The following is a 70586-nucleotide window of genomic DNA, read 5'->3' as shown; positions in this document are numbered from 1 at the left end:
TTATAAGTTTCAGAAAAACAAGATAAGTTTATTCCATGGAATGACAAAGAAACATAATGTGTACTTTTCACTTGGGAGGAAATCAGGTTGTCTAGTTGCTAGTTGAGCGATTGGTGTAATTAAGCAACTTTCGTAGCTCAATTAGGGGCTTTATATGAACTAGGACCCCCTTCGCAGGACCTCTGTTATTGCATTATCAATAGGAACTGAAGAGGTTATTTAGGGTAATTAATTTCAATAATAATAATAAGGAAGGGAAAATTTAATCACATTTTTTTGTTATTATTAAGTAACAAAAAGTTAAAGAATTTCTGAAGTAAAATGTATCGTAGAATTCATTTCTGTTGTAGTATCACATATTTTGAGGGCCATTTCCTTAACAATACTCTTAGCAACTAATTTCGCCTAATTTCTATCCTTTCAAAGGTCTTTACGGTCCTTGGAGGACATTGAGATTTTGGTCCAGATTTTACCTCCAGATTTTACAGATCCAAGATCTGGGTGACTAAATGAAGCTCAATTTGTGATTTCTTTTAGCTCCCTGAGCCGCGCGACTAACGGTATCAAATTCATCAAAAGGTGAAATGCCTTGGAAACGAGGTTGTATAATTATTAATTTACACGAATTTCAATTTAGGAGAGGGAGTGTTAACTGAAAATTACTACGATGGAGAGTAGCGTTGCCCGCAAAATTACTACAATTCTAAAAATAGATTACCATAAATTTGTTACCAATTATTTGAATAATAGCTTTCCACTTAGTTATGAAATTGCATTGTCGCATCGCGTTACCCACAAAATGATAAAAAAAGGTTTTACAATATAAGAAGGTTTTTGGATTCGTGCAAATAATGCGTTGACAGCAAAAACACATTAAAATTCAGTTGTCAGACACAGCCCAAGGATATCTCTTTCAACAGACTTTCTGTAGTTTTTCACTGAGCTGTTAAGCCTAATGTTTAAAAAATATTCTCACGAAAACTGAGTGTGAAAATAAGTGCATGCCTCGTTTATCAGGTAGATAAAGACATCCTATATATAGTGTCACGATATTCAACAAGAAGTTTCAATACAAACACCAACTTTATCTTACCGCTGCTAATGAGTTGTTTTTTTATCAGTGATTGTTTTTTTCTCTCCAAAGTATCATACAATCTTGTACTTACCAACAAACAAGAGGTGTTGCTGACTAAAATAATTTTTTTAAAGTCCAAAACAAAAAGAAATGAATAACAACAAAAGTTTGTGTTTGTTTTTCAAATAAAATTAATAGTTTCAAAAACCTGTTTTAAAAATCCTGCAACACCGAACACAAGAAAATAGAAATCTCACTAACTTTATGTTGTGAGTTTTATGTTTGTGTTCTCTTGTGTACATAATTGAAGCAATCCCGTCCCCAGGACTCATTTATGTTTAAGTTAATTTGGATGCAAAAAAACTTAGAATCTAGGGATATGGCAAGCACAGCTTCTGGAAATTTTCTGGTTCAAGACATTTCCTTAATAAACACAGTATGTTTTAGTCTATTTTGGAAAATAATCCGTGCGCATTTGGCTTTAAGCGCTTTCCTGCGGTACGTTAAAGGCCTATTCACACCAATTCAGTACATAAGCACTCACTAAAATAACCAGGGATAAAAAATAAGATGTCGCAATAAGACGGCTAAGCTAAAAAATATACGTTCCTTATAAAAAATCGTTCCGTCATGTTTTTAAACAACGCCCTTTCCAGCCGCCTTAAGCTCATTCGGAAAAACGTCTAGGTGACTGAATATTTTAAAAACACCCAGAGTTTTAAGTCAGCAAAAAATAAATAAGTGAAACAAACAAGAATAAAATAACCGAATAAAATAATAGTGAAACGATCAGATGATGCAAATAATTAAATTCGAATAATTAATGTTGTTAATTGCGTGAGAAACTTCACGTATCATAAAAACAACACATCATATTTGTTCCTGGTGGATGATCTAACTGTGAGTAACAAAGAAATCTCTCTCGAGTGGAGAGATACACAGAAAGTAATATTTAGCGTCAAAACAAACATTTAGTTTAACTCGACGTCGGGCGCCTACTCGACTTTAAATATCGCGATAAGACTGTTCATAAATCTGTAGCAGAAACTTTAAGACATCATCAGTGCCGCCAATTTAGGTGAATATATACACTGATGGTACTGCAGTACGAATATGTGTTAAACAATGGCCTTGATTATGGGTGAAAGCAATACTTTAAGGGCAGTAACTTTCGTAGGAAGAAACTTTTGCGTATCAAAAAAAACAAAAAAAATTATGGTGTAAACTTTCCCTTTTCGCGGTTTTTGGAACAAATTTCGCAGAAAAAACTTTCGCGAATCGGGGAAAAAGGTTATTTTTTCGTGAAAAATAATATCCATACATGTGTCATTGGTTTTTTTGATGACAATGAATTACAGGGAGGGTCTTAAGTTTGCTTGAAAAAAAAGATTTTGTGGTGTGAAAAACTTCACGTCTTTTACGTTGGATATGATTTCGTTTTAAAAAAACATGCGTTTTGCTGTTTTGAAATTTCCAAAGGCAAAAACTTTCGAAAAAGAGGGTCAAAAAAGTTTTTGCATTAAAAGTAAAACAAACTTTAAATTAAAATTAAAGTGTCAAAGAAATATACAGCTGCTAGGTAGCTGCTTATATGGATAAGAACCTTTTGGCGGGAAAAATCTTTGATAAAAACGTCGACGTACACAAAGATGCAATTTCTCCACTGTATATTTTTTGTCTGTGCATTATCAAGATGTGATAAAACTTTAAAGAACGAAAAAAAAAACGCCCAACGCTGACTCATCAAAAATACATCATTACATCTGCTGCCATGTTGTGATTTCGTTTTGTTTCTCATATTTCTACTAATTACTCAAATTATATGATGCATTTAGACACGCCTGAGAACAAAATAATAAAACGATAACTGGCCTGTCATTACTACATTTATTTTGCTTACTTTGGCGAAAAAAATAACAAAAACTAAAAACAAAAACAAACATTTTATTTTCTGTTTGTTTTTCTTATCTTTTATGTTAATTATCATATTATGTTACGTGTTGATATATTTTTTCTTTTACCACTCTACTGATAAAATTTAATAAACTTTTGATTAATTTTGACTAGCTGCCGTAACCAAAATTTCCTTGTATGATAAGTTTCTATATATTTTAAGGTTAGAAAGATCGACGGCACCTTTCGTGTGGTTTGATTTTATCTTTTGTGGAAAAGGATTCATGTGATAGATTATTGAAGTATTGTAATTATGGAAAATGACATATTATGGTCCTGAAGTTCCTGTTTTACATGTAGAAGAAGGAAAAATATAAAGTGCCTCCAGTTTTCCTACAAAAAAGATTCTTTATGATTGGTTTCTATAAATTTTTTGGCGCTATGTTAATTACACATATATAGTGGATATACTTCTGTCTAACCTCGTCTCCGGGTCTCTTCTTAGACGAAGTAAGTTAAGTCAATGGAAACGTGTTGATAAAAAAACATTTTCGTCTAGAATATATATTTAAGATAAATAAATAAATATATATTTACATCTATATGAACTATTTATATCTAATTAGAATAAAAACACTAACAAAAAATAATTTATTATGATCAACATATTTATATAACTTATTTAAATTATTTAGTCATAGGGTCCGATTGAAGTGATATCACATTTACGGGAGGGACATTCGGAACTATAAATTCTTCTGAGAATATGTTTTTGACGACGTAATGATCAAGCATCGTTTATCCCATAATGGCGTCCAATGTAGTTCAACTACAATTTTTTTAAATTAGCTTCCACTTTCTTCATTCTTTTTCTTAACTTTGCTATCATCGTTTTCCCTGTCTTTTTATCGCACTTTGTCCGACATCTATACTGTCCGTCTTTGCATGTTTTGAACAATAATATATCCGAATTTACGCACTGTTGAAATTTTGTTCGACATTTGAAGATACAAATCATCTTCGACTCGTTTTTATCACGAGCGATCGGAGCTGTGTGTACATAGCATATATTTATCACGACTGCGATTACCAACAAACACTTCATGTTGTCACAAAACTGAAAAAAATAAAAAGAACATTAGATCAGCTCATTAAATGCACAGCAATTCACTTTACATTTAGTAATCGTTAAAAAAGCTGGAAAAGCCATTATTAATACCTACCATTTAGCCTCAGTGTTGATTAATCAAACTTGGAAATCGTTGCGAGTCTTACTTCTCCTTTTAACTTCGAACGTATAATGACTTAAGCATGTTCTGGCCGGCTTATTTATACCTTATTATAAACAATAACTATTGTTCATTATTTGTTATAATTACTTTTGCTAACAAAAAACATTGACATAATGAATTCTCAAAATTAATACAATTATTGTTTTTCTTGGCAGCGAATCAAACGCAGGTAATAAAGTGGATATATATAAATAGAAGAGGGAATATTGAAAGCTCAATTTTTTTTTATAGCTACGTAACTTTCTTATCTCGAAAACTTAATATGATTTAGTGTATCTCGTATGTTATCAAGGGCGCTATTAAAAATTGCGTAAGGCATTGACAGCTTGCATAAAAATGTCTCTACTATTTTTTATTTGGTAAGACAACACGATTTATTTACCAGGAAAGCTAAATATTCATTGCTTAGAATTTTTAAAAAATATAAACAAATGATGGGAAAGACAAGATGTATAAAATATTAGATTAACATTTTTTTTTCAAAAAACTCGGAATTCTTATCATTTTTAAAATATTTTAATCAGGATAATTCAGGAAGTTGTCAATGAATGAATGAAGCGTACTTCTTGCATACGTTTGCTAATTATCTGTACTTTCGAAGAAATAGCTGTTCTCATCTACCTCTCTGTGTCTCACACCGTAACAGGATGTTATATCAAACAATATTGTTTGATTATAATTATTTATCCTTATCTATAATGGTCACACCACATCCAAAATGTTACACATTAGCGTTAAATATACTGATTATATGAACAGTGAGTTATTATTATGTAAATATAAATTTTAACCAAGCGTCTTTACGCTAGACTGGAAAAGTATTTGTAATTCTGTCTAGCCGGCGACACTCTCAAGTCGGTATTGCATTTCCTTAATATTGAAATATGAAAATACAAATACGCAAAGTTGTTCATAACTTTATTTACTTTAAGGCACCTAGCTTTTCTTGTCTTTTGTTTATTGCAGTCAATGCAGGTGACAATCACTAGTTCTTTCATGAAATTAGACAAACATAAAATATACCGTTTCAGCTCATGCTAATAGAAGCAGCTAAAAAAATTAAAAGTCATTCAGTTTTTTTTTTAAGAATTGTTCTTATAGACGGCGTTTATGCTCTTTGCTGGAGACATTTCTGTTCAAAAGGGTAGCCAAGAGCTAATCTTTGTGAAGATGGATTACACACAGTTCGATTCATTAAATTAATGACAATTTAATACCTTAGTGACGAAGCGTGCCGCGGGTTAAAAAGCCTATCCGTCAATAAATGAACAAACAACAAAAAATTCCGTCTAATCCCATCTTAAGATTTCGGTTTACGTTTTAAAACACAAACAATAAACTGTGCATATTAATTACTCCATTATTAACGAGTTTTTTTATAAAATAACTATCAGTTGAAAGTTGGTGATTTTCTGAGAGTATTATAAGAATTATCGCCTTCTTTACGAGTTTAAATATTAGGTTGCAATGAAAAAATTTGAATCAAAACATAAAAATAGGAAACAACAGGTATGGCCGTCACCCTCGTCCCCAGGGTTTTTTGTCTTTTTTGATATGGAAGTCGTCTTCTCTCATATCAAAAAGACAAAAAACCCTGGGGACGAGGGCGGCATGATCATAAAAAATTTGATCAATTATGAGCATGCAGGATCTCTACACTTTGTTTTTTTAACCCTAAGCAACCAGATGTTAAATTGTTAAGTAACTTTTAGTGATGAAATTATCAAAATTGATGAGAAAAACAGAGCTGGAAAGTACACTATTTTCTTTTTGTGTATGTTTTAAAAATTATGTCCATGTTTTAAAAATTATGTCCCAAGCAATTCAAACACGGACTTGACAATCCAAATAAATGTGATGAAATACAAAGCTAAAAATTTAACAGTGTAAAACATTTTTCGCTGTGTTTAAAAACTATTTATAACACTATATAATCCAAGCATTTTGTTTTTGTTGGACTGTCAGCAACCTCGTCCCTAGGACTATTTGCTTCTCAACGACGCTGCACTTTCTGATCGTTTTCGTCGCCACGTTAAAGGTACTGGGGTTGGCTCGGTGAGTACTTTAAAAGTCAAACATTAACCAAAAACATCTTAACAGCTCTGAAAAACAAACATAAAGTTTTAAGTACCCAAATTGTTTGGATATATTTTCTAGAATCTTAACCAACCTAATTCCCAACTTAGTTACCGCACGATTTATTTTTTCTTGATAAAAAAGAATAATCCACTTCTCAATAACAATCGCAAAGTAACCGCACTTAGCTGGACGAATCAGTTTATTGGAAAATAAGGAACAAATTTAAGAGGCTCTTCAACGCAGATTATAAACAAAATACAGGCTGAAATAAAATTTGTAAATAGAATCATCGAAACGGTAGTTTCCAACCTCGTCCCTAGGGTTCCTTGCCTTTAGCAGCCTTGGCATCGGGCAACAAACTCTGGAGACGAGGATGTTAAGTTATATACGTATAGCTAAGTAGAATAGTTTGTGAGTAATCACGGCTTTTAACTGCGTAACTATTGAAACTGTGCTAAAATAAAGGTCTTCATCTAAAATTTAACGCAGGTACGTTTACCTGGGTATAAATTAACCTTGATCCCAGGACCTGTTGTTTCTTTTTGTACATATGTTCTCATGATCTAGTGATATATGGTTCTTATTTTCACAGAGACATAAATTAAACAGGATACAAGAACGCACAAACATCGTTTATATTGTAAGAAGTTAGTCAAGCCTTATCTAACGATGGTGAAGGTCTGGAAGCGAGTTTTCCTGATAAGAGAGTTATTCCATATCCGGTGGATGTATTCCTACTCTTGACATCAGCATAGTGATGCTTTTGACAAGTCGTAACATTCGTAACAATGGCTGACATCATAAAATCATGTTACCTCACTGCTAGTCAGTCATTATTGAAATTTAACAGACAATAATATTAATCTGCAAAAGACGACCTTTCTGGATATGTCATCAAGATTATAATTTTTCTTATACATATGCAATGAATGAACTTGTCGAGACCAAAACAAGACAGGCTGTTGGGGTTACGTTCTTAAATCAATAAAACAAAAAGTACGACACAATAAGATCGATTAAGTTAACGTATGGTGCGAAACTTTTATGGTGCCAAATTTAATTACCTCTTAAGAAAAAAGAAAAAAGACACTTGACCACGGATTACTTTAACCTATTTTAGCTACCAATGCTGACGTTGATTGGTTGAGCTGCTTAGGAACGCGTTACCGCTTAGCAACATATGCTTTTGCATATATTTAGCTTGGACGGGTTTGTTGGCAATCACATCTTTCTGCCTACGCAAATCATGTGTTAGTCTTGAAAATAACAACTCTCTTTTGTCCTTCATTGGTTTTGACGTAAGTATGTTACGGGCGAGATGAGATAAGGACTTATAGAATAAAGTTTCATTTCCTCCAAATTGAGGAAATGTAAAAAATAACTAGCACTCGTGATATTCGCTTTGCCCATCATCTTCTGTGAGGAAAAATTTCGTGGCGTTAAATTTTTTTGGGGTATTGTAATTATAAGGGTAGGATATATCCATTTTCGAAAATCGGACTTCGTAAATATAGAAATTTGGGGATTTTTAAATTTGCAAAACTATTTTAGGCAGACAAATTTTAGTGAAAAACCTCCAAATATTTCATTACTTATGTCGAAGCGGACGTAGCTACTCTGAACTACCATATAAACGGGTTGTGCGGTAAGGGTAAGCATAAACGGGTAACTGGGGGTGGGGGAGGCAATATAAGAGGGGGGATTTCGAGAAGAAGCCTTTATCAACCTCGTCCCTAGGCCCATTTTTCTCTTTTTGACAATCTCGGACGGCGAGAAGAAATGAAATCATTTCTTCGCGCCGTCTCGGATATCAAAAAAGCGAAAAATTGCCCTGGGAACGAGGTTGAGCCTTTATGTATGTTTTATTCAGTCAAATGACATGTTAGAGCTATGCAACATGTTTCTTCGGTTTTTCTTTATCAGAATTTCTGATCTGATATGCTGTTCAGCTCCCTTCCAAAATAAAAAAACAAACTGTAAGGAAATTTAATATTTCAAAATTTTTTCTAAAATGTTTGCAAAAGCCTAACCACTGGAAACTATGCCCACTCCTCTATATAAAACGTTATATAGAAAGCTGCTTGTGTAGTTTTAAAAGTTTCTTAAGTCTAGAAGCCACTGGACATTTAAGTTTAAATTTTTACTTTATGGTAATACCTGTTTTCATATCCCAATCGAAGGGGCGTCCAAACCAATTAGTGTCCCGCCAGCTTAATTAACTATTACTACAATTTCCTGTTCCTAGCCCTCACAAGATATCGAGAAATGGTTGCTTGTACATCAGTTAATTACTACCCTTCATCAACAATGATAGATTATGCAAGATTTTTAGCGGCATCATTTACGTCAACGATTATCCAATCATAATTGTTTAGTTGTTTCTAAACGCAAAAATATTCGCTAAAAAGAAAAGGTGGATAAACATTTTTATTTAGCAAAATATTCATTATAAATTATATTAATTTTTTTTTGGAGTTATTTTTTTGAAAAATAAAAGACAATTCTTGTTAAATGAAGCAAAATTTGATACATGCAAAAAGTTAACAAACTTTCCTTTTTATATAAAAATTTCAACTCAAGATGTGACTAACAACATCCAATCCTCCTATTTTTGACGCATTTTAGTCTTGTGATTTAAATAAGTTGGTCGGTAAAAAGTTTTACCGCCTTTTTTATACGAAAAACATACATATCATTAGGCTTGTCGTACCTTCTCGTTCCCAGACCTCTGTGGGATAAACCTCGAGGTATGTTTGGAGATAAATAGAAGTGCAAGCATACGAGAGAAACAGGAAAAAGAATTGGTTGCGTTATGCAAAAAAACTTAACTGCGAAAAACATTATATCTTTTCCTGTCCTTAGATTATTATCAGAATTATCAGAAACTTCAATCAACCTATCTTAATTGTCATATTACTGACATGTCACTAATTAGTCAACAAAAATTAACTCCTGATTTGACTTTTTCTTAATTGTTAATTGGTTCTAACTGGTGTGTTTATACATAAAATTCAGTTTAAAAAGGGAAAGCTAATCAATTTCATGGAATCGCTTTATCGATTGGAATCGATAAAGCGATTCCATGAAATGTGAGAAAGTATTTGATGGGATAAATTCTATCTTCTATATGTTTGGTGAATATTGCACGCAAGAAAATCTATAAACCAATACAGGGCTCCATTCCACTGGTTACCCATGCACAGCTTTTAATTTATCAATTGCTCTGCGTGTATTTTGCTGTTTTTTTAGTGGACACAGACAGACCAAGTGCAAAACCAAGGGCGTACCTGACACCACAAATTTTTGGAGAGATGGGGTAGGTGAAATAAGGATATTTAAAGACTTTAAAAAGTCTCTTTTGCATTAACAGTGATCAACAAAGACGTTTTTGAGAGTGAGAGCGGTATGAACTGAAAGGGGCTATTCTTGATCGACGACTTCCATCAAAAAACTTCTAGATGCCATTAAAATATAACAAAATGCAGAAATAACAAAAAATAAATTTTTAAATTGTTAAAAAAGGAGTTCTGAATTTAAAGATTTTACCCGAAAAAAAAAACACTTATTTCTGAATAAAAGTGAAATGATGATGTCATTTCTTTTATGCTCGCTACTGGGCAGAAATCTGCTTAACATAGGTAGCTATTATGAGCCTGAAACATCCGTATTTTAGAAATGGAAGCATATTTCTACACCCTTCCTAAATTATTTTCTTAACTATGTCGTATTTTGCCGAAATTAGAAACCAAAAGGTTCATGCAATTCACTCTGAAATTTTGATCAATTTTGAAAATTTCCATTATCACAGTGCAAAATAAACAATTCATTCTGGCATCAGCTGCTAATTTAACAATTGAAGCCAACAATGGGATTTTAGATTTATTGCTTGAAACAATCTAAAACATCAAATTTAGGAAATCTGGACATTTAACTCTTCCCTCACAAGAATAAAACGCTAAAATTATATAATTTTTATATTATTATTACATATTATAATTGTTTCTATTCATCTCTATACCCAACTTACAGCGACAATCGAAAGGCCAAAAATAATTCTGACGTGTAGAATCACGTTGTTGATAAAGTTACGAAACAAAAATCAAGATTCCACGACATGGCAAATGTCTCCTTTTATAGACAGAAGAAAATCTTTTTTTTTTCTTTTTAATTAATGTTGATTGATTATTAATTAGCAGGAACACAATCGGCATGGTTTTTAACTGTGGTTGCATATTGTCATTAAATTCTTGACATTCCGCAAAAAAATAGTGTTATTACTCACCAGATTAGTTTTTAGCTTCATAAAAACTAAAAATTTGTAATATATAAATAAAAAGATAAAAAAAGGGAATTTTTTTTCTTTCTAAAAGGACTTGCCTAATGATGAATAAAATTCAGATTCAAAATACTAAATATTTAAGGTTAATAAAAATATTCATTGTTTACGCCCCATAGCAGAGCGAAGGCTTTCCATCATGTTCAAAAATAAAAAAATAAAAAAATGGGAAACTCGAATTTTGGTGCATAAGCCAAAATATGAGTTCTTTGCATAAAAAAGTCAGTTTATTAGATTTTATAAAACTAATCCGTTTGATAAAAGGTAGAAAGGTGTCTTCATAATGTGTAATATCCTATAATAATTTAAGTAGGTACTAGATTAAGTTCAACGTGCATTTCACCTCCCCTATCATTTCTGTCGACAGTCAATTAGGACTGATGTACTTAATAAAAACACCATGAAAAACTCTATGGGTCTTATCATCTTTCAATAAGTTAAATACGCAATTTTATAAATAGGATAAAATATCGTGAAAATACATTTCTATACTTGCCTTCAGCTGGAAATCTACCAACAAACAAATTACCAGAAAGGAAATCAAGATTAAAAGGTTTTTGATACAAAACTATTTTTATTTGTTATTGATTTGTCGCCAACTTTAAAATTTGAACTTTTTCTTTCTACGCTGGTGTTCAACCAAAGTATTATGGTTCTTAACGTGATGCATAAAAATTTGTGAAATATTATCTGATCTTTATAAGAATCTGGAAATTTGGCTTCAGCCCGAGGTGTATTTTTCTCATATTAAGCGCGAATTTGTCGTTCTTTTGGTTCATTTACTTGAAGCATTTCTTACTTAATATACTAAATAACAATTAATTTTTTTTGCACCAACTGATTCTGTAAAAAAAAAAAATTTCTTAAGAGTTTTTATATTCTTTGTGTTTAGGAAAAAGAGAAACAGTCAGTAAAATCTTAGTTTAGTTCGTTCACTCTTGTAACGCATTCTCAACCATTTGTGTCGATAACACTATTTTTATTAAAAAGTAGTGTACCAGTCAAAAGCCAAAGACCCCTTTTTCTTTTGGTTACTTAATATAAAATATATTTTTTTAATTTCAAATTTCCTATAAAAAGTCCTGCAAAATGACAAAAAAAAATTTTAATTCTAATTTTTAAATAAAAAGTTCTGAAGTGACTATGATTTTTCTAAAATCGACAAAAGACAAATTGCAATTTTTTTTAACAAAAGAAGGGAACAAAGCTTCCTATTTTCTGTAGAAAATTTTAACCAACTCTCCAAATATCACCCTTGGTTTTTTATGTGATAATTTTTAAATGAACTTAATAAATAAGAATTTCATAAAATAAAAAACTTCACAAAAAAATAATAAAAAAATAGTGCTTTAACTTTTAGTTTCAGATAAGAGACTGGAATAAATGATATGATTATAAAAAAAACTTTCCTTCGAAAGAAAAATAAAAAATATATCATACTTGACTAAAAAAGATTGCAAATGAAAATGTGTTAAAATTCCTAACATTTCCTAATTTCCCAGATTTGCTAACATGGATACTTTGAAATCATGTAGTTTATCATTTGTTATTTTTCTCTCGTATTTTTAATGAATAGAGTTACAGTTGAACAAACTTAACAAAAATAAAAACAACAGAGACAAAAAAAAGCAACAAAAACAACAGTGAAAGAACAACAACATAAACAAAAACAACAACAATAAAACAACAGCAACAAAAACAAAAACAACAGTGAAACAACAACAACAACAACAACAACAGCAGTAAAAACAAAACCAGACCAAGGAAAACAACAACAACAACAACAGTAAAAACAAAACCAGACCAAGGAAAACAACAACAACAACAACAGTAAAAACAAAACCAGACCAAGGAAAACAACAACAACAACAACAGTAAAAACAAAACCAGGCCAAGGAAAACAACAACAACAACAACAGTAAAAACAAAACCAGGCCAAGGAAAACAACAACAACAACAACAACAACAAAACAACAACACTGACATCTTTACAATAACACGAGCAATAAACAAAACAGCAAAATGCGACACCCCAACAAAATTCCCAATAGAAATTACCGACTTTATATTATTTAAATTGGGCAACAAATTTTCTATTTTTGAATACGTAATTCAGGATTCGTATCCAACGATTTCTAAAAAAGATAGAGTTTCTAGAAAGAGAAAAGTAATATGTTCAGTAACATTTCCCCAAAACAAAGAAATGTCAATTTTCCCTCATTTATCAAATGAAAATTGCACAAATATAAGAAGAGAGTCACAAATGTATTTTAGGTAATCACAAATATGATTCTTATGTATCCTTATATAAAGTGACTTTAAAAAAAGACATCTCTTTTAATCAGCTATTATAGACCTTTAGCTAACTTTATTTTTCCAGGTCTTTTCTAAGGTTTTTAAATTAAGTTTTACCTGAGGTTTTGAAAAACATGTACCAAATTTCTTGGTACTCTACGAACCTTATAATCTTTAGTTTTATCAACCATTAGAATTAACTAAAATTTTAATCACTGAAGCAAAAGATATGAGTATATCCCTGACTTTTGATAAAGTGGTTACAAAAATATTAAAATAAATTTAGTGACCATGATTTAACGACCACTGAACACAAGAGTTATAATTGCGATATATGAATTATATATCGATAAGAGACATTCACCAAAATTTTTCTAGTTTTAAACTCAAAGAAAACAGTCACTCCACTGGAAAAGAAATGAACCCGTAGAAATAAGCTGGACATGAGACGATGTATATCGAGAGAATTTTCCTTCTGTAATTCTACTGTAAGAGTCCATTTAAAGTTTTTAAAAACTTGACAAAAATTTTCTGAGCTTTTCTGAAATTCACACAAAACAAAACTTTAATGTTTCCTAAGGATAGGTCTAGATCTTACAGAGAAATTGTTTTAAACTTTCTAACTCTATCTAATTCCCAGCATGCAAAGTCTCCAACTTCGCCTAATTCCCAGCATACAAAAGTCCCTGGCTCGACCTTATTCCCATCATGCAAATCTCCCTGACTTGCGTATTTCCCAGCATGCAAAATACTTTTCGACTTGTCAAATTTTCCTGACTTTCTCTTATTTTTCTTTGAACATCTGAAGCCAGCAACACAGTATTCTATAATAATCACCAAAATCAAAAAAAGAAAATAGTACACCTCTGGAAATTTGTTTAAATCTAATAACATTGCAATTCTTCGCCTGAAGGCTGATCCAGAAAATAAGCAACTTGATTGAACAAAGTGATTCGATTGTCGCTAGTGAAGTTATCAAGGAAAAAATCGTTCATTTTTTCAACTGGATACTTTCCTTTGCTGTTAACTCCCCTTCTTTCCGTCCCTTCTCAGCGAAATAGCACGGTTTTTACTTATACATCCTAAACAATTCATATATTCGTGTCACTTCAACCAACAAAAACTTTACGTCACAGCTTTCATGAAGTTAGAACTGCATACTGATACAGCAGTGGAAAACAAAATAAAAACAAGCACATGAGGGGAAAAGATCAAGAGTATTGTGTAGTAAAAAAATATGTTTCACTGCACATAAAAATAAATAAAAAACTGCCAATAAAAAATATATACAAATCTCATTGAGTGAGCTTGTTCTATCGTACGTTCAAATCCACTACTTATATAAATAACAAAACAGAAAGCTGTTACAATCCAATGTATTAAACAACAATGGTAAAGCTAAGCAACATTTAAAATAAATTACGGACAGATGAGCGAGCAAAAATGTGAGATCGAATCCACTGGAACGCAAGACATTTTATTGCTCTTGGGTATTATCAAACAGTGATAAATATTTATCAAAGCAAAGGCGCTGGAACACTAAACAATTTTTTGAAAAACAAACGAGATTATTTAAGTTGTACTGCCAGTGTGAAAATCACAATAATTGCTTTTAGATCCATAATGTGTGGGAAAGCTTGTACATGATTTTTTTATACGCGATCCAGTTGCTAGGGGTCTAGGCCTTAATTAATCCAAAAAACTGGGCAACTTACACCACTTATGCCCCATATCTATCCCCTGAACACTTTCATCACCAGTCTTCTCTAAAGCAATATATATTAGTGCTAAAACAACACTATAGTCTGCTTCGGACAAAAATGCTTATTTTGTTTCGAGGTCACTACTGACGAATACGGTTTAAAGGTACAAAAAGTAGGATTCAAAAATTGAAAGTATTACGTCAAAAAAAATTAGGCGCTAGGATACCACTCAACCTTGGGGTCATGGAGACCTCCAACCTTAGGAACCTAAGGCCTGACACCAAAGAAGGAGTTACTTATAAAAAAAGGTGTAGTTATGTTTTAATAAACACTCCCTCTGTTTATAAGTGCTTGCAGCACAAACGTCGCCATCATCACCACATGGTTAATGAAATTATAATTTTTCCACTTTTTCAGCGCATGCGCCATGGAGTATCCCTAAAAAAGAAACCAGTTGAATAATTATAAAACGTGACAAATGCCGGACAAAAAATTACTAATATTTTGTAAAACGAACGTAAATATAAAATAGTATAAAATACAGACCTGATCCTCTTCCGCAGAATTATCAAATAAGCAGCCCAGATACGCCAGGTTCCAAACAGCCACAAAACCAAACAGTAAATTTACACTCATCACCCAGAAGTCCCACTAAGGTAAAAAATTATTCTTGTTTTGAAAATGTTTTGGGGGGAAATTAACTGTATATTAACCATGGTTTTACTTACCTTCTTATATTTGTGTTTGCAATCTTGCTTACATCGTCTCGCTTCAATGCATGCATTAAATCCACAAGCAAGAGTATGACGGAAGACTGAAATATCAAAAATGGGAGAGGTCTATTTTACAGCAAAAATGGAAAATTGTATTGTTCTTTAATGCTTTAAATCACAAGTAAGAAAAGTGCGCCATTTTTGATGCACATTCAAAAAATTCTCACCAACATTCAAACTTTAGAGCCCATTCATGTAATACACTTACCACTCTCAATATAAGCAAATACTCCAATTGACAACAACACCGCAGATAATTGAAAATTCAAACTCTGAAACAAAACAAAAAAAAAAATTATACAAATTCCTTAGCTGAATACCCTAACGTGACTTCATTACTTAAAGGATTCCGTTACGGCAGTACTTATCCAAAAATACCTAAAATTCCAAAAATCGGGAGAATGTTGGAAAAACTGGAAAATCGGGTAAACATCTTATCGGTTATGTCAGTACTTACGTGTAACATAGAACTGGCAACGTATGTGAATAAGATGGCGGCGAAAACACCGTATTTTCGAAAGGATTTAAACATATCTAAAAAGAGAAATGGAAGAATTAAATATGGAAGATTTGAAGTGAAGTTCTAAAGAATTACCCAGCTGACATTTCCTGAGAGAAGTTGATCACATTGTTTTCATTAGCGCTATTTGTACAGGGCTTAAAGTTGTTGCAAAAGCAAAAATATTACATTGTTTAAGCCAGTAGTGCATCGGTAGATTCCAGTTGGTCACAACATCAACTAATGAGCGCGGAAATTCAACAGTCAACATATTAGCAATTGGTCGAGACCTATGAAGATACAATATACATATCTTTAAAGTAAAAACGTGCATGTAAAATAATTAAATGAACAAAATCAAATTTACCAGATCACTATATTATCTTGTTCAATCTTTTCATTTGAATTTTTATGTTGATTTTTCTGCTTTAATTTTTTACCCTTTTCTTCTTCTTTATTTGCTTTTGTTTGTGCATTAGTAGACACTGCTTTGCCCCCACTGATGGCTATTGTTCCAATCCCCACTAACAGACAAGTCGATTCTGAGATGTAACTCACAAAGTAATGGCTGAATCGAAACGTAAGCGCTTCTTTATATGCAATCCACCATCTAGAAACAAATAAGTGGTTTTCCAACATGTTAAGTAAACCAACCTCCTAAACTGTGATGAGTATTCATTTTTATGAGCATAACTTTCGATTGTCAAAAAAATTCGCAAGTATTAATATCTTGTTTAATCAAACTATGGGAGTACCTATTATCTTCTAACTGAGGAATATAATCGTTTAACTTTCGCAAATAATGTGATGTTCCACAACTGGAAAATAATAAACATGCAACACCAAGGAGAAGAGATTTGGAGCTGTGAAATAACCAGGAGAGATTCTATAAGAGAACATAATAAATTATAGTATTTTAAAAAAACTAGTCGTTAGCCCGTGGAAAAATCACGAACGAACCTTTTTATACCGCATTGCGTTCGTCTCACTACCTGCGCAGCCAAGCTGCCATTTTGCGTGACAGACAGACGGACGGACGGACAGACGTATACGGGTATTATAATATAGATGTTTTCGTTTTAAAATCGCCTTTCTCATTAAAAGTCAAATCTAAAATGCTATTATATAATACAATTTTTTTGTCGCTACCGGTTTATTATTTGGTTAAAAATTGAAATGTGTGGCACTTCAGCATATTGTTTATTATTTGTTTCCGCAAACTTCGTCTACCATTTTAACTTTCAGTGTAACACTTTTCTACTCCCTAAGCCCGTATAAAACATTAAGTCCGTAGATTGATTCATTTTCAAACTAGATTATTCACGCAAAAAATGGTTATTTACGTAGAAAAACGCATATACCATTGGACTTGCATGAAATAACTGTTCATAATCGTTGTACGAAATGAATGGTCCAAATATCAAACTGGCAGGGTTGAAAACGTAACCATAAAATTCTAACGAAGACAGTTGCTCGGTAAGTATTCCGTTTTCGACATCAAAAGTAACGGAAATTATTTTCATTGAGATAACCATAATTGAACCTGAAGAAGAAAATGAAATTGAAAAATATCTTGATCAAACATTTTATGCAGGTTATACAAGCAGGATAAACCGGTAAAATTATAAAAAAGAATTCCTTGCCTTTAATTTTATTCCAATCAACTGCATTCAAAAGAAAGAATTCACTACAATATCAAAAAGTATTTATAAGTGAAAGAGAAAGGGCAAGCAAAAAGTATTCAAGTAGAGACGAAACATACCATGCTAGCAAGTATACTGCAACGATAAAGGACACTATTAAACCATTTTTTAGATTCCTGAGTTTGATGTATGATAACAAAACTAATGTAGGAGCCAACACATAGATCATAGATTGATCGTAAAACTTCCATAATGATAAACACCCAAGCAATACAGAACAAATATTCAGCAAGCATCTAGGAAGTTTTACCAGGCAAAGAACACGCAATATAAGACAAAATAGGAGAAGCTGCCATATTGATTCCCATCCTTGTGTTGCCACGGGAACTACACACTCGTTATACACGCTGTAGTTTTGCTGAAGTTCGTTATATTGTAGTTGTATCTGGTTCATGTACTCCTCGAACACATCAGGATTGTTGTACATAGCTGAAAAGAAGAAAATACAACTCATTATTTTCTCTTGAAGTTTATCATTAAGCGCACCTTGCACTGGCTTTATAGTGCAAAGTCATATGAACAAAAGAGGGGAATTGCCCTGAGTCGTCATGTTGATTTTTTTGTCATCTAAATGGAGTTTTGAGCCAAAGATAATTGCATCTCATGTTTATTTTTGGCAGTGAAGCTAAAAAAATTCCAATCTTTTACTAATAAGGAGTGAAATACAAATTTAAATATTTATGGGGTTAAATAAGATTTTAACATCATTTTATTACTTTGATTTTCCGAACATTAGGTTATACTTATATCACTGTAGATCTTGTGAAGCGAGTGAATCTAGAAGTGTATCCTAAATATAAATCTGATATTAAGAAGATGTTAAATTCTTTTAATGTTTATTGTACATTTTTACGAAATCTGTTCATATGGACAAAACAGCCTGACAAGCCAGGCTTAGGTGATATTTCCCTAGAGAAAAATGTTTTGCAGTCATATTTAAAAAAAAAAATTGATTTATTTTACACATTTTTTATTAGAAGCTAACCATCTAAGCAAACTTATAACATGTTGAACTGTGTAATTACCTAAACTAATCAATGTAACCTCAAATATATTACAAATCAATAAAAGGAAACTGTATACATCCCATTAATATAAATATTTTAATGTGTCCTTTGAAAAATGCTTTCCTTTCATTAAATACATTCTGAAATTTAGGTTTGGGGTAGACTCGCAAAAAGTTTTTTTAAAAAAACATCCTGGGTCATTAGTCAATGTTCACAACAAACTATAGGATTAGATCAAAAATAATACTAATTTTTGAGATGTAAGTCCATTTTCTAGAATTTTTATGTCTTTGCTGACCATAGTGTAATGATAGCTTTTAAAAGATTAACTAACTTTAAAAATTTAAGGTATTTCATATGAAATTAACTTGTTTTTAAGTATTTTTATATTTTGTTAGGTAGCCAGCAAAGTATATGAACCTTTTTAAGTTACTTTGGGAAGTTACTTGTTGATATACATCTGGAATTGCCAAATTTAAGTGTATTAAGTGAGATGTAAATATCATTTTTTAAAAGGCAGGTAAATTTATTACTTCTAAAATTTCAATTTTCACAGGAAAAAAACAGAAACTAAAAAAACAATGGGTAATTACTTTTATTTATGGATCCTGCAGGAGCAAAAGACATTAAAATTCTTATTTCAACAGTCAGGGATAACATCTAATTAAGTTGTGATACCAAATGAAAACAGTCGCTGGTAAGAAGGCTAGTTATGTTAGTGTCTATTATTTCATTTACGTCTAGCCACCTCATCTTTTTTTTGTAGTTCAATTGCTTGTCACCTATTTCTCAGCAAATTTTTGTGTACTTTTCTTCGTGGAACTAAAAACTTTATCCCAAAAGACTCTGTAACAGGCTAATTAGACTATAGAGGTCAGCCAATTAAGTTAGATATAGCTTTAAGGATACGGAAACCCCTGAGACACATACTCAGCATATTTAAAATATCCCCTCTGTTTGCTATATTAACCCTAGCAAATATATATATTCTGAAAGCCAAATAAATTATCTGTAGAATGATGATAAAATATTTTCATAAAAAAATCCAAAAAGTGGAAAAAGTTATATACAAAAATTCACCCTTCCAGTTCATTTTGTCGAACACTCCCCTCAGTAAAGTTTTTGTTTGTTGAAAAAATATCATCGCGAAGCTCTTATTCAGCTCTAAAAAACTTTGCTTTTTTTAATCAAAACAACACGTGGTTCCAAAAATATAGAATATTTTGTGTCACAATAGCTGTTTTATAACAGATTTATCTATTTTTAAGCATGATGGATCAATAACTCGATATTTCCTCACTTTCTGCGTTAAAAAAGCAAAGTTTTGTAGCCAAAGATATAATTGTCGCAACAAACTTGTTTTCGTACAATTTCGACAAGATGGAGGGGAGTGTTCGACAAAAATATATACCGTTACGACTGAAAATTTTATTTCGAGAAAAAGCAAATCAAAGACCTTTGCTTTTACCTGCAAGAATCATGGTTACACCCACTTAAACGTTATGAATAATTAATAACTCATGAATATTTTATTTAAAATTAAAGGCAAAGTGTTTTCGCAGAATTTTGGGTCTAGTTATTATTAAACAGACAACAGGATAACATAACATAGCAGGATAAAAACGAAAAAAATAAAGAAATAAATTAAAAAGGTATAGATGATAAATAATAATATACTTTTATAAATTATGTTTCCTATGTTATATGTAGGGATGCAATTTTTTATTCGTTCTGCAAAACTCTCTTTAATTATTATACAGATTAAATATATTTAAGGAATTTTAAACTTTGAGCACACTATTGAAAACACTAAAAGATAAAGAAGATCTTTCTTCATTTTATCACTCTTAACAATAAATATTTTTGATTCTTTTTTAAAAATTATCAGGAAATTATGCCAAAGAATCAAAATTAAAAAAAAATATTTTTTTTAAAAAAAAGGGGGTTACCGTATCCTTAAACGTGGCAAAACAAAAGAGCTGTACATCGTGTATTACTTTATTAAATTATAGGACAAACTAAACAATATATCTTGTGACAGCTTGCATAATACCAAAAATTATTTGGGTCATCTAAAGTAGATTCAATAGTTTGTTTGAGAAAAATTGTTGCACAACTATGCAATGGAAAAGTGTCAGACAGAAAAAACTATGTAGATAGCCTGATAGGACAAAAATTATTATTTGGATGTTGCAGGGAGTTGTCTGGTAGAACACAGACCCTAATTGGCTCTGCGTAGCTTTAAATGAGCATTAAATACTCCTCATCTAAGCCAAGGCCACTCTAGGAAATAATAGACATAGTATATGTAAGGCTAGCCATGTAAAATATGTACACCTATAAAAACATTAGGTCCAACAATAACTTCTTAAATTTGATATTTTACGTAGCTAGCTAGCTAGTTACATATAAAATACAAATGCCACAGAATTCCAAGGGCAGATTAGTAAATTTAAAATTATTAGGATCCTTAGATAGCTGGCTAAAATACAACCAAAAGATAAAAATAAATACAGTGGGCCAGCTGCTTACCAAGCATATCTTCTTGTGGGGTTCCAGGTGGGAAATATTTACTTAATTCGTTAATGAAATTCTCATCCACACTATCTTCAGTACTCAAATCCATTATAGCTAGAGCCTAAAAAAAGAACATATATAGCTAAACAAAAATAACAAGACGTTAAAATATTCGAAGATCAGTACAAAAAGTAGAAGAGAAATCAGACGCGAGTTCATTGTGGCGCAAACATGAAACAGAAACGAAAGTGCACCATATTTGTTTACGTCACGTGCACCAGACACTAATTGACGTGTAGGTAGAAACAACGGGAGAAGCGTCAGAGTTTTTTCCTGATTTTTTCCTTGCCTTTTAACATTTTTTTTCTGCGGACTTTGCTTTCAAGTACAAAATCAAATTAACAAATTTTTATAAATTTCTTATTCGGCCTATTATATGATTGATCCATTTTATTGATTTATAATTATAATAAAAGAAACTTCGTAAATCAAGAATCAAAGTTCGCCAAAAATATTTTTATATTTTGAGAAATTAATAAATCCAGTGAATTTGCACAACAAACAAAAAAAATACCTCGGCAACACTGTGTAGCGAAGTTTTTTTTAAAAAAATAGGATTCTATTTTGCCTGCCTTCTCTTCCGTCCTCTGACAGTCTGAAAGAAATAGATAGGTAAATTTTGCTTTTTGGTTCTTGTCTAGCTACATGAAAACCTGGTCTGTCATGGTCAGTACTGGTGACTCATTCGAGAACAACAAAGCCTGAATTTGAATGTAAGACTCTGAGATTTGAATTTAGCTAACCATCCAGCCAGAGGGGAAGGAGAAAAAAAACAAAAACTAAGTTTCCGTTTAAGGTAGTGTAATGGGAGCAATTTACCTAGCTACACCACCTGTAAAAAACATATTCAATGCAGTATTTGGTACAATTGCAATAATGCTACAATTGTTACAATGCTACAATTAATATGATGCTAGCCCCACAATTGCTATGATTGTTACAGCCATTTACCTATCTGTTAAAAGACACTACATCAAAGCATTGTAGTAATCAATAGCAATGCTACGTTTATATGTTTTTAACAGGTGAGCTGTAAATCTTAATTAAGACAATAAGTGATCTTGTTACAAGTGTTTTTCTTTATTTTTTTGTTTCTTCGTCGTCAGCTTACAATCACACATGAATTACCAGATTGTTAACTGGTTGGTGTCTCTGTCTCATTACTTTAAGGCAGATCATTGGAATCTTTTTGGCCATATCTTAAGCTAACAATTCAATTAAATTTATTTTGCCAGTAAGAAAATGAGTAAAATTACAAGTCCTAGATTTTGGTAGTTACTATAATTATCATGACAGGAGACCAATACTGTAGCAGAAGCTAATAAGAATGTAGAGGTCAACCAAAGGTAAAAAAAGGAGGGCACTGTATTGTCTATGAAAAATAGATACTGGTAACAAAATCTAAAAGAAAAGAAAATGACCAACAATTTAAATTTCAGCTCATGTAACAAGTACAACTCAATAAATTGTGAAATATTTACACATTGTTAAACTCTTATCAAATTTAAAACCTTGTAATACTGCAATTGTGGGTGTCTGTCTGTGACGTGCCAAGTGGATATTTTCCTTTGACACAACAGAAAAATTATGTCTGTTAACTTTTCTAATGTTACAGCACAGAATCTGTGCATTAGACTGATGTCAATGTGTTTAATAAGATTAGTGATGCCATTGTATTGCGTTTATGGCTTTGAGGCTGAATAACTTGAAAACTGACTGGTGACATCAGCTATTTTGTCAGGTAACTAGGGACATTCCATTCTTTAACTTGACAGGTGGAGGGATGGAATGTCTAAAAACATTCTTTAGAATATAAATAAGTATTGCAAATGTTAACCATAATATTGCCATTAGGGTCATTATTGGCCCATTTTTATAAGTTGCACCAGTTCATTAAACATATTCCGACTGATGGTATTTTCTTGTGGTCTTGTTTGATGCTATCAGCTTTCTTTATTATTTGCTTAAGAAATTGCTTTTATGCTGTAGTTAAAATACTGTTTGGACAATTTAATTCGAAGTTTTGGATTCTAAATTCTTCTGTTCTCTATTTTAAAAGATTTTTTAGGTTTAGCAAATTTGCAGAAATGTGGTTTGGGGCTGTCCTTGAAGTTAAACACTTTTAGTTGAAACGTTTATTTGGTCTGGATTTTTTTTCAGATTTTAACCAAGAGAAGCTAAAGACAACATTTTTATTTCCCTAATTTTTTTCTAGGGGCTTGTCCAAATTGAATCAAACTTGGCACACTTATATTAAATCACAAAAGGTACAAAATGTTGGCAATAAATTTTTGCTTGCATCAGCACATTTTCCATGACGTCATTAAAAGCTTAAAATTTGTTAAAAATGCCACTATCTGCTTAAACTTAAACTACTTTAGTTCTAGAGCGAACTTTTACATTCTGTTTGAAGTTTCTGAAAGCATAATGAAAATTATTTAACATATTTTCCGGTTTTTACATAAATCGTATGAAAAATTGCCAAATATTGCCCGAAAATCCGTTTTTTTTTTTCGATTTTCAGATAAAATCCAAAAAAATCCAGAAATCGGATTTATCACGTGACCAAAACATGCAAAAAGTTTCTTCTTGATGAAACAAAGTTCTGTAAGTATTGTAGCCATGCAACATAGCATTAAAGAGTTATTAAACAAAAACCGTCAAGGGGGGGGGGGGGGGGCAAAAACCGAATAGGGTTAAGGGGATTGAAGTGCTGTCATTATTGTTTGTGGACACATATCTGCATTTTTACTCAAACACTATTTAAGTAAAACTTTAGGCTAAATACCTTCACTATGTGTATTTTTATGCTTTTTAATGAAGTATAATACCCTATACATACCCTCTGAATATAAAAGAGGTTGATTCATCAAAATAATCAAGAATTGACATTGAGAATTAATTCTTGCAATTTTCTTTTTTTTTAAAAAAAACTATTTATATTCTTACCTTCTGATTTACCTTTATATAACATTGTATATTAAAGCGTTAGCCATAGATTAGAAAAAAAATTCAAATTCTCTTTTTGCGAAATTTGTGAAGTTTAATTCTAGCAAAATATTAGGACTTGCTAGCTCCGCTCGAATTTATTATAGAAGATATATGTCATATATACCTTCTATAATATAATTACTATTTTTAGTGCTCGACTCTAGTTGCTAGTGTATAACACCAGAAGAATCAGCCATGGGAGTAAGTACTTATAAAGATCTTTGCCTGATAGAATTTCAAGTCTCAAAATTTTTTAGTGTTTCCGTATTTTTTCTATTTTTTTATGTACTATGCAAACTGCAGGAATAATAAATCTGTATTTTCTTCAACAGGTTAAAAAGGAGAGTAATGATAATGTGCGGGTTGTAGTGCGTTGCAGGCCTCTAAATGAAAAAGAGAAAAACATGAAATGCCCAATGGCTGTGAAATGTGATGAAGTACGTGGCAGTGTGACAGTAAATCAGTCAGAATCACGATCAGGTGATCCACCCAAAGTGTTCACTTTCGACAGAGTGTTTGGACCAGAAAGTAAACAAACAGATGTATACAACGATACAGCAAGGTCAATTGTTGAAAGTGTCTTAGAGGGATATAATGGTAACTTTATACTGTTTTATAAACCACCTACAAACATGTATATTCTTGTGCATGTCTGCCAAGCTTTGAAAAGCTAAAAATCTGACTAATTGACATTGAAAACCTTATATATCTATTATTTTCTGGGGAAAACCCTTAAAATCTTGAAATATGACAATTTCCAGAAACATTCTACCCCTATTTAAATAATAAACTTTCCATAGGATTAAATTTTAATCCCTGCGATTTTTGGGTATTTTCACCTTATTTCGTATCTAGTGTTTTCCTTGTCTCTTTGTGCTTTAATATCCTGAAATGTCGCAAAAATTATGGGTAATAATTCTTCAAAAAACAGTAAATAACGAAAAAAACCTTGAAAGTGTTCATAAAATTTGGCAAACACCATAATGTAATGATTTGAAACCAGAAAATATATAACCATCTCCCGAACATAATATTTAATGTTCTTAAATGTTAACGTTGTCTTATTCATTTCAAACAAATTTTATCGTAGGAACAGTATTTGCGTATGGGCAGACAGGTACTGGTAAGACTTTCACTATGGAGGGAATAAGAACAGAACCAAATCTCAGGGGAATCATACCAAATTCATTTGCGCATATATTTGGATATATCTCAAAGTTAGATGGTGAAACGAGGTAAACGCTTATTACCAGACAGAATTGTGTTTTACTTTTTTTTTGCTTTATCCTTTTTGATTTTCTTCTCTTTCAGGTTTTTAGTTCGTGTGTCTTATCTGGAAATTTACAACGAAAGTGTTCGAGATCTTCTTGGTAAAGATCAAACAGCAAACCTAGAGGTATGTTGTTTTGGAGAAAACAGCAGATAACCAATTTTCTACTATGTTTTACAAATCATTGCATACCACTTGAATTCAATAGGTTAAAGAAAGACCCGATGTTGGTGTATATGTTAAAGATCTGTCTGCTTATGTCGTGAATAATGCGGACGATATGGATAAAACCATGACTATGGGCAATAAAAACAGTAAAAAAATTTTTTCGTCAACTTATTTTTACGTCTTTTGCACTTTTTTCTATGTCGAAGTATTGATATTCAGGATCTGTTGGAGCCACCAATATGAACGCCACTTCATCACGCTCTCATGCAATTTTTACAATCACGATCGAACGAAGTGAAAAAGGGTTGGATGGACAACAACACCTTCGTATGGGGAAGTTACATATGGTCGATTTAGCAGTAAGTAATAGCTACTTTTTGAACTGTGTGGACAATATTGCTACATTAATGCTGCTACAATTCTTAGTCATTTTTTCGAAGTTTGGAACGCCAGGCTAGTTTTGGTAAATGTGACCATGCCACTACTACATCAATACTGCTATAATTTTCTGTCATGTTCCATAGGGTTTAAAACGTCAGGCTAGTTTTCGTAAATGTGACCATGCCACTACTACATAAGTACTGCTATAACTTTCAATCATTTTCGTAGGGTTCAGAACGTCAGGCCAAAACTGGTGCCAGTGGAGACCGTCTGAAGGAAGCTAACAAAATTAACTTATCACTTTCAACGCTTGGAAATGTAATTTCAGCGTTAGTTGATGGTAAAAGTACACATATACCTTATCGAAACTCTAAACTGACTCGTTTGCTTCAAGATTCTCTCGGTGGAAACTCAAAAACTGTTATGGTAGGTAAAAAAAATGTAGAAAAGTATACTTAGCTGCATTTCACGTACCTTGTCTCGTTTTTAACGTTAAGATTCACAATTGTGGATTAAAATTGTCTTGTCATAGATAGCCAACTTGGGACCAGCCTTATACAACGTTGATGAAACAATAAGTACATTAAGGTAATTTTCGTCATACTTTTACTGAAAAGCTAATAACGTTAACAGTACTTCGTCATTCATATTTTCTTCTTGGTAGGTATGCTAATAGAGCAAAGAATATAAAGAACAAAGCCAAAATTAATGAAGATCCGAAGGATGCTTTGCTTCGTGAATTTCAAACTGAAATCGAAAAGTTGAGAGCACAGTTAGCTGATGGTACATTATTTTTTTATTTCAATGGAAACTCAACTTACATTTCAGTACAACATAAAGAAAAATTAATTTTCGTATAGGAGGAGGAATTTCTGGGTCGGAAGATGAGGAGGAGGAAGAAGAATATGTTGATGAAAATGGAGAGAAGAAAATTCGAAAGAAAAAGAAATGTAAGTTTTAGTTTCTGAGAGTTTCGTTATTGGTCATTTAATTATTGACTTTTACTATTGTACTTCTTTGTAAAACGATGAAACATATGTGAGGATATTTTGGGCAAAAACAATGTTTTTACCATTTGGTTGCTTTTATTGTGTTTCTAGCGTCAAGATGTTTATCGCCAACTGCTGTTGCAAAGATTAAAGAACAAATTGATACTGAACGCAAAGCCCTCCTAGACAAAAAAAATATAGCAGAAGACGAAAAAATGAAGGTGGAAAAAGAGCTACAAAAAAGAGAAAGCGAGCTGTCTAAGGCTCAGGAAGAACAAAAAAAGCTCCAAGAAAAACTAAAAGCTGTAGAATCGAAATTGATAGTAGGAGGGGTGAATTTGGTGAGTTTTGTTTGTGCTTCGTTTTTCCAACAAAATGCGCCTTATTTATAAAATTAACGCAATCATTATTTAAACGCTTATATAACTACATTAGTCGTCCTTTATATTCGTGTTTCCGTGATAGACGGAGAAACAGACAGACGACAGCTATTATTATAGAGATGTAAATTAACGCGCATGACAAAGTATATCAGATTGCGAAGTTAAAATTAACATGGCGTTGGTTAGCTAGCATTTTTTCTATTATTTATAAGGTATAAATACATGAACTAAAAAAGTTGTTCGTATTTTAGCTTGAAAAAGATGCTGAACAACAAAGGTTGTTGGATGAATCAGCTAAAGAACTGGCAGCTAGACACAAAAGGGAGGAGGAACTAAAGAGAAAATTAGAAGAACAGGAGGTATGGCTGATACACTGTTTTTCCTTTCAAATCACTTTACGCCCTGAAAGATAGTGATAAAAGGCAACAGGCTTCCGCGGTCGTAATAAAATTAATTTCTGCTAATTTTTAACCACATGAAGCACCACTTCCTTGTAACCTTCCTTTCATGTCTTGGGTTCATTCTGGCTTTGACAGACTGGTTGGAACTCGTTTTCTTTTTTGACAAAATTTGACACGGTTTACATAAAGATCATAACCATAATGGCGACAATAAAATATTGATTTTTTGTCACCAAAATACCGTTTTAGGTCAAAATTAATAAACATTTTATATCTTCACAGCTAGTACTATTTTCGCAGGAAGTAAAATTAATCTTTTCCAACTGCAATTTTTTCGGCCTTGAGATTGTGTTCTGCAGGCATCGCACTCATATTTTTGTTGTTGCCCCCTCCATAGGCGGAAAAAATTGACATTGAAGAGAAGTACGCGAATTTAAAAGAAGAGGCAGTTGGAAAAACAAAAAAACTAAAAAAAGTCTGGACAATGCTGATGTCAGCAAAATCAGAGGTAATTTAAGCGTTTTTTATTGTTTCTTATCATACTTCAACAGTGTGGTTTTGGTATATATTTAATAGATCTGTCCGTTTTATTATTTTATTAGGTGGCAGATCTACAAGCTGAACATCAGAGAGAAACAGAAGGGCTACTTGAAAGTGTGCGAAGCGCAGCGAAAGAAGAGAAGTATCTCCAACTTGTCATGGATAATTACATTCCGAGAGAATTTCAGGTACAACGAGCGGGCTGATATTATATTTAACCTTTGTTGGAACCTGTCTTATCTTGTATCCATTCTTGCTTCAGGACTTAGTTACTCAAAATGTTATATGGAACGAAGATATTGGTGAATGGCAGCTGGTACGAATCACACTATTTTTTTGACATCTTAATCCTGCTTCTTTTGCACATACTGTTTCAGATTCAAAAATTAGTATTTATTATGGAGTGTGTCCCCTTTCCTCCACAATACTTTTTATTTATATAAGTTACTTTAAAGGAAAAAAAAATTCGCAGGAGAAACGGGAGTCAAAAAGATTGAGAAATCAAGGATAGTAAATTTTCCGAATGGCTCCTTATAAAATTTTTTGCAAGAATTGATTTGCGAGATAAAACCATACGTGTTAATTTCTAACTGTTGTATAGGAGGTGTAGAAATTACCGTATAATATAATGCCAGAAACGATAAAAAACCACATGATTTGAGATCGATTTAAAAAGCTGGTTAATGATTAGCAAAACACGAAACTTTAAGTAATAAGAATGAAAGTAATAAAAAAAATTTTCATCCCACTAAAGTAATTACGGAGAATTAACGATAATTAACTTTCGAGAATAGCCTATTTCTAATACTTTGAGGGAATAAACCCTTTGCGATTAGGCCACCTCGAAAAATTTCGCGGTCCTAACTTGGACAAAAATCGCTAAATTACGAAAATTTCTTCCTTTATTATGGTTGTTATTTGAAAAATAATTTTATTTGCGCTAGTATACCCTTTTTTAAAAAATACCAGGTCAATTGTTTAAAACAACAGAGAAATAAGAATAACGGCCTGGTTAGAATTTTGATATTGTTATAAAAAAAGCGTGTGTAAGGTGGAAATTTTTGTAGGTACGAAAATTGGCAAAATTGGCCGAAATTATTTGTTGAGATTAGAAATTTTTTATTTATTTTTGTTGTTGTTGTCGGACAAAAATAAGAGTTAAAAAAAACCTGGAATTTTTTGGATTAACAATTTTTGCTCCTTCTGAGGTTATTTTTTTTAATTCATTCTCAGTTTTCTCAGCGCAAAAATTGATACGGCCACGTCTTGAATATCATTCTCAATTTGATATGTATATTTTTATCAAGTTTTGTTCTTTTACGTTTAGCGTTATGTGGCATACACTGGTAACAATATGAGAAAGATGTCTCCAAGTCCTGAAAGAGAAAATGATGTAGTATGTGATCTTATTATCCAACTATTATTAAGTTAAAATATATGGCGACTTAGTTTTTATTCTTTTTTTTGTTGCAATATAGGTCGATGATTTGGATATATCCTCTGTATATTTGTCGTATGGTTTATCGCAAGACAAGTCACGCCCTAAAACCGGTAAAAGTAAGGGCAGGCCAAGAACTGCGAAAAAGTAAGTCAGCCTCCAGCCCGTAGCATATTTTGGGCCCTGAGATCAAGGTGGGATGCAGATTCTTGTATGATCAGCATTTCGGTATATTTAGTCCTTTTTCGGCAAGTGCATTTAACAGTTATTTTGTTTTATTAGAAAAGTGAAATCTTCCATGCAAGATGTCGGTGCTGCAGCAAGTGGTGAAGTTATTTATCCTGAATCTAAATCGAAAATGACAACGCGAAAAATATTTTGACCATCTCACTAACATGGAAATCTTTGCCGAAGAACTGAGGTGCTATTGCGGTTATGCGAGTCATATGTAATTATAGCTAAAGGAGTGAGAGGTCAAAACCATATGTAAATTTAATGTATATATTGAAGTTTGTAAATAGTGAATTTAGGATAATATATTGCAGAAAAGCGTTTGTAGTTTTTTCCAAAGTGCAATGCCTAAGATGAGGAATCTATATTTCACGTGTGGCCAGTGAAGCATGTCACAAACGTTCCTGTTCTTGTAGTTTTTTTGAAAAGAACGAATACATAGGAAAAGACAGAGAAATGCCTTTGATATCGACGTTATTAAGGAGTAGATGTGAGTAAAGAAAGTTAATGTTATGATTGTTCTTATAAATGTGTTGCACAACGAAAAAGGCAGACGACTAATTTGAACGAACGCAACACGCACTATTCTATCCAACATCTGCTAAATGTCTCGAACAGATTATTTTGAGTTTTCTATCGACAGCCTACAAGTTTGTTTGCGAACTGAGAGCAACGCTCTTCCCCGGACCTATTCCCACAACACTCACACCCCCCTCCCCCATTATCTGTTTTGGTTATTTAGACCATTCATGAGTATTTTTTTCTTTCTTGAGTCATATTGTACCTTATCTGTTTGGCAAATCATGTCTACTCAATTTATTCATCTTTAAATTTAACTACGTCCTTGTTATATCACTTTTTCAAAAGCTGAAATTTTTTAGGACGATTATATTCAATTAACATTGGTTGCCATGTTACTCGTGATTCTTTTCGATGTAGTTTTTTTTTTTTGACGCGTCAGAAACACGTTGTTTATTGTGCGAGATATATGACGGTATAAGATAGCAATGGCTAATCAATCGCAACTAATGACTACTGAACGCTACTTCTTCGCTGTTCTTAATAGTACGCTTCCTTTAAACAAGATGGCTGCCCAGGGCCAACCTGAAAACCAAATAGGTGGGTATATGCCGCCAGCATTTCCATACAGTAACGGCTACGATCGTGAAACTGCAATTCTGGATTCTCATTCTTTCAAAGCGCAAAGTCCTTCCATGGAAGATATGCTTAAAGAGGCTACTGACATGCAAACGGGGCGAACATTTAATAGTTCCCGACTGCAGGTTCAGTCTGATGAAAATTCGTCACCTTTTCAACACCATGTTCCTACTAATATTTCAGGTATAAAAACTAATTATATATACTAACATTTCGACTCACAATCACTTAAATTCTCAGACTTTACTTACATTCTTATTTTATGTTGAGTAAAGCCAGCTGTGTTATTAAGGTATAGCTAAGTAAGTATAAATATGTAAATAAAAAAAATGAGCTGGACCATGGGTTCTGGCCCTCATTAGAGCTTTCCATGCCGATACTTTAAGGTGAAAAAGTCTTCTTTTACCACCTTAGTTGGAGAAGATATAGTTAGATAGATTACATATTTTACATGGTGAGCCTCACAAATAATAAGGGATATACCCCGGTCTATTATTTCCAGGAGGTACCATGGCTTAAGGCCCTGAAGTATTTTTTGCTTATTTTGAGCTAGCGTATACCACCATAATATTGCACTTTTCTAGAGTTTTATAAAAAGAAACCCGCTATTCTGCTGAATTGCGTCAAGTGTTGTGGATTCATAAAGTTCTATTTTTCAGGCACTCAAAAACGAGTGTTTTGACAATCAAAACTTATGTTCTTACGTATCAAAATTTATTTCTGTTTCAGCCGGGCCTATCATTGCTAATTTTGTCCTTATATTGCCACCCTCATAAAAACTAAGAATTTTTGAGGAAACCTTTGTATAAGCATCTTTAGGATACCATCTTCAATTTTCTATTGCAGGGGAAGGTTTGACTTTGAACCCTTAATTCTCAGTAGCGAAGCATGCAGGAAGTGCTAAAATAGAGGCTACTTTGAGAGATATATCACTTATCTTATCTTAGGTATCAGTATTAATTCCTAGACCCTGGACCTCGCATTACGTTACGATTCGCGAAATTCAAAGTTGCTTCAGATTTAGCATGTTTAGGAACTCTAATTTTGCTACAAAACAAGACCAGAGAGCCTTAAAATATAATGTTGGTTGTAAACAATCAAAAACATCTCAAGTAAAGCTGCAAAACTCTCAAATGATCCTCTTCTTTTTAGTAATTCAAAATTGGTATCTTAATTAAAATCGCACATTTGAATAATTTAAGTTTGAGTACGTCTTGTTTTAAGCATCTTTTAAAAGTTGATTGCTTCACTTGCAGTTCCAAAATAAGACCATTTAATCAAATAATTTTAATATATATGATAAACTACAGGAAACAAAAACAGCTCTGTGATGGAGTTGAATCATGAAGTTAGATCTTCAATGCATCTGTTTATACCTAAGCAACAACATTACTAAGTCTTTAACTGCAGTATAAGTATTACCAAACAAAATTCAAGGCTTTGTAATATAGCTTTTCTTAAATTCTTTTAGTAATTTTAGCTCTTTGTTTGGTTTTTCTTTGAAGTGATCTCTGCATGATAATTGCTTAAAGGGTCATCCTGAGTTATATACAAAAATTTTTGGGCTTACAGTATATAATAGAGATTAAAAAGTTGTTTATTAATTTATTTATTTTATTAAAAAGCTTTTTTTGTTCTCAATATTTAATATTTCTCAATATTTCATTTAAAGATTTTTTTATAAATTATGTCTTTTAAAGAAATAGCCAATTTTAACATTTTTTGTCGTCAGTAATTCTGCATAGACTCTATCAAAGTGTAGATATTTCGAGATATAAATTAATCAACATAAAAAGTAACAGAAAATAACAAGCTAATAGAATAACCACCAGTTCTTTATCAATGTGTAAATTCCATGTAAAATATTGTCACAAACTAAGGGCCACACATCAGACCATCAAATCTTGTTTTATTTCTTGATATTCTTTGTGATATTCAACATCTGAGTTTTTTAAAAGCTTTTGTTTCAGTGTTAATGAAAAAATGGTAGTTAACTGTTGAATATTTTACCTTCTGAAGAAGTCAATACCAAAGTCTTGAATTGAAAAAAAATGAATTATATATGAAGGTCTTTCTTTGTCTTTAACTTCTTCATCAATTACACAGATTATTATTAAATCAAAGTCTAACGTATAGATTTATTTTTTTAGCTACTCCAAACACACTTCAGACTGGGCAATCAAGTCACATTAATCAGCCAGGTGCTTATGGAAACCAACCAGTGGGATATGGAAATCAAAACCCAGCTGGTACACAACTAGTGAAAGGTGTTGATGCCAGTGCTAAAATGGACGCACTTAAAAAATGGACTGTTTCGACTTTCAAATACACAAAGCAAATGGTCTCAGAGAAAATGGGTAGGCGAACAAGAACTGTTGATACAGAACTAGAAAAGCATATACAGAGCTTAAGAGAGACTCAGTTGAGGTACAACAACTTGTTAAAGTTAGCGAAACAGTTTTCTTTGCAATTTCAAAACATACTTGTCACACAAAAGTTGCTAGGAGAAGCTTTTACAGAATTAAGCGTCAAGTCTCCAGATTTGCAAGAAGAATATAGCCAAAATGCAGATTTGCAAAAAGTTATTTCGAAAAGTGGAGACACTCTCATATCTGCTCTCACCTTCTTCACGGAAAATTTACAAACACTGGCTACGAAAACTATCGACGACACAATAATTACGATTCGCGAATATGAAAGTGCTCGAATCGAGTATGATGCATACCGAACAGATTTGGAAGCATATGAAGCACAAGGACAGTCGATGAAAACCGAAGAAGCTCGAAGAGAATTTGTAGTGCAAAAAGATAAATTTGAAAAGTTACGTAATAACCTCCAAATCAAAATGAAGTTTTTAGAAGAAAATAAGGTAGAGTTGATTTTTTTATGTGACATACCACTTTTTAACATAAGAAGCACAACTTTCAGAAACAAGCTCAAGGTTGCTAATTCGCAAATTTGAGAAAATTGAAAATCTTAATGAAAATTTTTTTTTATTAGGTATATAGTAAGGCTTTTCGCAGTATGTTTAATTTTCATCAAATATTATTAAACATGCATGCTCCATACGAAATCCAGGTTGTGTTTTAGTTTAAATTAGAAAAAATTTCTTGTGAACAGGTATTACACCCACCATGATATACATAGTGCCAATACCAAGTATGCGACTCCAGCCCATTTATGACATCTCGTATCTTAGTGCTAGATCTTTAGTGGCTCAGCTTTGTAGAAATCATCTTTTACTTTTTTTTAACGTGTTCTCCATTTTTTAATTTAGGTAAAAGTGATGCGAAAACAATTACTAATACTACACAACGCGATGGCTGCATATTTTTCAGGAAATAAAGAGGAATTAGAAAAGACAATGAAGGAATTTAGCGTCCGAGTTATGAGTAAAGGTGAAGGAACGTCGTTTTTAGAAACACATTAAAAGCAACAGAGATTGTTTAATTTATTTAAAAAAAATATAGAACATACTTGCTCTGCAATAAATCGATGCTTTGAAATAACATTTTAAATTCAAATTAAAACTTCTACCAAAGTGGAACATATAGGGTAAATAAATATATTTTAGTATAAAATCTTCTTGGTTAATATTTGCAGCTTTGCACCTTACGCTTTATGTATGCCATTTTGTGTAAAGCAGTTAGAGTTTTTTTAAACAATTTTTTATGATCACGGTAAAATTAGTGTTGTAAATTTTTCTTTCTGTTGCTGACAAATAAACACAATCTGTACATTGTAAACCTTTGCTTTAACCTTGTAGCTTTAACAGTATATCCTAGGACAGTTGGTCTACCTTGGTCTTTTTTGATCTGGACGGGCGTGTCGTTTGTTGTTTAAGAAATTTCTTATGAACATCACAATATTAATTTAGCAGCATTTTATAAAGCTTAAATAATGGATGCAATGGCACTTATTTTAACGCTAGACAGTAGCCTGTGGATAAATTAAAAAGTCTGAGATTATGTCAGGTAATCTTTTTCTTAAGTTTTGCTCAAAGCTTTGGATAAAGCTTAGTATCTACGAGGCGGTTTAAACGCCACTAGACGCCCGGTGAGCATGACTTTTAGACGCCCAGTGAGTTTAACTTTTAGACGCCACTAGATGCCCAGTGAGTATGACTTTTGGACGTTACTAGACGTCACTGAACCTGCGCGTGGAAAAAGCGATTTTAAAAATTAAAAAGTATCAAAAATACCCCAGTGTGAATAAGTAAAAAATTCGCTTTTGTAAGTTTTGCAGTCCTGGAGAAGTACAAGTTAAGCACCAAGCTTAAGTGTTTCTGAAAACTTCTCATGGACTCTTTGCTATTGCTAATAATTAATTACGTTAATTCTCTTTAATGCCTTAGGGGAATTAATTTATGCGAATTTTGCGAAAATTGGTTTAAGAAAAATCATCAGGAAACTTACTATTCGCGAAAATTGGATATTATTTTTCCTTTTCAAAAACTTTTTCCACAGCTTTTAATAAAACTACAGATAATTTATGTAACTTTCAACTGCACCAGTTTTTTTTTTTTTTGCCTCCTGCATAAAGAAAAAACGGTATAAATTAGAAAAAATGTCAACAAATAACTTTGATGACATACTACACACTATTTTAATTATATCTTTTCCTACTGTCAGGGAAAATAAGGTTCTTGCTGTACTGGCAAAAAAGTAATGTCTTTTTAACATCTAACAAGTTAGAATTTGTTTTTTAAAAAAGCTACAAATTGTGTAAATGCAAGGTTTATTTTTTATAAGCAAGTGAAATTCAAAATCGGGCTGAGACATGGCGCTTTAGATTATGCTTAAGGCGGGGGAAACCAAATATTGGACTGTTTTGAGTCCCTTCAAAAATGTTTTAAAAAAAGAATAAAAAATCGTGTTAGACGATGTTGGATGAAGTTTGATAGCGGTCAAACATTACATCCAACATTTTCGGCAAGATCAAAGGGATTCTTTATCTGAGTTGCGTGAATTTTTATCCAACATATAAAAATCCCGCGAATTTCGAACGTTGGAATGTTTTTAATTTGATGCGTTTCAATAAAAACTGTCATTTCGGCAGTACTCTACTATACAGAGAAAAAAACAAAAATCCACCACATCCATCCGAAACAATTCTTTAATGATATTACTAAAAAATCCATTTTGTTCCGTCCTCTTTATCCGCTCTCTTGTTTTTCCGCGGGTTGTTTTTTCATCGTCTGAATCGACGAGTTCGTTCGTAAGCAGCACTGCAGTATTCTTTTCGTGTCCGGCATTTTGCTTTCAGGAATGAATAAACTTTATCGTTCGAATGTTTTTAAAAGCACTCCCACAAACTTAAAATTTTGCTTCATCCAACATGTATTTAAAAACACATCATGCTGAGCAATACGATTAAATTATCTCTAAAAGTCTCTCTAAGGTTTTTTAAGAAATAACGACATTAATTCTAGGACAAAATGTACGAAGATGTAAGATATGTGGTTTAAATAATCGGCGCTATCGCTTCATTCCGGGGTTTTAGTGGGCTCTAAAAACTTTCAAAAACGATGAAGGAGACTGGGCCCAAGTAATTGTGAGCACTTTGAGGTTAAAATGTACCAGACCTGAAAAAGTTGAAAAATGGTGGAAAACAAAGCTTTGGAAAAAAAAACTTACAAACGATTAATTATCCCACAATATGACATTTTTGGTAATTTTGTGAAATCCAGAGGCAAGAAAAAAATTCAAGATGTAGATCATGCACTAAAATAACCAAAAAAATCTCAACCTCAAGGTTACCAGACGTGATATATTTAAAAAAAAAATTCTGTTACATAAAAAGAGCTCTTTCCCGCGATAATGCCTATGCAGCTTTTTAACTTGTTAAGTATCAATTATCACAGAAAAAACTGAAGTCCGAGATCTTCGCCTACTGATGACAAACAATGCCTCCTTAGAAAAAAGTGTTATTAATAAAGGGAAAAAGTTGTCTTTCTCGACATGACGCAGATTTTGTACGAGAACACAGAAAGTGATGTCGGCCCTATGGAAAAGCATTAAGTGGATATTGTTCACAACTGTGGTGCCCCACCACTGCTGGCCTCATTTAACAAATTGAATTGATTCAGTGGTACTTTATACGCAAAAACAAAGGTAAATGCATCTGACTATAAAAATGGCCTTCAGAAAATGCAACTTATACTAACTTCAAATTCTAATTTTCGTCTTTAATCTTTTAAAGGCAGGATTTTATTCCTTTATAAATTAATCGCTTCTGACAGCGTTCTTTTGATATCCTTTTTTCTGAGTTCACCGCAACTCAAAATAACGATTTTTTTCTGATAAAATTTCGTTATCCTGACATCTCCATATTTCGAACTTTTTATCCGGACCATTAACAGCAAGAAATAGTGGAACTTGATTGTATAAGTTATTTCGGGAAGATTGTTTCGGAAAAGAATTATTTAGGCGAATAGACCTTTTCAAAAATTTCCGCACAGACAAATGTTTGTGAATACGCCAAAATTCGCGAAAATTAATTATATAACTAAGGTATACAGCATACAGAAATATATAATGCATAAAACTGAGGGTTTTTTATAAAACATATATGTACAGTAAAATAATTATAGAAATTTTAACTGATTTAATAAAATTTTTAGGGTAAATTCTAAAACCATCAAATTTAGTGATAATTTTAAGGTTGAGGATAGAAAAGAATAACAAAAGGCTCGCTAAAAAGCATATGTGAACACAAGCAGATAACAAAACTAGAAAATATGTACATTAATATGTAAAAATAAAACATTTATAAAAGTTATGCCTTTGCTGAAGGGCATATATCTTTGTTCAAACAGGTGTTACATTTGGGACCAACAGGCAAGCATGTCTCTTGTCCAAAACCCACCAGCAAAATATTTATATCCTTCCACTCTGACCTATAGTAATAATAGAAAATGTTTGATCGTTTGATAGTTCCAATTACAAAATAAAAATTAGAAACTATTAAAAAGCAATAATTACCTTGGTAACCATGTTTCAAGTTCTTTTCTTGTGTTCTCAGGATTTTTTGTCGGTTTCTTAACCCAGTGCAATCGATTTGCAATTCGGTGAACATGTGTGTCTACACCAATACCTGCCACAACTCCCCATGCAGCAGTCATACAAATATATGCCATCTTGGGTCCAACACCAGGTAAGGATATTAGACCTTTAACAGTGTCAGGAATATCACTATTAAAGTCATCATGACATATTTGGGATGCTTGTTTAATGTACTTTGCCTTCCGCTAATAAAACATGTGAATTTTAGGTAAATAGTTTTATGGGTAGTGTAACCAATTATTTTCAAAGTACATCTTTGTTATTTGATGTAGACTAAATTTTAAATTTTTAAAACTTATATAATGCAGTGTTATAAAAAAATTTTGCCAAACTAAAAAAAAATATTATGTATCTCACTTTCCAAAAGCCAACTGGTTTTATCAGTTTACCAATCATTTCTTCACTTGTATCAATAACATTTGAAATATTTAGTCCATGTTTCTTTAGTCTAGTCATTGCAGCAAATGTCATTTCATCTTTGGTTTGACTGGACAGCATTAGAGATACGAGTGTCTGATATCTAATGACCTAAAAAAAAAATTTACATAAGCTGACTCAGTCACAGGATTTATTTGAAATGTTTAAAAATACTTACACTTGGTAGCTCCCAACTATCAGCTGTTCTTTCACAACCTTTTGAGTCCACTGTAGCAGTTCTATCAATCCTCATTTGCTTAATATTGTTAAGTAAAACTTCCCAATTTTGTGGTTGCCAGGTATCGCATAAATCTTTTTGTTTTCCAGAGTTTTCATGAATTTGATCTTCATATTCAATTTTAATTTTTTTTCTTCGCGTCTTCTGCTGTGACAAATTTGATTCTATGGCTGAAATTATACACTTCCTTTTTGGTAAAAAGTATGGAGAGGACTTGCTCGCCATAACTAAAAATCTTTTTATCATTCAGTATATACCAAAAATCGAGCAAAAGCTATTCTTAAAGATATCTATTTGCACGGTTAGTAAAAGCAACGAAGGGTATATTAGTCCACATGGCTGCAGCGCTATCATTTTAGCTTGGTGTGACAAAAACACGAAATATTGCGATGTTAATTTATGTTTCTTAATTTGATGAGAATTTTACAAAGAACCAAAACAAACCTGTTAGAGCCAGCCCAATTGTGACTTGAAAACGACTGCACTCGCAATGAGTTTGGATATTTTAGGCACTTCCCGCCAAACTAAAAGATCAAGCGGGAAAGGCTTGCGAATGCTTGTGTGGGGCGCTCTGCAACAAAGTAAAATATTTTCGTTTATTTCTCACGTAGGTCGCTTTATGTTATTATTATCATTATTGAAATTATTTTTTCAGCCTCTTCAGTTCCTCTTGGTATTGCTATCAATGAGGGTCTTGCGAAAGGGGGTCCATGTTTGGTAGTTAATGCTATAGTTGGTGTAAAAATGTAGCTAAGGCTAGCCGAACCTCCAAACAGCCGTACTTTAGCTGCACGTAAATACACTTTTCTTTTTAAGATGAGCTAATGCATTGTAATGAAAACAACTGAGCTTATCGTAGTGGTAAATTTGTTGTGTCACTGAATTTCTGTTTCTGAATATCAGTCAGGGAAATCCTCTTAATTAAGCTGTAGCTACAGCTTAATTTAGATGTCAGCTTAATTAGGATGTATGATACAGTCTAATTAGGCGTTTTACAGCTTAGTTAAGATGTACAAAACTTTGATCGTCTAAAACACACATTTAACTGAATTTTAGCATCTAACTGAATAAATCCAATATTTACGTGCATATAAACAACTCCAAAACTTTAGTTTTTTCATAGCACCCTGGAGATCCGCTAAATTTGAAGTTTTAAAAATATCTGTTTAAATAGGATGTATCACGACATCCTGACATCCTAACTAGGATGCAGTACAGCTTAAATAGACTATCACTAACAATGAACCATTGTTTATAGTCCATATCTTTTGAACCCGGTCTTCTTTTATAATATAGTGGTCAAACTGACGATGAAAGAACTGCAGCGGTGATTCTGCTAAAATTTACTTTTTTCAAGAAATTTGAGAAAAACTTTTTTTACCTCCTAATTTAGATATATGTCACCTAACTAAGCTGTATAATACAGCTTATTTAGGAGATCTCCAAATTAAGCTATACAGCTTAATTAAGAGGATTTCCTTTGCTAAATATCGTTAATGAACCTGCAAAATACGAAAAATGTTAGAGAAACACCTTTCTCTTATAAACACCAAACGGGGAAGAGCATAGGAAGGTGATTCCCGAATCGAGAAATTAAGTACTGCTTAGGCCGTCATTAAAAATATGTTGTGTTTGGGTCCTCCGACCGACTCACTTTTGGTAATAAAAACCCGACTTGGTAAATCGGAAAAAGGCCGGGAAAAAATTTTGGGAGATATTTTTCAAAAAGAAAATTTTTTTAGCCAGAACTAATTTATGTGAAATTGACAAAAACTCGCGAAAATTAATTTCCGTCAAAATTAATTCCTCTAGGGCACTCCTGTGGCTACTGACAGTTTTACAGGGTGGCGAAAAATGGTTTACAAACGATGTCGAGTCGCACTATACTGTCTTGGCCCTGGGAACGGATTTTCTTGCTCCGATCTGAAAATCCAGAGAAAAAATACGCCTGACCGACTCATTTTGGGGGGAGGGGGTTTTCAGGACGCGAACACAACATATTTTTGATGGTGGCCTTAATATATGTAAGATATATTATTATCGGTATTTCATCATTGATTATTTCCAGGGTTTACTGGGGCTCAACGATGAAGTGCTCCATTTTGCATCATTTTTATCAGCAAAGATATTCACCTAAAAGATGAAATAAAAGTTAGACAATTTAACTTTGGTATAAATTAACTACTAATTTTAAGCTTAGAAGGAAGTGGTCTCACACAGCTGCTAATTATGCTTTTACTTAGTATTCGGGGATTCGGTTCAGCTTTGTTGCCGTAGTGATGATTGACATTTGCTTAATTAACGAATCACAAAATTTCGCAGGGTGAAAACAAACCTAGTTCGTAATGCTAAAAAATGTGGAAGTGAAAGAATATTAGCTAACAAAAGGTGACCATAATAAAAGCCTGTCTGGAAATGATGCTTGGCTATCTAGATTTTGCTCCAAAAAATTATCTTTGCTCAAACTTCCTAACATTGTTCTTAAAACTCCAAAATGTGTCTAGCTCTGCACTCTCTTCACCTAAAATACGGAAACTTTTTACCTCCACGGCTAGCTTTACCTAACCTGTAAATGTTATTGTACTTTACTCTTCTCTCACTTAAACTAGATCAACTTATCACGGTACAAAGAAGCCCTTCTAGAGATGCAAATATTTTACACGGCTAGCCTCAGGTGCCCATAATACGCAGCATATGCCATGAAAGGTGCAGGCATGTTCAGCTAAGTTTGGTGTTTTTTAAAAAATGTTTACCCAAAAAATCCCACATTCGTTTAAAAATGTATAAAACATACTTTTTAGTTATATGTGGAGGTTAGAAAAAATATTTACGTCAACATTTCTTTGTCTGTCGGGAAAAGCTTTATGGGTCTAACATGCCTTTAGTGGCAGGAGTGTTTATAATGTTACAACAAATAAGTAACGCAACTCTGTTTACTTGAAATGCAATTCAGGCTCTCAAATCCAAAGCAAATCCGCGAATCTGATTTGTATGTTGACTCTCATGATCTCTGATACCGCGAATCCAATCACATTCGCGTAATTAATAACATTAGTCACCATATTTTTTCTCTTTCTAATCTTCCAATATTGGTCAATCTACAAACAAACATTTCGTTCGCTGCCAAGGTCCACCATTCGCTGCTGATGGTTACCATTTTATTTTTTCCTTTATTGAAGTAGAATACTTTACAGAATGGTTATTGTTCATCAAGCACCAACCCCTTCAGCGCAGATCATCAGGAACCTAATTATCGAGACAAGTCTGGCTATCGAAAGGCAAGTCTGACTTTATTTTTTATATACTCGAAGCGTATTTCCATAAGGTATAGTTCCCCCACGTGAATTCCAGGCCTTTTCATGAGAGGCGTGCGATAGCATGCGCACACGCCCACACACAACTGAAATGATTCAGGCGTGCTGTCGATAGCACGCTTAAAATCTTATATTCTATGAGAAATTGACCAGAATAGCACGCCTAAAGCACACGCAAATGCATTTTGGGCGTGTTATTCATCACACACCCACTCAAAATCTCCTGAAAAGGCCTGGAATTCGGTTCTTTCCCTTTAATCTCAAAGCACAGAATATCAAAATGGCGCATTTCTTGAGGGCGAGTTTCAGTCGGCCAGTTGGCTGTGATGATGATCTTCCACTCACTTAAAAGTGTTTCATATCATAATGCAGTACAATCTGAATGTAATCTACCACGTACACGCTAATATCACACCTTTGTGTGGAGGATGGCAGTTGTTTGTCTTTTGTTGTAATAAAATCCCTCAAGGGTTTTGCGAGTTTATATTTGCGTGTTAAAAAACAATGTGCTCTCGATGAAAAATCGGAGCAATTATATTTCTTGTAATAGTGAGATACATTGTGTAAATGTATTGATAAGCTATTCCCTTAAGTATTAGCTTGAAGTAATTAAATAATAAAAATCTTTCGCGAAGTTTTATAATACATTGCGCAGGAATGTATTGTTGATTTAATTACTTAAAAAGATTCCAGCGCGTTTAATTTAAAAAACATGAGAAGGATTGTTCACAACTATTAAATGACTCGTGCGTTTTTTTATTAAAAGAATACAACTACGGTTTATTTTTGTAAAACAAATGGTGTATATTCTGAAATAAATACAATATCTACATTTCTCGATGAAAACATTTCCTTCTTAACAAACAACGTAGAATAAATCCTTCTGCATACTTTTTTATTGAAACAAATTAAAACATTTCTATCACCGCTTTTCGTTTTTAAACTTTTAAAATGCGATCTAAAAAACATTTCCATCGCCGCTTTTCAGTTATAAACTTTTAAAATGCGATTTAAAAAACATTTTTATCGCTGCTTTTCGTTTTTAAACTTTTAAATGCGATCTAAAAAATCTTTTCTATCGCCGCTTTTCGTTTATAAACTTTTAAAATGCGATTTAAAAAACTTTATCACTGCTTTTCGTTTAAAAACTTTTAAAATGCGATCTTAAACATTTCTATCGCCGCTTTTCGTTTTTAAACATTTAAAATGCGATCAAAAAAATCTTTTCTATTGCCGCTTTTCGTTTTTAAACTTTTAAAATGCAATCTAAACTTTTATATTTAATTACTGCAATTAAAAAATTTAACAGAGTTCGTGCAAAATAGATTGCTAAAATTGATATTTCAACCTATTGTGATTAAACAATCGATCACGTGAGGTCATTGTTTATCAGCGAGGCAATTATTTTCTTAAAAAAACAAAAGCTATCGCAATGTTATTGTTCTGTGTAACTGTTCATGCGAGTTTCGCATCCGTGGTAGATTACATTCAGACTATACTGTAAACCAGATTGGTGGATTCATGAAGTGGTAGTTGCAAGAATCCAAATGGATTCGCGATAGCTAAGGTCGGATTTGACTGCCTGCTATTTTGCATTTGGACATTTTAGGCCAATTCGGGAAAGTAAGGAAGCTCAAAGAAGGCAGGAAATTGTATTCCAAAAGTGGCAAAAAAAACTCTCCATTATATATACAGGCATTTGCCCCTTATTGGCACACTTGACCTAAAAATTGCCAAATTTTTAGGTCCCATACCTCTAATAAATATTAGCTATATACTTCTCGAAACTAGTGCTAACAATTTCTTTTATATCTTTATAATCAGTGAAATATATTAACTTTATCATTATTATCTTCAGAGTTTAAAACTTACAACACAACTTTATTTCATCAAGGGGGAATCATTTTTGTAAATTTTGAACCAGGTCAGGGAATATCGGGTTTTGAGCAATTTTCAACTTTTTTTATGCGAGCCATTTTGTTGTAGAACATTTTGTTTTGAATATTTTGGTTTGTTTTTGAGCTTTTAATGAATTTTGATTGGAATAAGAAAAGAGTATTTCTACAATTTTACTGGGGTTGTGTTTCTCACTTGAAAAAAAGGTTTGAAACAAATAAATTTAACATGGAGATATTTTTTTGAGATCTCAAATTTTGTTTTCATATCCCAAAAGCTCAAAGCTGGTTGGAAACCAAGGAAAATTTTTGTTGCCAAAAGTTTCTGTATGGAAAATTTCAACGTGATAAGGTGTTTCAATCCTAATTTATCTTTCTTAGCTTTAAAAAGAAAATATAATACTGGTTCGTAAATTTTGATGAGAAAATGTGGATCCAAGTTAGAACAATGTATGGAGATAAAAGCTTCCAAGTTGATGGTCTTAGCAAGCTGACTAAAATTGAAGATTTGAAATTAAAAATGGAGAAAGATTTGGAAGTACCTCCAATTCGACAGCGGTTGTTCTTTGCAGGCAAGCAGGTTTGTCATTTTTTGCGTTTGTTAACTGAGCGCATTTGCAATTTTCACTTTTTTTTTATTAATATGATCATGGATAGAGTTACAATCTTTACAGCATTTATGTTTCTTACCATATAACCATAAAAAATATTGCATGAGATTTTATTAGCTTTCTGTGATTGCAAATTTTCCTTCAACTGTTATTTATTGAAGTGAAGTATTCGGACAGTCTGTGGAATATTAATTTTTTATGAAGTAATGTTTTGTTACTGTAAACATTTTTATTTGCTATAACAAACAATGATTATTTTAAATTGTTAAAAAGTCAAAACTTGCTCAAGTTCCTAAACAATTCTGTCCTGCTCAAGTATGATTTCTTTTTTATCAATATAAACTTTAACTCATACAATTCCAATTACTCCTCTTGAATTTACTTTCAGTTGGAGGATGGGCATACATTGTATGACTACAGCGTGAAACGCAATTCATTAATTCAAGTAATGATACGACCTGCTGAAGTTGTAACCAGTGAGAACAAAAACAACAAACAAATTGATGTGAGCGGTGATAAATGCAAGGAAAAAGAAAAGCTCGCCGATATCATAAATCGGGAAACCGATGGACTGCAAGAGGAGAAACCAATAAACAAGGTTACTATTAGTAAAGGTTACTATTAGAAAATTAATATTCTATTAAGCAAATTGTGCTAAGATATATTTCTTATTTACCAGGATTGTGAAACCACCACTTCTTACCGATGGAAGGTGACATTTTTTTTATATTTGCTTTTGTAAGAAATGAAATTACAATATCCTAACACAAAATTATTGTTCTACAATTGTTAAATTGTTTACAAATTCACAATGTGTAAATTTAGGTTGGTGATTGTGTTGATGGCAAGGATTTAACCATGGGTGCTTGGTTTGAAGCATTAGTGAAGAAAATAGATGTTGATGAAAATGGAGATGTCAGATATCATGTGATATATGATGGGTAATTTTGGATTACTTTACTGTAAAGTTAAAAAATCTTTTCCTGTAAATGAATGAATTGTGTTTCTTAGGGGAGGCATGTAAAAAGCGCAATATACAAGTTGTCCAACGCAACATGTCTAAAAAGCTTAAAGGGCATTAAGTGTGTGCGTTTGATACATATACATCAAGTCGTCTTTAAAAAATTTTGTAAATAATCCTCAAAAAACAGGGTCCACAGTAAACATTTAAAAGTAAACATTTAAAAACACTCAAATCAGTCAAATCATCACTCAAATCATCAAAGTTTCTTCCTGCAAAAATTTCCTAAAACACTTGATAATGTGAAAGGTTTATTCCCTTATTAAACACAGTTTTACCACATTGTACTCCCTCTAAATTACAAATTTTGCCACTATCATTGTCAGATTCAACGACAAACAAAAATCATGACAGCAAAATTCGGAGTATCACACACGCAAACGGGAAGCTAAAAACAACGAAAAAAGAAATTGTTATTTCTACAACATAGTTCATTTGCCTCCTACAGCAATGGCTGGACACATTAAAGCTCTTTCCAAAAAAAGCTTATGATTAAATCATCGCAGAAAACAAGAAAATTTATTCAATTGAATGCTAAATGATAAAATTTAGTTTTATAAAAAGAAGTGGGGTGTGTGATCATGTTTGTTAGGAAATTTTGATCGCTAGGATTTAGAAATTAACGATCTTATGATTGTCAGGTATAAAAATATTATTTTAAGCGCTGGTCTTGTTGAGAAAAATAAATAACTGAAAAATTTCTTTTTGACAATAACATTATTATTATAATGATTTTTTCATCAGCATTGTCATCATCCAATGTTGATAAATCATTACTAAGTTTAATTAATGACTCCGCTTACCCCACCCATTATTGTACATAGGTTGAAATTCCTGGCCGTGAACATAACTGGTACTTCTCATATGTTTGTTTCCAACATAAAAACAGGAACCTCTGCACTGTGTACAGGGGCAAAGGATTTTTTTTCTCCATGTTTTTTGTATTTTAAGGTCGCTTGCGCTTTATCGAAGCTTGCAGCGTGGGTGCTTTTTTTTTTGTTTAATAGACCTAGTGAAGTCTAGTTTTTATATAAAAATTTGCTAGTAATACATCACAGTAAAAACCACTACAGCAAAATTTTGGTTTGTTGGGGTCTGCCTCTGCGTCATTCACAAAAGCTGAATGTCTTCATGAATTTAGAGAGCTGACTTCTACTTGTATGGCACTGTATTTTAATAAGCCTAAATTATATTTTATTTACTATACTTTGGAAATCTGTTGACTTAAAGTACATATTTGCCAGAAATTTTTCCCTGTTACATACCGCAAGTGCTCAATGGAGCATAAGCTAAGTATATTTTTTTGTTTTTAAAGATACGATGAAAGTGAAATAGTTCCATTATCAGAAAAAGATGTGCGTCCTCGAGCCAGAACCAAAATATCATATGAAGATGTAAGCAGCATTTTGTAATAACTTGTTATTAAATACCAATGTTTTAATTATGATTTGCATAATGCATCAATAAAATGGGGTCTTATTCAATCGACCAGAAAAAAGTACTATGTAAAAATAAATTTTTTAAAGTTCCTAAAAATAGGTTCAGGGTCTTTGTTTTACAACAATTTAATTTGAATATGTTATTATTATATTGGAACTTCTTTTGCTAACAGTGTTGTTCCTTTTATTTTTTTTTCAGATTGAGCCTGGTATGATTGTAATGGCGAATTATAATTGTGATGAGAAAAGGGAGCGGGGATTTTGGTATGACGTTGAAGTCACACGAAAGGTGAGAATCGTTCAGATCAAGCTTACAAATTTTCAAATGGTTGCAAGCATGGTGCAGTTGGCAGATTTATTTAATTTTTAACCATTTTTGCAGATCAGTGGTTATGTAATTTTTTATTAAAAAGTAATGGAAAAGCCACGAGGAAGTTGCAGAATTTTTTTTCCAAATTCTTTGTGGATGTCCTGTCATTGTGATGACAATATTCATGTTTAAAATCTTTGTTTAGTCTAAAAAAAGAAATGGGAAAGAAATTTATGGTAAACTCTTGCTAGGGTAGGAAAACTTTGCATATATCAGAGTGTATGTTTTTGACAAACACATAATTATTTTCTATCTCTTTTATACAGGAAGGATAACAGTGTTGCAGAGGAATGTAAAATAATATTCACAGATGAAATCTTTGCCATAGAATCTTCAGGTAATATTTTAGTAAAGCATCTATTATATTTCAATGAGAATTATTTGTTTTTAAAGAGGCTTTTCATGGTTTTTTGTGGTTTAAGTTAAAAATTTATTAAATCTATAGGTTTACTATTACTTAAAATTAATAATTTAGATGCACCATTGAGCGAGTCAGAAGAGGCACCCGAAAAAAGTATGCCTTTATTTGAAATTCGTTTTGTTACTTCTGCCCCTTTTACATTATTACATCCATATATGGTTATTATTTTATTTATCAGGGAAGGTAAGGCCAGACTGTATCACATGTAGAGATGATCCAAACAAAAAGTGTAAAGATTGTGGATGTCATCAGGTTAGTAATAACTTAACTCAAAGGGAACCCAAGGTATAGAATAAACGATGTTGGACTTATAATATAGAACTTAAGACGACAAGCAAACGAGTGTCATTTTAGCAAAAAAAATGTATGTTAATCAATTCACCTTTAAATTATCAATGTATTAATAAAGTTTGAATGCACATCCCTTATTAAGTCTTAAATTTGCTATTACTTAAATATGGCATCATAATTTATAAAGCATAATTAAATCTGAATTTCTTTTGAATATCTTTAGAACGAAAAAACCTTTTTAAAAAGACTTGTAAGCAACTTTTTAAGCTTTATAATATAAGTTCAACATAGTTTTATACCTTGGGCTCCCTCTATAAAGCAATCGAAAACAAAATAAAAACGTTAGCTTATATGTCCTATATTTTGGTCATGTTGTAGTGTGGCGGCAAGGATGATCCAGATAAGCAACTAATGTGTGACGAATGTGACCAACCATACCATATGAGGTGCTTAGACCCACCACTTACCTCTCTACCAGAAGAAGACGAATGGTACTGTCCTCTTTGTAAGAATGATGGTTCAGCAGTTATTAAAGCTGGAGAAAAATTAAAGGAAAGTAAGAAGAAATCTAAAATGGCTTCAGCTAATCCAAAGAGCAATAGGGATTGGGGTAAAGGCATGGCTTGTGTTGGCAGGACCAAAGTATGTACGATCGTCCCACCAAATCATTTTGGACCCATACCTGGTGTACCGGTGGGATCATGCTGGAAGTTCAGAGTTCAAGTAAGACTTTTTTTCTAGCCAGTTCTTAGTTAATTACTAGCAGTTTGGTTAATATTAGTGTTTTGTTGTTGTTATATAGGCTAGTGAAGCTGGAGTGCATCGCCCTCACGTCAGTGGCATGCATGGTCGAGATTCAGATGGTGCATATTCCATAGTACTTGCTGGTGGATATGAAGACGATACGGTATTTACAAGTTTTTTTATCTAGAGGCTTTGTCGCATGTTTCAAAAACGTGTTCTGAAGTTGTATCTGTCTTTTGCAGGATGATGGCGAAGAGTTTACATACACTGGCAGTGGAGGGCGAGATTTGTCTGGTAACAAACGAACAGCTGAGCAATCTTTTGATCAAACTTTAACAAAAACGAACAAGTGCGTTGTATGGACTGCTTTTTTTGTGATTAAACAAATGCGTGCTTAAAAAATAAATATTTTCATGTTGCTTTTGTAGAGCATTAGCGAAAAATTGTGACTGTCCTATCGACACTAAGAAAGGTGGGCAAGCCAACGATTGGAAAAAAGGGAAACCTATTAGAGTGGTATGTTGTGTTAGAAGCTTTGTTTTTTTCTTATCTTTTTTAGACAATTTTATCTGACAACGTTAGCGACGTTTTCTCTAGTTGACAAAAATTATTTCTTCGTAAAAATAGGGTATTTGAGTAGTTTACTGACACAACTGAAAGATGTGTGACTAAGCTAATACGCATATTAACTTCTTAAATAATTAAAGGATGATGGATTGAATGGGACATGAACTTATTACTTCTCGCTTGTCGGGTGATTAATTTGCAGACTTCCCTATCGGTTGATGCTATCTCTCTTTCACATGAAGAGAAGCATATATTCTTGCTACTTGCCTTTTTACTAACACTCAAGGAGATTCACCGAATGATGCATAATCTGCAATCGGAGGTGAAATATCAACCAACTGATTATCCTTGTTTCATTGAATTATTTTACACGTCCATTTATAGATCCGAAGTTTTAAATTTGCAAAACATTCGAAATATGCTCCAGAGGAAGGCGTTCGATATGATGGTATATACAAGGTAGCATTTTTTTGTTTACTTTGTTTGATGGATGCTAAGAACTGAAGGTCAATCCAATGTTGGTTTTATTTCATTTTGTTCAGGTTGTTAAATATTGGCCTGAAAAAGGACAATCTGGATTTATTGTGTGGAGGTATCGTTTACGCAGAGATGATCAGGTGCGTGATAATTTTAGTCTGAACTAAAACACGTGATTGTTTTTACACTAGCTAAAATAAACGTCCGTATTTTACGTTGTCTGGATACGATCGAATTCAGATTAACAGAAATAAAGATGGAAATTTAATTTGTAATTTTAATTGAATTGCATTACTGTTGACGGAGAAGACGGGATAGTACTGGAAGGAAAATGATCAGAAATTTGTTCATTAGGGAATTTAATATAAGACATTTTTGATTTATTTTACGCTAATTAGAACTAATGTGCACTTGTTTAAGAACTTATATGTAAGAATGTCCGCGCAATTTCTCACTTTAGTATCCAGCACCTTGGACAACTGCTGGCAAGAAAACAATTCGTGATCTAGGGCTACAGATACAGGTTAGTTCGTATGCTCCATATATCACTGTTAGGTTTCAATGTTACCATTAAAGGGAATTATTAATTAAGCCAAAAACCAAGTTAATAAGGCTAAATAAAACATAAAATACCTTTGTATGAGATAGAAAGAACTAGTGAATTTATTTATCGTGTTAGTCATTTTTATAAAGGTTAACCAAAGGAGAACTTCAAAGAGATGCTAGGGTTTTGCTGCAACATTAGGTCAAAGTGGTGTTACGTAGACTTTTGCTGAATGGACCCCATATCTTTTTCCTGACAAATTTCAATTGATAATATTTTCTTCGTTAATAACTGTTATTTTGCACAAGTATTTACGTCCAAACTGCTTTTTGCAAATTATGTGGGTTGCTTTTAGATAATGGAAGATGTGTTTAATTAAAAAAATATTTTGATTTGCTTTTTTTTATTTAACCTGGCATTTTTAGTATCCTGAGGGATATCTTGAAGCGCAAGCAAAAAAGGAAGCCGAGAAGCTAGCTTTAAAAAACGAGAAAAAGGGGAAAAGAAAACGAAAAGATGAAGACGACGAAGAAGAGCAAACATCAGATGGTAAGTTAATAAGTGTGTCAGAAATTTTAAGTGAATTCTAAGAATTAATATCTTGTACGCAAAACTAAATTTCTGCAAAGAAAGGTTTTAGATTGGTTTGATTCTTGCGTGATTTCTTATTGTTTTATTTGCGAAATTATTTCTTCTGAAAAACCCAAAAAAGCTAAAGATTTTTAAGGTATACAAATTCCTAGACAACTTTCCAACCTCTTTCCTATGAAATTAACTTGTTTTTTTTAAAAGAGGTAAGCTATAATCTGTTTGCATTAAAAAAAATGCATTTTCCTTAGTAATGGATAAAAGTATTCGCGGAAAAAATTTTTTTCTTTAGGTAAGTCTGACTCGAGCCCCAAAAAATCTCCACATAAAAAGGCTAAAACCAGCTACAAGATACCCGAAGACTCTTTGGATTTGATAAAGAAAGATGTGAAGAATAAAAAGATTTGGAATGAAATCATTGAAGTACAAGACTCCCACCAGGTTCGTAACAAGTCTATAATTTTGTTATGTGAAGCACTCATTTCTAAATTTAAATCGGTGGCTGTTGTGATACTTTTGATCTCCTCAGGGTTTTTTCTTCGACCAGAAAAGTTCCAAAAAGAACTGAGGGTATAAAACAGGAGCCTTACTCCATAAATTTTCAAAAATTACCTTTGAAGTTAAGCAACATCCAAGTTGAACCCCAAGATTATATTTTTTATAAAAAATAAGAATATTTTTTCAATACCTAGTATTTTAGGCATTTCTTCTAGATTTTGACTTTAAAAGTTCCTAAATTCTTCTAAGATTATAAAATCTTAGATCTGTGAATTAATTTTGACATTCAATTTAAAATTGCTCCTTTGCTGGCTTTGTATCGTTCTCCTTACAGTGCTGGTTCGTTTTTAGAAATTTTTGCAAGAAGTTGAAGAGCGTTTCATATGCATTTGTTGTCAGGAACTTGTTTATCAACCAGTCACGGTCGAATGTGGGCACAGTACGTGCAAGGTAGAAAAAACGTTGGTTTACTTTTACTGAGTTTCAGGTCTTTGAAATAACTGTTAATAAAAAACTGGTTTTTTGTTTATTTGTTTTTAGTCCTGCCTTCAACGTGCTTTTAAAGCTGGCGTTGTGTCTTGCCCTTCTTGCCGATTTGGTTTAGAAAAAGATTACGTCATGGATATAAATAGAAACCTGAATGATGCACTCAAGAAACTGTTTCCTGGCTATGACGCTGCCAGATAGTCTTCAGAATATCGCAGCAGGGGTTGTCGTTTAAGGATAAGTCATTGCAATATATTGCACACCTTTTTGACGGAAAATGAGATTTCTAAAAATTGTGAATAGATTTTTTAAAGTGTTTCTAGTTATTAGCTTCAGCATTATTTTCTTTCCCGCGTTTTTTTTGTTTCTTTAACTAAATTTTCAAATCTCATTATAATATTTCTGAAAACTTTTGATGTACCATACTTTTTTTAATGTTGTAATCGATAAAAAAGAATAAAATATACATTGTTTTACATCATTTTCCTTTGATAGCCTAACTGTAAGGGGTGAAGAGAGCTTTTAAAGAGGGGTGGTGGTATTTTTTTTTTAAATGGGAAGTGGAATAAGGAGGGATTTTATTGCTCTGGGACTTGTTTTAAATTTTTTAATTCGAATTGTTTTGTTAGACCTTCATTAAAAATAATGCTTTAAATTTTCAGAAATTTTCGTTTTGGTTAAACCAGATAATTTCTGGAATTTTCGAAGGAAGGGAGTAACAAAAGGCACATTTGCATATCGTACAACTAATACTCTGTAGCCAATCAGCGTTCTATATATCCAGGTCTACATCGTAGACGATCTCCATCATTGTTGCTACGCTACACCTTGTCACTAATCATTCGAAAAAAGGAAGAAAACTTATTTGCAAAAATTATACAGTTGTCGATTTGCCTAAAGAGGAATTGCGTTTATAAAAATGTCAATTTTTTTTTGAATAAGCACATTTTTGTGACAGGGATCCATGATGTAATGGTCAATGTCCTTTTGTTCAATTACTAAGCACACCTTAGAAGGGTGTTTTACGGTAGCATTTGCCTGTGTCTGTCGTAGCGTCGGGTGGTGTTTTTAGGTCTGTGGGCACGGGGGACAAGTTCAATAAGAACAGAATATGATAGAGATATCAAAATTTCTGGATTCATTTTACCACAATAGTGTTTGCATTTCCCACCCATGTACTTTGCACTTTAAGTGTGTCAGCTATTAAAAGCTTTCTAAATGGTTTCTGAATTTCGGCTTTTGCTCTTCGTAAAATAACATTCAGATTTTTAGTATTACTAATTAATGATTTTAGTTGCATAAAAGTCGCCTTTGAATGTGCGATTTTTGTTTGAGTCATGAGTATTTGTTTGAGTCGTGTGTAAAAGCTGAGATCATGAAGTTTATAGAATGTCCATTTTTTTTTAGTGAATTGATTTGCTGTAAAAGAATTAATTTTCGCCAGCTATTAATTTCGCGCAAATCGGAAAACTCGCTATTCGCGAAGTTTTTCTTGTTTTTTCTAATTTTAAAAACGATTTACTAAATTCATTTTTCTAATTGATCTAAAACTGCATAAACTTCGTCACCAGTGCTCTTTTCCTCTGACAATTTCGGGAGAACTACATCTGATAATACACAGGTGGATTTCAAATTCAACTGTCTTAACAAAATTTCATCAAAAACTTTTTCAAATTTCGCGAACTTAAATTCTTGCTATGAATTAGAACTTACGAAAAATAGTGTCCGCAAAAGTAATTTCAAAAAATATCTTACGAAAATCAATTCTTTTTACCCACTCGCTGACACCAAAAGTAACTGGGATGCGGATAGAGATTCTAAACGATATCATATAGAGCCGTCGACAAGGAAAATATTTGGGTGCGAGAATGGAATTACAATCACTTAAAACTTTTATAAATAAAGTGGGGTTTAGTGGTGGGGTGTTTTTCATTTACCCATGAGCGGGGCATTGTGTGTGGAAACAATGTTACGTGTGACTAAAACATAATTTTTGTTACCTGATTGTTTAGGCTAATAAAGTTGAATTTTTGTGCCCAATGTTTATCCTTGGTTGATTTCCTTTAGGTGATGGAAGTTAATGCGTTTTGAAAACAAGTTTACATAAGCAACGGTTGTGGGAGAATTTGTTTTACTTAAACAAGAATACTATGACCCGCAAACGGGGAGCATACTGTAGCATACTCTTAGGGCGTAAGGTATTAATGAACTTAGAAAATGGCCGGTGAACGATGAGAATATATTGAATATGAATACACATGTGGCTTGTTGCAGTGGTGATAGAATTTCTTTTGGACATGTAAACATACTCCGATCATCTGTAAAAAATAAACGAGTATGGCAAAGCTACGAGAGAAAGCAAAAAACAACCACGTTTGCGCTGGGTTGGCAATCAAACTACATCATGTCGATACGTCCGCGCGCTTTGAACAAAAAAATTGTTATCTAAGCATATGTTTAAAAATTAAATTATATAAATATATACATAATTTCCCAATATTCAAAATACTACAAAAATGAATTTAAAAAAAAATAACTTGCACCATTACGAACAAAATTATTAGCTGCCTATGTGGCTTGTTTTCATTAGATAAAATTAACTGAAGAATTCTGCAAGACAAAAGAAAAAGTAGAAATATTTTTGAAGTGTAAAAAAAATGTCTACTATGCTAGGAAAATGTGTGACGAAGAACGTCTCTCGATAAAAAGAGGAAGACGCTACACACGGCCAAGATAAGCAGAAATAAAAAAAGAAGTAAAATGCCGAACATTAATTTAACACTCCTCTCCAACGACGTTATCTTGTTCTGTATTTTACCAATCTAAAGAAAAAATCAGAATTTTGATGACCAGAAAATCATATACAATGATCAGGAGTTGTAAGTCCTGAATTTGTTGTTACTGACCTTATTATCGAAATCCATTAAATGTTTAGATATAATTAACAGAGGGTCCTGAGGTGACGTGTTCTTAAGCGTGGTGTCATAGGACTCGCGATCACTTTCAATGGATTGACTTCCAGACGAATCGTAGCGACAACGTAGTCTAAAAAAAGTAATGTCGAAATCCACTTCTACTAAAAGTCATTATTTAGGACATTTGTGAATTTCTGACTTTCTACATAAAGTTGTGACTATTTTAGGACATCTATTAAAAAACTGAAATCGTCAATAAAAAGAAAAAAAATGTTCCACAAACAAAAACACAAGTAAGTAGGAACATTTTACACATAACTCTTTCTTTACTCTGCCATTGCAGTGAATGAACTTTCTCCTACTAGGTACGCCTCTCACAGTGATAGTCGTTCACCGTACTAATAAAAACCGCGCGAAAGATTCGTATCGAATCTTTTACGAACTGATATAGAAGTGACGTATAGGGCAAATCTCATACCCATGGCTAATAATAATAATCATAGTCATATAAAAAGAACATAAATTTGTAGATACGCTAGCCTCACTGGAGTTTTTTACAAGAGAATCTGCAAAAAGAGGGAAGTAAATTTTTAACCACATATGTATTATACCTTTGTTCCATTATACTAGATCGTGGCATATCCTTCCACATTGACGATAAATCATTTTTTTCCTGATCAGGTATAATCGTAGACATGATTAAAAATTTATCTTTTGCTACACTCGCTTCGTGACCTAAAAAAAGTGACATTAATGAAATAATATTGCATCCTGTCCATAAAATAGTCCCAAATTTAAATAAAAATAGATCATGCATGCATATATATCCAAAGTTCTTGCTTGCATATCCGTTCTCATATTTTAGGCAACCGTAACACTTTCAAGACAACAAGCCTAACCTTCTTATGAGCATAGTATGATTTTAGTGTTGCATGTAACAACGGTGATATTTATACCTGGGTGCAAGTTGACATGAATTTCCACGGAACAACCTGGTGATATTGGACCAGAGCTCGGTCTTACGCGGAAACTTTCTGGTGATGTTGTTTTAACCTACAATTGAAAAGTATCGATTAAAAAAAATCAAACATAAAAACTACTTCAACAACACAATAAATGCTTCCACGAATTTAACAACACAGAAAACGGAGTTACTTTAAAAGCTACAGGGCTCGAGATTGTATTCGTAATTGTAATAATTTGCAGAGGTTCTGCAGACGTAGAAGATGGTCCGTAGAATATCAGCTCGCTTGCAGGACTGAAAAGCAACAAAATAATTGGTCAATTTACACAACTTGCGCTAAACTGCGATAGTGTCGTCAGATGACGTCATACCTGATAGTTACCAGAGGTCCATTTTTTTCAAGGTTATTTTTTCGAGGTTTAACTTCTTTCTAATAATAAAAACAAATCCTGTTAGTAAAAAAAACTATATTCATGTTGGACTATTCAGTTTGTTATATTTCTGATAGTGTTACAATGGGCGAAAAAATTGGATGTTTAAAGATGTTTAGAGATGTCTATATACATTCAAACATGTGAATACAAAAGCTGTCACACATTTCACCTTTTGTAACTAAACGCAACACAAATTTATAAAAAAATTAAAGTTGTAATGTGTGAAAGGTTTTAACTGGCAATCAAGCTAATAACAGGTGAACCCCAACAAGTTTAACGAAAAGTACCATAAAGTTAATCTCTGTTGGAATCAAAATATCAAGGACAGCTAACCCATTCTATATTGTAGTATGGAAAAAGGATTCAGATTCAAAGCACTTGGTAAGTTTAGGAAACTGATCTGAAGTTGATAAATAATTCTGAGTGGATTAAGATTGGCATGAATAGAAGGAGCCGTAGATGCAAAATATTTGACATTTACTTTAAATGTCAGAAATTTTAGCAAATAGAAATTTTGGCGAAACGAACCATTGTACTGAATTCACGTGTATTATTTTCTCGAATCAATCAAATTTAGGTATTCGAGGAATTTATTTCTGCTAAAACACTGTTTCTGTAACAAAGAAAAAACGTTAAAATCTCGAAATCTATAAACAAATTAGAAATAATCGAGATTTTTTTCAACACACAGTATACCTTATTTTTCAGTTTTTCGTCAATCTTTACCTAGATGACAAACATCGAAAATTAACAACCACTGAAAATAAACAGGACTAAAGTACAGACTTATCCAACTCACCGGTTTTACAAAGTTGTCAGTTATCGAACGTTCACTCGAAGAGTTAATGTCATCATTATGCTTTACATGTGCAAACTCTTCACTCTGTTTCAGCAAATTTGTAGCGTCTACACTCATCGACATGCTACTGAATACATCCACTTTGCTGACAGGTAACAATGACTCAGCATATTTATTTCTCATCTTAGGACTGCAAGAGAAAAAAAACTAATATGGCTGACAACTTAGGTAGTCCACTTGGAAATAACGACACTTGCAAATGGTATTACCTCTCAAAGGTATCTCCTATATTTGAAAATAATTGTGGTGGGTACTTGTATACAAAATCGTCCTAGAAGATGAAATGTCGCAGATGAAAAACACACATAAACAAAAACTACAGAAGAAAAATATGTATCAAATGAGATTACAGTTTACAGTGCTTTTTCGCTTAACATCTGTTTACAAAATTATTTTACAACAAGTGGGATTTTAAATTATGTTTACAAAAGTTTATTTACAACAAAATATCATAGATTACGTTCACTGTTTTTGCAAATACATACATCATCTGTAGAAATCTGTTAGACAAATATTTAAACCCTGACAAAATAAAGTAAATCTGTTTTAAAAAAATATGGAAGTAATTCTTTAACCCTACATCTTGCATAGACAAGATAATGTGTAGCTAAGATAACGTTTAGTTTAGTTTATCATAAACATGAGGATCCGAGAAAGTGCTTCAAACTCCTCTTTTTATAAAGGACTGGTAATTCTTGGCAAGATTGGAATGCGTATTTAACAGAGTTTAAAAAAAATTATAAAAGAGATTGACGTCTGCTACAGTGCCACCTATCAGAAAATGATGAAACAGACACAAACTTACTGTACCACCCATTGATGTCAGCAGTTGGTCAGCAGCAACATATTGAAAGATTTCTGTTTTGTTGGTAAACCTAATATTAATGTTAAAAACTTTATAAAAGTTTTACTAACTAAACTTTATTTTTTTAACCTGAACAATACCAAACCAATCAATAGACATCCAAGTAGATAAATTTAAAGAAAAACTTACTTTATTTTTGATATCCCTTCAGTACTTAACCAAGTTTTGACAATCTTCCAAGCAGCTAGACACAAAACACAACCGATTTAATCAGCTCAACTACATAATTTAACTACTAAGAGAAACACCTACAACTTAACTCAATGAACAAGTTAGAGATTTTACTACAAAATGGCGTTTGTAAACATATTTTTGTTTTGAAAAGCAGAGTTTGAATGTAGTCAAAACAAACTATAAGTGATAATGTTGTTGTATTTACAATATTGTCTTAAAAAACTGTAATATGAAATTAAGACATTCACAGACAAAATGCTGACGTCAGTTATTAAAAAAAATTACAAAATAAACGTTCAAACAATGAAAAATAATACTCAAAATATGGGTGTGAAAATTTAATTGTTAACCAGAATTTTTTTTTTGAGTACCTGTCAACATCCATGGAGTTTCGAACACAATTAGATATTCTAAAAAAAAAAATTGGCATGACCACTGAGTGTTATTACAAAAAATATCTGCGAAGAAGAGCAGATCACTGTGAAGAAGAGCAGATCTCTGCAAAGAAGAGCAAAAACATCACATGGTAACTGTTTCAACACCTACCTAACATGCTTGCAAAGTAGGTTTGGAAACATGTAATGACAAACTTCACAAGATCCATATCCTAAAAATATTTCAAAAATAATTTTACTTGGCCAAAATTTGATTTTCCCGCAAAAAAGATAGTAAACACAACAAACCATGTTTGAAAAACCTGCATCTTGCATATCAAATATCAGAGTCACCTTCCTTCCTCGGTTGTTACACGCCTGAGACAAACAAAAAGTTTTTCATGTGAAAATTGTAACTAAATAGAAGAAGAAGAAAAACATTTCTGTTATTTTTACTTACCATTTTTTCCAAACCAAAAGCAAACAATTTTTTAACTTCTTTCAAATCGTAAAGTTCTTTTTTGTACAATTTTGTATGAAATAACACTGAAAAGAAAGTGGAGTACTATCCATTTTATATGTTTTACAACCACAAGGAACGGATTTTTACAAATAACTAATTCTACAAGCAACTAAGACCTACAAAGAGGGTTGCCATTTTTGTCCTTATTGTGTGGATATAAAAATCCAATTTCAAATAATCTTCGATCTATATTTCTTTCCATCAAAGCTAAAAAAAAAACAAGCATATATTTTACTAATCAACAAATATTAACTCATTTTCTGACCTTGTGAATAGAATCATGCATACCATTAATACCGAATTCTTCTCTCCACTTTAAGCAATCCACCTAAAAATATAAAAAAATATATAAATGTACAAAATATATAGAAGCAGCAAGAAAAAATGGCTGCCGCTTTACCATCATTTCCAAAGCTTTTTCAACATCTTTATCTTTATGTTTCAAGAACAACCATACAAAAAGATCGTTCTTTTGTACATTGTCAATATCCTTTTGGTTAAACTGATGCAATTCTGGACCTGCAAACGCAAATTTTCAATATTATCACAACTTTGCAGGCTAAATTAAATTACTGACAAAAATATGCTTTGATACCTCGCGATAGAAGTCTTTTTCTCAAATCTTCAACCAAAGCCTTGTTGTTCTCATTCTAAAGAAAAAAACAACTAAAACTTGAAAAAGGAAACACATCAAATGTTCAGATAAACATCCTTGTTAAAATAACACTTCCATTCTTAGAACACTAAGAAGATTGTGTTAATACAACTGAGCGTATATCAAGGACATCACTGACAATATTTTTAAAATATACTTGACAAAAACAAAAGAAGGTATCTATAAGGTCATGCTATGGCAAAGGGGATCAAGTGTGTGAAAAAGAAGATACATTTGGTGCAATATGTCAGGAAGATTGACACTTTGTTTATCAGCAGGTCATGTATACATGTAATAACAACATTTTTCCATATCTTTGTATAAGGATCCTGGAAATTATTTGTCAAGTCCACAATTCCTCTTATACAGGCTCGGGAATTTTGCCCTTTTTGAAGAAAAATTTATAATTACATAGTACAAGGTATTTTGATTTTCATGAATGATGTGAAAACAATATTAAATATTTTTTAAAGCTTTTTTTTTCCATGAAACATTCATACAAGTACACTTTGTTATGCCTTGGGAACCAGCATTTAATATTTCAGAGAGAAAGTGATGAGATATATTCATTGCACTACCAAATTAATATTTTTTGTCTGCACATGCTTTCCTAAATTATAGAAATTATCAAACGATGTTTGGAGTCAAATATTGCTTATGTTTATGCATTGACAAGTTTTATTAGAAAAATATATTCCCAACTTTAACCACTTTCCCAAATTTAGTATAAAAAATTTGATACTACATTTTTCATATAGCCAGGCCTAGAAGATATATAATTTGAACAATTTAGGCAACTGCCAAACCATTAAGTGAGTCATGAATAAAGCCACCCTTTTTATTCAGTATTGCCATCAACAGCAAAATTTATGATTTGGGTCATTTCTGAGCTTAAATATGTTATTTTAACTGTGTTTTTACGGTGAATTTGTATTTGCTGTTGCAGAATTTCTTTCCTCCAAAAATTATTTTTTAACCCTTTCAGTACGCGTTAGCAGTGTGACTGCGTATAGAAATCATTAAAATTTCTGTGTTGGCAATCCGACTGCCAATGAAAAAATCTGGCGACCGAATCGCTACGGCTTTTCCTAGACTAGAAAGCGAAATATCTTCCGAAACTAGAATAAATTTACGAATCAGGGAAAAAAGTAAGGAACGAGGTGGCCATGTTGCTGCTGCTAGAGCAATCAGAATTTGCCGAGGACGAATAGGACCCAGAGGAAAAGACAGGCGAAGGGGGCGCCGCAGTGGTTGGTCAAAAACCACGTTACTTAGCAGGTAATCGTCAGAATCAACACCACCCCATAGCACACTAGAAAGAAGTTGCCAAAGGAGAATCTGTAAATCTAAAAGAATTTCTATTTTCAGAAGCTGAGGGACTATAATTAAAATGAATGGAAATAAACCCTTAGATTTTTTGAATCTCTACCTCACAAATGAGTTCTGGGATTTGTTAGTCACAGAGACAAATCGCTTTGCTGCCCAATACTTCGCCACCCATGACGTAACATGGAACCCTGTTACTGTAGCTGAAGTGAGAACATTTCTTGCTATTGTTTTGCTTTTTGGGGTGGTACATAAACCTTCTGTGAAAATGTATTGGGTAAAGGATGACTACTTGAATACACCTATTTTCGCCAAAATGATGAAACCAGATCACTTCTACTTCACTCAGCGTTTTTTACAATTCAACAACAATGAAGATCCCGAGTATGACAAAGATGATGAAAATAGAGACAGGTTGCATAAGATAAGACCAATGACTGACTTACTTCAAAGGAGATGCAAAAGTGTTTGCACACCTGGTCAGTGTCTGTCTGTTGACGAATCACTTGTCCTCTTCAAAGGTCGCCTGCATTTCCAGCAGTATATAAAAACAAAACGGGCCCGCTTTGGTATAAAGATCTACGAACTGTGCACCTCTGATGGAGTTACACTTGCTTTCCTTATATACTGTGGGAAGGGAATGTTCAAAGATGATTACCCAAACAAAGACATGCCTACCACTGAGAGAATTCCAGCCGTCCTGACGCACCAGTTCCTTGAAAAAGGATATATTTTATACACTGACAACTTCTACACAACCCCATCACTCGCCTCATATTTTCTTGAGAACAAAACACATCTGGTAGGCACTGTTAGATCAAACAGGTACAACTATTCTAAAGACATTGTTCCTGTAAACCTAGAAAAAGAAAGTGCATCATTCTATTGTCAAGAGGAAGATCCAATAGTTGCTGTGAAATATTGGTCTTCAAAAGATAAAGCTGGTGGAAAGCAAAAGGTCGTCTTTATGCTTACCACATGCTGTCAACCTACAATGGAACCAGTGAAACCAGATGCTGAGACTCTAAAGCCTCTGACGTTAAATCGTACAACCAACATATGGGAGGTGTTGACAGAGCAGCAATTGCACAATCTTCAAACACTCAGAAAGTCTTATTATTATTATTGTTATTGTTTTTATTATTATTAAACAATATATATATATATATACAGGATTTTTTACACTTCAGTAAAATTAACTACTGCTATCATTTGTGTCCTGTCAGTAGAAATATAAAAAAGAAAGAAAAATATAAGCAAAAACTATCATCTACTAATTAATCACTCATGAGTTAGCTAACAAATGAATATAAAAAGCATGTACATACCAAGAAAAAATAAAAAGAGAAAAAAGAAAAATGTGAAACAAGAATGCACAAAAGTTGGAAACAGAAGCTAAATAATTACTAAAAACATATAAAACATATTTTTCTAAGAAGGTTCAATCTTCCGGCTGCTTTCTTAATGACTTCTCGAAATTATCAACTAGGGTTAGTGACGAATCTAGTTCGTTTCTCAAATATATGTAAGACATGGAATGATGAATAGGTTGACTCTGCATTTCCAATTGAATTGTATTTTTGGCATTTTTACGGGATAATCTTTCAGATGTTCCAAATAGCACAGTTTCCGCTTTTTCTTTCTTTAGATGCAGTATGAGTTCGTTATCGTTCAAATAAGTGGATACGTTTTCTAATTCTTCGTTTAATTTTGTTTCTATTATAAAGGGGTCAGCATTTGCAACACAGATGATGGTATCGTCAGCAAATTGAATACACTTACTTTTCTTAAGGTGTTCCGGGAAGTCATTAAAAATATCAAAAATAGTATAGGACCGAGTATCGATCCTTGCAGCACTCCACTTACAACATTAAAACTTGCTGATGTTCGATTGCCAACTTCAACAACTTGTGATCGGTTAAAAATATAATCTGTAAACCACAGCAATTCTACATTGTCAACACCATATATGATGAAAGTTTTTTTAAGACTACATTGTGACTGATCATATCGAACGCTTTACTTAAATCCAGGAACAGCACTCCAACTAACTTTCCGTTTTCGGCAGCTTGTCTTACTTCGTCAACAAGTAGTGTTGATGCAAGATGTGTTAAACTTTTGGCTCTATAGCCAAATTGGGAGTCATTTAGTAATTTCTCATTTTCTAAAAATGCTTTTTTTAATAATTTAGAGAGTATTGGCAACACTGAAATTGGATGATAATTTTCAGGTTTGTTTGTGTCTCCTGATTTAAAAAATGGGACGATTTTTGCTTGTTTTCATGCGTTCCGGACTGTACTGGAGCGTAAAGACTGGTTAGTAATGTGATGTAACAGAACAATTGACTGTTGCACACAATCTTTAAGCTACCAGGAGGGAGTTCATCAAGCCCAGTGGATTTCTTTCTCTTTAATTTCTTTTTCAGAAAATCCTTAATAAAAACTTTAGACACTTATTGAAAATTAAAAAATTTTCTAGTTCTGCAGGCCATTTCTTGAATAAAACTATGCCAGAGCTACAAAAAGCACCCGCTAAAAAAGTTACGAGTGCTATGGTGTGCGAAAAATTGCACTTGTAAGCAAAATTTTACAAGTGCGATGTGAATATTTGCAGGTGTGATTCACACTTAACTATTTTTTGTTTACCGCAACGTTATGTTATTTAAGCTGTATGGAAATTAGTTTTGTAAAAGGTATTAACCACAAGTGCAAGGTTAAAATGTTGGACGCGATGATGTGTTGGCAGATTCGCTATATGTTTTTGGCATTAAATATATTTCTAAACATTTTTGATTTCTCTTTTCCCTTTTAAAAAGATTTTTTAAACTTTATTCAACATGTTTTTTCTTTGGTATTACATCACGAAAACATTCGTCTGAAAGCTGTATTAAGGTACCGGACACCTAACCTCTCCCATGTTCTGGTTATATTTAACTTGCATGGGTGTGCACTCTTCTTGCAGTATTCTCTGTGACGATGAAGGTCGGGCCGACTTGTGGCATGGTTCCAAATGGTCTTCCGTCTTTTGTTCCAGTCTCAGTGTAATGCACCAGCCCAGCATAAGAGTGTCAGCATGAAGGAAAGGGGCCAACTTTAATGTTCTCTATACTTTTTAAACAAATCAATCACAAAGAAATGAATGTTATGTAATCAGCGTAATAGCTTTTTTCATCACTCTATAATATTATAGAAAAAGAAAAAATTCACAAGTGCGAAAAAAAGCGCTCGTAAAACTTTTCACGAGTGTGCGGGCGAGTGCGCGTGCGATCGCACTCGTCTCGAGGAATGGTCTGGTTCTGGAGCAAATGTGATTTGGCAGTTTCCAGGTAAAGTTCTTCAATTTAAATGCGGATGACTTCAGATTATTTACGACTGTTGAAAAGTAATCATGGAAGGCATTGGCACAAGTTTGATTATCTTTCTCGTTATTAGACACATTTTTTGTGTTAGCCTTTGTCGGAAATATAGTTTTCACTGCTTTCCAGAAACCTTTGGGATTTGTGCAGTTTTTGTATATTAAGTTCTTGTGATGTTTAGCCATATCATTTTTTTATCTTTGCATATTGTTGCATGACCTTATATTTCCTCCAATCACTTGCACTGTTGCTTTTTCTAGCCTTTCGTAAAAGTTGATCAGGCTGGTTCATTATTGATTTCAAGTTTTCGTTAAGCCAAGTGCATGGGCGACCTTTCACTCTTTTTTGAATGATCGGCGCATGTTTGTCGAAAATTTCTTTTACAATGCCAATAAATGTGTTAACAGCCTCATTAACGTTTGATAAAAATAATACCGGCAACCAATTCACTTGTTCAAAATCACGATTCATATTATCAGGATTGTATTTGGCATAATTTCTGGTTTTGACTGTTTTTGACGTGTACTTTTTGTTGTTTAATTTTCGTACGCAACCTACTAAATCATGGTCACTGAGACTAGTCGGTATGATGTCTTGTTCAGCGATTGACCCAGGGTTGTTCATTGCTATAATGTTGATTAAAGATTTTGTGTCCTGCGTTACACGGGTTGGTTTTTTAATTATTTTTGTTAAACCTTTCTGTTGAATAATTGCTTTAACTTCTCTATTATCTCGTGAATTTAGATAGTTAAAATTCATATCTCCTATGAGTATTACATCCTTAGACTCCGCACAACAAAGCGATAATGATGTCTCTAATAACTCATTGAAATTACTTGGCAAGTGTTTTTTGCTGTTTGGAGGCCTATAATGTGTTGCTATAAGAACGTTATGCAAATTTTAACAACAATTTCTATAACAATGCTTCCAAGTTCACCAATCTCCAAATCTGTTCGCCTAACATAGTTTATGTTGTCATTTAGAAGTGGAATTGCATTGCGGTTGATTATGCAGACGATTCTGAATGCTCCCAAAATTCATGCCGCAAAAACCGGATCAACAATGTCGTTTTTAAAATTTGTTGTTGAAGTGATAAGATCTCTTTCAACTGGCACTCCTGAAAAACAAGATAACTTTAGGGTCCCTGTCGTGGAAAACCACGCTAGGTTGACCGGTAGACATTTCCCATCATTGAAGCAAGCAAGCGGAGAAGGGATTTAGAATATACCACACAGAACTTCATTACAGCGCTGAAGATGAGTAATTTTGGTGCTATGAACAATACTAAGATTTTTCTTTCTAATTTTTTATGGTTTTTTTCTTATATATTTAGTTACATTTATTTGGTTTTAGAAGTGTAAGGAGACTTTTTCTTGTGTTTTGCTTGTTACCGCAGATTTCTATTCAAATTCCTTGGTTTACTATAAAACCGCCATATCTTGTGTGTACTTTAATATTTTTCAACCATCTTTTTGCAGTAGGTCACTCTTATAATTAGGTATATGGATTAAGACATGTTTACAACTTTGTTTGAAAGAATATATTTTTTAAGCTTAAACAAAACGAAAAGTTACACTTTTTAACAAAAATTATCCGCCATTATGGATTTTTATTCCAGATGGAGTGCATGAATTTTTTTTTTGTTCCATTTTCCGCTAAGATAGGGTTTCAGAAAAAAAAGGGTGAAAGTTTCAATATGATTGCATTACCCAGGCCATTTCGGGAGAGGCGTGCGATCGCACGCGCACGCCCCCACACACGTGCAGATTTGTTTAGGCGTGCGATTCATCGCATGCGCAAAACGTTGCTGTAATTAAAAAATTATTGTATTTATAACAAAGAAAATTTATTAATAAACCTTAAAAATAAACGATCATTCTTTTACTGAACTCTAAAAATAAACGATCATTCTTTTACTGAACTCACAATAGATCACACGTGAACAGTCTTTACCAAATGTTGATAATGTGAATTTAATTGCTACCATTTGCTTTCTTTCTTTCTTTCTTTTTGCTGACCAAGGGGTATTATGCAGAACATTATTTAAGTTGAAATAACTAAAAGATAATATAACTAATAAGAAAAAAAACTTCTTTAATAACGAAATATTCTTTTATATAATAATTTTTATAATTTATTGAACATACGGTTTATTAAATTTCATTATTAGCAGCCATTCGACTTTCTGTAATTTAATTTAATTTAAATATCTGTTTGCACCAAAAGTAATAACAAAGTTTAATTAACGAGTCTGCTTACGACTTCTTCGTATATGGGTTGTAGTAGTAGTAGTAGTAGTAGTATTTATTTCGTGTTAGATAACTGTATATTTTACATTAAATAAATACCTACGGGGAGACCATCAGATAGTATAAATACTAATGTAGGTGATGGCCACCTATATAAGATCAAACGATTGCAATAAGCAGTATGACACTACAAAAAAAAATTTTTTAGTAAAATCTTTTTTATGCAGTGGAGAGATTAGTGTTATAGCAATCCAGAAGATAAGTTTTGCAGATTTTTTTTAGTTTTTTTAGAGTGAGAGAGGCTAGGTCGTATTGGTGAAAGTGTTGTTGGATATTGTTCCAATTAATAATAGATTGGTAACGTATAGATTTGAGACCAAATGAGGTAGTCCTAACAGAAGGTCTAGCTAGAAGTTTAATGGATTTACTTCTTGTTGAATGATTAGATGAATGGCAGACCAATTTAAAAATATCACAAATATTACCTGGAGAATGCAGATTTATAATATTAAAAGTTAAAATAATGTTGAGAAATTTTATAAGATCTGAAAGAGTAAGAATATTAAGATTAAGAAAAATAGGATTTGATGGTGAGTTAAATTTAGAAAAAGTAATGATTCGGAGAGCAGCTTTTTGTAAGCGAAAAATTCTACACAACTTTGAAGTGAGACCCCACACTTGCGGACTATAAGAAATATGAGAAGAAAATAATGCATGGTAAATTGAAAGTAGGATATCCTTAGGCACATAATATCTTAGTTTGCAAAGAGCTCCATTTGTTTTTCTTAATTTATTGCCAATATAAGATATGTGGAAATCCCAATCTAGAAATTCATCTATTAATATACCTAGATATCTTACATGAGATGAGAATTCAAGTTTTTTTCCATTTAATTTCAGCCTTATATCATAGTTGACTGCTTTATTTCTTTGGGTTAAAATTCCTTGCTGCACATTGTTGGAACTTGCACTTTGTTTGTTCCTTACGCCAAAACAGCAGCCCCTGTGCGGTATACAGGGGTAAAGGAAATGTTTTTGTAAAAAATTTTTTTGATCGCACACGTATCACACGCGCAGAATTTTTGAGGTGTGTGATCTCCCGCACATCTGACCAAAATCTTACGAAATGGCCTGATTACCACTTTAGAAAATGATAAAATTTTAAGATGTAGTGGTAAAATATTAAGTTTTTACTCTCGGAAATAGGGGGTACTTGCTCCGTACCAAAAGGGTTAAATAATTATTGCCCCTATTTGTCTCTCTAAAATATAACTAAAATTTTCCTCAAAATATTATTTTTTATGCAAAAAGAATATTAATTGCCAAAATTTAACAAGAAAATACTCATCTCTCATTCCCTAAACCTGGGTCAAACCACCTGTTTTGGAACAGACATGTTGACGATGAGATCAAATTAATTAAATTTTAATATCTCTGAAACCAGTCACCAAACAGCAGGGAAAAACTGCTAAACAAACGTCTATGGCTAATCTGACATACTGCTTCTAATTAGCAGAATATCGAAGTCTAATTTATGTAACAGATGCTTAATTAGGCTTCACAAAAACATAATCATCTATTAAACCAAGGTAAAGTCGATACCACATGCTCTTTGATGAATGTACACAGAGAAAAAATGGATAAGGAGTTGTTTTGCTTCAACAATAAAAACACTTTGCCATAGCCGACATCAGTAAAAAAAGATTCTGTAATGCAAATAAAATAGGCTAAAGGAATCCTACTTTGGTGAGATATGTCACTCTTTTTCTCTGATTTTTAAAGGCTTGTATCGCTTAACTGGGTAGAGCATTGCTAAAATAGATGTCAAAGGAACTTATGATCTGAAACAAGCGGGAGCTCCTATTCTTTCTTTTCCAAATTGCGTAATGCAGTATTCCAGAATTGGGATACAATCTTAACTGTCTATCGGGTGTGGCAAGTTGGACTTTAAACCCACCATTCTCTGTGGTAGTGAAGCACATGATCCCAAACATTATTTTGATTATTGAATTAAGATGTACACAATAAAGGCAATTGGTAAACAAATTTCTGAAAATAATGCATCTCTGCTGACATCATCAAGATTTAGATTACAGATGTTTTTTTTTATTTTTCTGCCTTGATTTTCCACAGGCTTTAGCTAGCTATAGTTGATAAAGTTTATTAAATGAAAGATGCTTAAAACATAATCAAAATTAAGGTGTGAACTATTTCATAACCTTTTGATATATCTATAACTGTATCATATTATATACTGTTCTGCCCAGAATGTTAAAACAGCCTGTTTATAAAACAGGATGGCCAGATTATGTATGCGTGGCACAATTATGATTTTTGGCCCGAATATGATTTTTTGCCCTGACTATGTTGTGGTAACAGGATTATGAACGTTAATAAATGGCTGGCCAGGCAAGCTGTGATTGGCATCTTCTCCAAACTTCTGTGAAAAAAATATTAATTAGGCATGGCAAAAGAAAAAAGTTTCCACATAATTTGTCTTTGCAGGACAAAACACCAAAAAAAGTCTCAACGTAATTCTTGATATAAAATGCTCTTGCGAGTACATTTCAACATAATATACTTTTTGCAGTAACTATAAATTTTACGGATAGGTGGGCTCATTTTTATTTTTCATGGGATTCCAAAATTTAGTTCCCACGAAATTTTGTTTAGTTTAAAAACAATAACAACTTTGCCACCAGCGCTATTTTCTTGTCAGAAGTGATGACAAATGATATAAAAGCCAGTTGGCCTCAATTATGTTCGTTCCATAGCTATAAAGTGGAGGGATAACATAAAAGTGTTGCACATAAGCCAGCCTGCTCTAATAATTAAATAAATAATGTAAAAAGTGTTGTGCATAAGTCGTCCAGCCCCGATTATGTTTGTTTTGGAAGTGCCAAATAATATTTTTTAACTTCATACATAAGCCGGATTTAATGTTGCCTTTATTATAGCTATATGTATTTTTTCTGCCCTGTTGTTTATAAACAGGCAAGCTGCCGTACATAATCTGGGCAGCGTTCATAATCCAGGCAGGACAATACCAGTTCCTACATTTAATGTAACAATATTGCTACTACCAGGTAAAACATTTAATTAAATTAGGTACCTCTTCCTCCATTCTCTCTCTTGGTATTAGCAAACAAGATTCTTCAAGGCCTAAATTAGACCCACATTCTGGAAACCTTAATTTTGCTAGCCACAGATCATTGTGATCAGTTCGTCTGTATGGTTATTTTGCTGTTCTGTTTTGCTAGGAGGAACGTGTTTTCTGTTGTTTTTATTTTTTAAGTTTAGGTACAGGAGTGTCAGATGACAAACTAAGCTACCATGGTAGGAATGACTTCATTTAGCACCGGGCTAAGTGGTCCCGACACACGACGTACAACATAACTAGTACCCTTCATACTTTATCGATATTAAAAGTCCGACAGACGTTCAATCATACTTCTCCAACCAAATGGACCCGACAAATGAAACTGCATTATCCGACATCCTCTCTATATAACAAATACATATTTTTTCTGTCAATAATCCATAACCAACGTAATATCGCATAATACTGCATAATACTGCATAATATCTTCATAATTCAAAAAAAGTACATAAATTTTCTGTCGATGGCCATAACCAACGTAATATCGCATAATACTGCATAATACTGCATAATACCTTCATAATTCATGAAAAATACATAAATTTTCTGTCGATGGCCATACCAAC

The 70586-nt window shown here is 32.7% G+C and overlaps 6 protein-coding genes and 1 long non-coding RNA gene across 11 annotated transcripts; 3 read left to right on the top strand and 4 right to left on the bottom strand.

Annotated features, from left to right (window-relative positions):
• Window positions 1–3516: 3516 nt before the first annotated feature.
• On the bottom strand, window positions 3517–5777 carry LOC130655946 (uncharacterized). The gene is made up of 2 exons (XR_008984795.1): window positions 4192–5777; window positions 3517–4085 (listed from the first exon to the last, which is right to left on the bottom strand). It is a non-coding gene; the product is annotated as an uncharacterized LOC130655946 (long non-coding RNA).
• An 8391-nt stretch (window positions 5778–14168) lies between these two features.
• On the bottom strand, window positions 14169–21330 carry LOC130655944 (protein-serine O-palmitoleoyltransferase porcupine-like). Its single transcript, XM_057458766.1, has 12 exons — window positions 21188–21330; window positions 17708–18077; window positions 17589–17632; window positions 17307–17488; window positions 16701–16831; window positions 16313–16555; window positions 16135–16235; window positions 15904–15980; window positions 15655–15718; window positions 15402–15487; window positions 15220–15324; window positions 14169–15111 (listed from the first exon to the last, which is right to left on the bottom strand). Exons 1-12 carry the CDS (start codon window positions 21279–21281, stop codon window positions 14995–14997), a joined length of 1614 nt encoding a protein of 537 aa, XP_057314749.1. The 5' UTR covers window positions 21282–21330; the 3' UTR covers window positions 14169–14994.
• Window positions 21331–21724: 394 nt separating this feature from the next.
• LOC130655942 (kinesin-like protein KIF3A) lies at window positions 21725–30345 on the top strand. 3 transcript variants are annotated; one of them, XM_057458764.1, is made up of 21 exons: window positions 21731–21844; window positions 23448–23499; window positions 23757–23839; window positions 24375–24424; window positions 24556–24820; window positions 25314–25458; window positions 25535–25619; window positions 25702–25807; window positions 25881–26020; window positions 26271–26468; window positions 26575–26630; window positions 26707–26825; window positions 26903–26992; window positions 27143–27372; window positions 27666–27773; window positions 28213–28323; window positions 28418–28543; window positions 28618–28671; window positions 29683–29751; window positions 29834–29940; window positions 30076–30345. In XM_057458764.1, exons 4-21 carry the CDS (start codon window positions 24419–24421, stop codon window positions 30173–30175), a joined length of 2115 nt encoding a protein of 704 aa, XP_057314747.1. In that variant the 5' UTR covers window positions 21731–21844; window positions 23448–23499; window positions 23757–23839; window positions 24375–24418; the 3' UTR covers window positions 30176–30345. The 3 variants fall into 3 exon arrangements, with proteins under 3 accessions (XP_057314746.1, XP_057314747.1, XP_057314748.1); XM_057458763.1 differs by lacking the exons at window positions 23448–23499; window positions 23757–23839 and having other exon boundaries at window positions 21725–21844; XM_057458765.1 differs by lacking the exons at window positions 21731–21844; window positions 23448–23499; window positions 23757–23839 and adding an exon at window positions 22005–22028.
• A 613-nt stretch (window positions 30346–30958) lies between these two features.
• LOC130655945 (arfaptin-2-like) lies at window positions 30959–34928 on the top strand. 2 transcript variants are annotated; one of them, XM_057458768.1, is made up of 3 exons: window positions 30959–31143; window positions 33333–34051; window positions 34460–34928. In XM_057458768.1, exons 1-3 carry the CDS (start codon window positions 31032–31034, stop codon window positions 34610–34612), a joined length of 984 nt encoding a protein of 327 aa, XP_057314751.1. In that variant the 5' UTR covers window positions 30959–31031; the 3' UTR covers window positions 34613–34928. The 2 variants fall into 2 exon arrangements, with proteins under 2 accessions (XP_057314751.1, XP_057314750.1); XM_057458767.1 differs by having other exon boundaries at window positions 30988–31365.
• Window positions 34929–37873: 2945 nt separating this feature from the next.
• LOC130654727 (endonuclease III-like protein 1) lies at window positions 37874–39267 on the bottom strand. The gene is made up of 4 exons (XM_057457345.1): window positions 38842–39267; window positions 38604–38774; window positions 38166–38431; window positions 37874–38080 (listed from the first exon to the last, which is right to left on the bottom strand). The coding sequence occupies exons 1-4, from the start codon at window positions 39145–39147 to the stop codon at window positions 37960–37962; spliced, it is 864 nt and encodes a 287-aa protein (XP_057313328.1). The 5' UTR covers window positions 39148–39267; the 3' UTR covers window positions 37874–37959.
• A 148-nt stretch (window positions 39268–39415) lies between these two features.
• On the top strand, window positions 39416–52643 carry LOC130654726 (E3 ubiquitin-protein ligase UHRF1-like). Of its 2 annotated transcripts, none has more exons than XM_057457343.1 (22): window positions 39416–39508; window positions 44492–44690; window positions 45110–45319; window positions 45401–45433; window positions 45547–45662; window positions 47058–47136; window positions 47381–47470; window positions 47697–47743; window positions 47818–47888; window positions 48027–48065; window positions 48151–48224; window positions 48642–48986; window positions 49066–49170; window positions 49250–49356; window positions 49436–49523; window positions 49959–50033; window positions 50117–50191; window positions 50512–50574; window positions 51021–51144; window positions 51476–51624; window positions 52033–52131; window positions 52222–52643. In XM_057457343.1, the coding sequence occupies exons 2-22, from the start codon at window positions 44538–44540 to the stop codon at window positions 52366–52368; spliced, it is 2289 nt and encodes a 762-aa protein (XP_057313326.1). In that variant the 5' UTR covers window positions 39416–39508; window positions 44492–44537; the 3' UTR covers window positions 52369–52643. The 2 variants fall into 2 exon arrangements, with proteins under 2 accessions (XP_057313326.1, XP_057313327.1); XM_057457344.1 differs by having other exon boundaries at window positions 39459–39482.
• Window positions 52644–54591: 1948 nt separating this feature from the next.
• On the bottom strand, window positions 54592–70222 carry LOC130654731 (motile sperm domain-containing protein 2-like). Its single transcript, XM_057457348.1, has 20 exons — window positions 69973–70222; window positions 59871–59925; window positions 59676–59794; window positions 59564–59603; window positions 59396–59482; window positions 59213–59298; window positions 59062–59130; window positions 58925–58985; window positions 58750–58788; window positions 58334–58388; window positions 58145–58214; window positions 57549–57610; window positions 57280–57469; window positions 57177–57206; window positions 56418–56476; window positions 56238–56340; window positions 56039–56135; window positions 55694–55817; window positions 55074–55212; window positions 54592–54989 (listed from the first exon to the last, which is right to left on the bottom strand). The coding sequence occupies exons 1-20, from the start codon at window positions 69982–69984 to the stop codon at window positions 54837–54839; spliced, it is 1650 nt and encodes a 549-aa protein (XP_057313331.1). The 5' UTR covers window positions 69985–70222; the 3' UTR covers window positions 54592–54836.
• Window positions 70223–70586: the final 364 nt, after the last annotated feature.

This window comes from Hydractinia symbiolongicarpus, chromosome 8 (genome assembly GCF_029227915.1).
Source record: "Hydractinia symbiolongicarpus strain clone_291-10 chromosome 8, HSymV2.1, whole genome shotgun sequence".
Taxonomy (NCBI): Eukaryota; Metazoa; Cnidaria; class Hydrozoa; order Anthoathecata; family Hydractiniidae; genus Hydractinia; species Hydractinia symbiolongicarpus.
The sequence above is the reverse complement of the archived record's forward strand: the minus strand, read 5'-3'. Positions and strand labels throughout refer to the sequence as shown.

Coding starts and splice junctions, on each gene's coding strand:
- LOC130654726 (XM_057457343.1), top strand. CDS start 44,538: ATGTGGATCCAAGTTAGAACAATGTATGGAGATAAAAGCTTCCAAGTT. Junction 50,192..50,511: donor GTTTACGCAGAGATGATCAG/GTGCGTGATAAT, acceptor TTCTCACTTTAG/TATCCAGCACCTTGGACAAC. Junction 51,625..52,032: donor AAGTACAAGACTCCCACCAG/GTTCGTAACAAG, acceptor GTTCGTTTTTAG/AAATTTTTGCAAGAAGTTGA.
- LOC130654727 (XM_057457345.1), bottom strand. CDS start 39,147: ATGATAAAAAGATTTTTAGTTATGGCGAGCAAGTCCTCTCCATACTTT. Junction 38,775..38,841: donor ATAGTTGGGAGCTACCAAGT/GTAAGTATTTTT, acceptor TTTTTTTTTTAG/GTCATTAGATATCAGACACT. Junction 38,081..38,165: donor CTTGAAACATGGTTACCAAG/GTAATTATTGCT, acceptor TTATTACTATAG/GTCAGAGTGGAAGGATATAA.
- LOC130655942 (XM_057458763.1), top strand. Junction 25,620..25,701: donor ATCAAACAGCAAACCTAGAG/GTATGTTGTTTT, acceptor TGAATTCAATAG/GTTAAAGAAAGACCCGATGT. Junction 29,752..29,833: donor CTGAAAGAGAAAATGATGTA/GTATGTGATCTT, acceptor GTTGCAATATAG/GTCGATGATTTGGATATATC.
- LOC130654731 (XM_057457348.1), bottom strand. Junction 58,789..58,924: donor CTACTTTGCAAGCATGTTAG/GTAGGTGTTGAA, acceptor TTTTTTTTTTAG/AATATCTAATTGTGTTCGAA. Junction 56,477..57,176: donor ACGAAAAACTGAAAAATAAG/GTATACTGTGTG, acceptor TTTTATTATTAG/AAAGAAGTTAAACCTCGAAA.
- LOC130655944 (XM_057458766.1), bottom strand. CDS start 21,281: ATGGATTTGAGTACTGAAGATAGTGTGGATGAGAATTTCATTAACGAA. Junction 17,489..17,588: donor TGATTGGAATAAAATTAAAG/GCAAGGAATTCT, acceptor TTTCTTCTTCAG/GTTCAATTATGGTTATCTCA. Junction 15,325..15,401: donor GCAAACACAAATATAAGAAG/GTAAGTAAAACC, acceptor TTTTTACCTTAG/TGGGACTTCTGGGTGATGAG.
- LOC130655945 (XM_057458767.1), top strand. CDS start 31,032: ATGGCTAATCAATCGCAACTAATGACTACTGAACGCTACTTCTTCGCT. Junction 31,366..33,332: donor TGTTCCTACTAATATTTCAG/GTATAAAAACTA, acceptor TTATTTTTTTAG/CTACTCCAAACACACTTCAG. Junction 34,052..34,459: donor AGTTTTTAGAAGAAAATAAG/GTAGAGTTGATT, acceptor TTTTTAATTTAG/GTAAAAGTGATGCGAAAACA.